A 72,089-nucleotide genomic window follows, 5' to 3' on the forward strand; every position below is an offset into this window, starting at 1 on the left:
ATTCACAAAAAATCATAAAATTCAAAAAATTCAAAAAAATTTAGAACAAATTTCAAAAATTCAAAAAAATTCACGTTTAATTTGAGTCGGAACGTTTGAACTTTGACGCTACATTGAATCTTTACTTGAGCCTTGCATATTCTTGACATTTAGTTGGCATGATTATGTGCATGATCTACGAGTTTTTGTTTCTCTCTTATCTGAACGAATAGACTTGATTCATCATATCGGCAAGCTACATTACATTCTGAGGTTAGAGCTTTATAAACTGGTGACATTCATGACCGGTTTCATTTAGGATGTGAGTAGTACTCTCTTTAAGGCATGTAACATCAATTTGCATAAGCATGAGTCTAGTCTTCTTAATACTTGTATGCATTCGGTCTGTGGATGGTGACACATGTTAGGAGAGGCAGTTCCCTTTATTTCATTCTACCCATGAGCCCCACATAGCCAAATTGCCTTTTTGTCCTATCAGCTACTTTCTATAATACTTCCTACCCTAGCCGAGCTAGTGACGAGTAGTTGTTGGAATGCTTTATTGCAATATGGTCATTTTATCTGATTTCAGAAGATGGTGGAAGAACTGAAGGGAATGAAAGAAAAAGAATTGTTGAAAAAGAAAAAAAAAGGAAACGGAAAAAAAAAAGACGAAAAGAAGAAAAGAGAAAAAAATAAGTAATGTGAAAAAAGAACGAGAAATTGTATGAATAATTTTTACTCCCATGTTTCATCTGTACTTTATGGGGAGTTGACAAGTATTGGTGTTTAGTGAGTTTAGTGCATGGAATTTGCACCGTTTTATTTTGGTATATTGAGTATGAAGATGGATGCAGTTATATTTGGATTCGTTGTTGCTAGCCTGGATATTATCTCCACATATCCAAATTCATTTTAGCCCCTTCTTACCCATTACCTCACTTACCCAAATGTAAGTCCTCGGCATGTGTCTTGGTCATTAGTATGGTTGGAATGCATATGTACGGTTGTAGAGACTTTATTCATGTTAACTGCATGCATGTTCTTATAGGTCGAGTTAGGTGAGTGTCTTTACTTCTACCTATCTTTCACATATATACTCACCTTGTGCCTAATTTTGAGAGACGAGCGGCCCGTGAGAGTCCGATATCTTTTGAATCTTGCAAGGTCGACGGTTCAGTAAGTTTGAAACATTGATTCAACTCGTTTGCACTTTTCTTTTGCCACTGTGTCAGCTGTTGCATTAAATTGGTTTTAGTGGGTGATTTGTAGCTGATGTGTTGGTCCCGTTCCGCTGTTTATTCTTAGTTGCATTCATATTTGCTTGGGGACAAGCAAAGGTTTGGTTTGGGGAGATTTGATGCGTGTCTTTTATATAAGGTTTTTACCTCATTTTTACACGCATTTCTGTACTTTTTTTGTAGCATCTAGCTACAAATACCCCCGAATATTCTACTTTGGTTCGTTTTATGTAATTTGCAGGAATTAACCAAAGGGGAGCTAAATCAAGCCTTAATCCGTCCCATTTGCATGCATTTATGGAGAATGAGGAGCCGGAGCTTGGAAATCTAACACTTGGAAGACACGTGAGCTGGATTCGGGAAGTGTTTCAAGGTCTAACGTGCTTAAACAGCTCGATCGAGTAGATTTTATGCTCGATCGAATGCTTTATATGCCTAAGGATGCTCGATCGACCATTCCGAGTATACAAAAGAGGAGACAAAGCAAGGACTGCTCGATCGAGTAGTTTATTTCTACTCGATCGAGAGGATTGACGCATAGTTGCTCGATCGAGTGGTTTATTACCACTCGATCGAGTGGTTTATCCTTCTAAAGACTTTTTCCGCCTAATTATCTTATGGACTTTTGTAATTAGCCCATAGATTAGGTTTAGGATGGAATTTTTCGTATAAGACTGAAGGAGTGAACAACGTAACTCTCTTCTTCGATCGGTTCACTTTACTCGATCACTGGTTACTGTTCTTTGGATTTTGCCCTTCTTTTACTCTTTTGCTACTCAGATTTGGATTTATATATTGGTATTATCAATCTCCTTTAATCTCTTAATTCTTAATCATTTGCTTTAATTCCTTCTTCCCTTTATTATTATCATAATTGCTTTAACTCATTCCTTATTAGTTTATTATCATGTTTAGTCTCAATTATTTATTTGTTGTTACTGTTAATTCGATGATAATGAGTAGCTAACTTTCTTCTGCTAAGGCTATAGGGGATCCATAATTATGAGGGAATAGTAATCGATTTATTGGGTTAATGCTGGTATAATCTTTGTTGTTAATTGCTACATTTATCTGTATCTGTTTAATTGAGTCGATGCAATTAGACATTTATATCTTAGTGACCCTTGACCTGGACCGAAAGGTTGGAAAAGGCGAGACTAGTAGCGAATAATAGGGTATTGTAGTTAGGGCGAAAGCTAAGCTATTTACGCTCTAGGGCGAATTGAGACCGAAAGGAGATATTCACTGCTCTTTAGATCGTATTTGCATTGACCCGAGACCTAGATTACTTGACCGAATGATTATGGTGAACCGTCTGTCTTAGCTGTTTTTCTCTCCTTGGTTGATCTTTATTCTCTTATTTTCTCTTCCTTACCTTCTTATTAGTTTAGAATATCACGATTAAAAACCCCCCAATTTGGTTACCTTCACGAACTTAGATTAAGCTGACAATTTCCTACCTCTCTGTGGATTCGACCCGACTTCCCTAGCTATATTAGTTAGAGCCAGTTGGTATTTTTGACAGGTACGCGATAGCCGTGTCAACTAGAATAATATACGACGAGACAAGAGATAAAACGTCATTGTAACACCCCCATATCCAGAGGAGCCTTAACTAGGCCTTCCTTAGCATATAAGGGCATTACCATCTCGGTTGCCCGAGGACAGTGATAAACAAATGTCGATAAAAGAACTATTATGTTATATTACAAGTGACTTAAAACCAACTGATGATACAAACGATACAACTCAAAGACTACTCGCTATAACTATCAAATCTCGTGAAGACTCATCCGTGCCCGGACTCCAGCTATCAACGATATCATCACCTGCTAAGACAGACTGCTCACTATAAGGGATCACGGCAGACACATAAAACAAGAAGATAACCACACAAGGTCAGTACTGAGATAAAACACAACAAAGCCAACAACAACTAACAACTCAAGGTAACACAATCAGCCACACGCAAGCACACCCACACCGATCAATCTCCGTCACCGACTGTCCACTGGACCAGCCCTGCCAGTGGGGTACCGCAGCCGTACCCACCAAATCCCCGCTCATCATATCGAGCGATAACCCTGTCCCATTAATGTGCACATCCCCTTCTGTGGCGGGTTCCACGAAGGGCGAAACTAGGGCGTGAAGCCACTCCCGCAAGTGACTCCACTCAGCCGAGAACGCATCTCGAGAACCAGAGACAAACAATCACAATCACAATACAACAGCAACAACAATCGTCAATACGAATATGACAACACACGACAACCACAATACAACCACAACCACCGACACACTAGACCATCTACAGAAACTGAGTAGGCGAACCTACCTTTAAGCAACTGCAACCAATCCATGCCAACATATGACATATCCAGCAATCAAGCAAAGCCTATAACCATAACACAACATCTATTACTACCAAGCAAACCCTAACAGTAAAGACAAAGATACGGATGATGATGATGACATACCTATAAAGAGAAATCCGGCCAAAAGACCGCTACCCGACTCAAACTATGCTCTCCTAAGGCACAAGGACCTTCAAAAGGCTTCCATGGAGGTTTTATGGTGAAGGGAAGGGAAAGAGGTGACTGAAGGATAGGAGGAATGAGGCGGAAATGATTTGCGGATTTAACAAAACGCGATTAAATCCCTCGCTGAAAACCCGATACTCGATCGAGTACCACACACACTCAATCGAGTAACCCCCTACTCGATCGAGTAACCTCGCTACTCGATCGAGTAGCCTCTACTCTATCGAGTACCACTCATAACTCGTAACCTAAGATAGCTTTGGCACGTACTTCTAAACACTATTTCCGCTCCCAAGGTCAGTCAACGCTGGTCAAAGGTCCCTAAAAGGGCGGGTATTACAGTCATAGGAAATAAAAGTATCACGCAAAATCATAAGCATCTAAAAGATAAGTATCATACAAACTTAGGAATTAAACATGTTTAAGCCAAAATGGGTCGAATGAACACATGTTTAATGAAACACTTCGGCCATAACCTCAAGTGCATTGCCGAAATGGGCCGAATGAGAATGTTTAAACACACCAACAGAAAATAAAAAGAAATCTAAATAAGGTAAGGGCTAGATATGGTAAGGCGAGTAGAAATCAAATGTTGCGGGTCTTATACGGGTTCACGTAGTCGGGCCTAGTACGATGCTCTAAGGCATCAAGACGATCAAACGAGCTCCGAACAAGCTGAGAAAGAGTCTGAATACTCCTTTCAAAGTTAAGCACTTTCAGGGAGAGAGCTTTCGTGGCCTCCAATGTGAGCGCTTGATCACTTGCCATAGCTTTCCCGTGCATGACCAACGCTCCACCTTGACTTGTAAGGAAAGTAAGACGATCACCGTGTGGGAACACTTCCCCACGAATTGCCTTCAATTCCCTTTCAAAACCCGCTAACCGCTTATCCACTTCCTCCATCCAAGAATACACCCGAGAAGCATCCAAACCCGAGTCTAAAGACCGAGATGGTCCAACCCGAGACAATACCGTAGCCAAATTCGTGGAATGCTCCTCAAATTTCTCCATTAAACCATTCATAAACCCTTCCAATTTTGCCTCCATAGCTCCCAAACCTGAATCACCCGGGGTTTTCTCAACATCCTTGACAAGAAGTAACTCGGGTCCATCAACAACAAGACCCATAAGCTTGATCAACCTATCACACATGCAATCTCGTGCACTAACACCGTAACTATCTTGTCCCACCACCCGTTTTATCTCCAACAACCGAGACACCCACATCCCATATGGTAAGTCGATTGTGGTGCTTAACTTCTCTTTTGTTACCGTGAGACTTGTTTGGATGATACGGTGCAACACAACACTACCCAAATTCACTTTCTGTCCCTCCAACCAAGAATAGACCATGATATCTTCATAACTCGACACCTTATCACGACCTCCTCTCCTCGGCACAACCGTGTTCCACAAAAAGTTCAAGAGGAACTTAATTTTTGCCGAGAGAGGACGAACCACAATATTACCTCCTTCCGTCATCTCTTCAAAATACTTTTTCACTAACAACTCCTTTTCACTCACCACATTAGACCATTCAAGACTCGGATTTAATTCAATCCCGTCATCGAGAACCGAAAAAGCAGAGTAAAAATCCGAAACAGAGACCGTCACATCTTTCCCATTAACCACGGCATGTAAGACTCCCTTTTTAACCAACACACTAGCAAAGAATTGAACGACTTCCACCGGATAAATAGGACCCGAAAATTGACTAATATGAATCCACCCTTGAAAATCAAGAAAATTAACAAAGAAAGCAAGAGCGGGAACATTAACCAACCAAGATTTCGGATAATACCTTCCTCCATGAATGGAATACCTCAAGACACGATTAACAAGGATGCTTTCGTCATGAGTGAGCCGAACACGATTTAACCCCTCTTTTGTTGCGGCTTTCGAAGCATCTCGGTGTAAGGTACGAGCAACACCATTCCGAACAATTACCTCGGGTTCCTCCACATCATCACTCTCATCACAAACTACCTTATTTTTCCCCTTAAAAAGGCGTCGCCTTTTACCTTCGGACATCGACTCGTCCCGACTACGGAACAGGGGCGTAGTTGGGTTTGGTTGTGGTGGTAGTGGTCATGTTTGGTTATGAAAGTGGCGGTTTTGGTGGTGACAGGTTGATGATCGGGTATTTTTTGCATGGATTGGATTCATGATGATGGTGATAGTTGAAAAAGGAGGTTATGGTGATGGTTTGTGTAAAGAAGGAGATTTGTGATGATGGTAAAATTTTGAGAGGATAAAAAAAGTATGCAAGTGGGGGTGTTTGGACAGGTTACACGCAAGGGAGGGGTAGATATAGGTGTAGTCTAGGTCTAGGTCTAGGTTTAACAAGTGGAAGGCAATTATGGTAAGTGTTAATTAGGAATAGGAATTATGGTAGGTATAGGAATTTAAGTGATAGATTTAATATGGTAAAAGATAAAAATTAAGAAAGTTGAATGTATGTAGGAAGTGTGAGCCGTGTACAATGAATAGCAATATAGGAAGGATTCTTTTGTGATTTGGAAAGATAAAAGATTTGGTATGTTTTATTTATTGTGATAAGGAATAAGTTTGTATAACAATTAAATTCCAAATTATAAATAGAAATTTATGATAAAAATATTTCTACAAACGAAATTATCCATGCAACGCAATACACGGACACAGTCATACAATCTTAACTTAACTAGTCAGTCATAAGAAGATTGAACATATACAGAAACTTAGGTACCACCAATTAAACTAATTTCCAACCGTAAAGCCTCAAATCGTTCTCTAGCTAATGATTTTGTCAAAATGTCTGCCCATTGTTTTTCAATACTACAAAATTCAAGTTTTATATTTCCCTTCTCAACATGGTCTCGAATAAAATGGTGTCTTATTTCAATGTGTTTGGTGCGTGAATGTTGTGCGGGATTTTTAGAAATTATAATTGCACTTGTATTATCACATAAAATAGGAATACATCCCCCATCAACACCATAATCACGTAATTGTTGCTTAAGCCATAAAATTTGAGTACATACCAGTCCTGCAGCAATATATTCGGCTTCAGCAGTTGAGAGAGCAACCGAATTTTGTTTCTTCGAACGCCACATGATGATACACGGTCCGACAAAGGTGGCGACACCCGACGTGCTTTTTCTGTCTAGAGAACATCCTGCGTAGTCGGCATCGGAATAACCGAATAGATCAAAATTGCACTCCATTGGATACCATAGATATAAGTTGGCCGTTCCAATCAAGTATCGTAAAATTCATTTTACGGCCGTCATATGCGATTCTTTGGGAGATGATTGATATCTCGCACAAACGCATACGCTAAACATAATATCGGGTCTACTTGCGGTCAAATATAACAATGACCCAATCATTCTACGATAAGTAGTTTCATCAACTGATTTACCGTCTTCATCCAAAGTCAATTTCTTGTTCTCGACCATTGGAGTAGGCATAGCATGTGAATTTTCCATTCCAAATTTCCGAATCAACTCCTTGATATATTTCTGTTGATGGATTTTAATGCCTTCATCGGTTTGTTGTATTTGCGGACCTAGGAAAAATTTCAATTCTCCCATCATACTCATTTCGAACTCGGAGGTCATCAACTCAGAAAAATATTTGCATAGGCTTCGGTTGGTCGATCCAAAGATAATATCATCGACGTATATTTGAACAACCAAAAGGTCAGAACCCTCAGTTTTTAGAGATAGGGTTTTGTCGACGGATACTCTACTGAATCCACTGTCAAGTAGAAACTTAGATAATCGATCGTACCATGCCCTAGGTGCTTGCTTTAATCCATATAGGGCTTTATCTAATTTGAAAACGTGATCCTCAAATTTGATATTCTTAAAACCGGGAGGTTGTTCAACGAAGACTTCTTCTTGTAAATATCCATTTAAGAATGATGTCTTTACGTCCATCTGGAAGAGCTTCATCCCTTTGTGTGCAGCGAAGGCTATTAGAAGTCTAATAGCTTTAAGACGAGCGACAGGTGCGAAGGTCTCGTCATAATCTATTCCTTCTTGTTGATTATACCCTTGGACCACCAATCTTGCTTTGTTTCTGACAATGACTCCGGCATCATCTAATTTGTTCCTAAAGACCCACCTTGTTCCAATGACTGAACGATCTTTTGGTCTAGGAACTAAATGCCAAACCTTGTTTCTTTCGAACTGTTGTAGCTCTTCTTGCATAGCTATAATCCAATCAGATTCAGCAAGAGCTTCATTGATATTCTTAGGTTCGATCATAGATAGGAAGGAGTAGAAAGAGTAGAAGTTGTTCAAGGAACGTCTTGTCTGAACACCCTTCTTAATATTCCCTAGAATATTGTCCATGGGGTGTGAGCTCTTATATTTCCATTTTGTTGAGGTTCTTGGTTCTTCGTCGTTATTTGAGCTTGTCCCAACTTCATCCGGATCGGAATTTGAGGAAGTTCCCCCTGAATCCAATCCGTGTGCTGTATTAGAGCCGATTTTAACCTCGGACTCTACACCTTGATTTGTATTCGATGTTATAGTAACATTATCTATAACATTGGTTTGGGAGTTCTTGTCTTGAGTCAATGTTATAGTATCATCAACTATAACTTTGTTTTTCTCCTTTTTATCTTTTGGGGAACGATCAAGTTCATCTTTCGTTCCCTCAATCTCATTGTCCTCCAATTCCAATTCCGGGGGATCTTCTCTTGAAAGACGAAAGTCGGGTTCATCTAAGTCTTCTTCCTCATCCTGTAAAGGCTTATCAAACACGTTATCTTCATCAAAAATAACGTGGACACTTTCTTCAATACAGAGAGTTCTTTTATTGAAGACTTTGTAAGCCTTGCTATGATCTGAATATCCTATGAAAATCGCCTCATCACTCCTAGGGTCGAACTTACTTAACCGGTTTTTACCGTTATTGTGTACAAAACATTTACTCCCAAAACAACGAAGAGGGGAGATATTAGGTTTTCGACCTCTAATGAGTTCGTAGGGGGTTTTCTTAAGAATAGGTCGGATCATAGCACGATTATGGATGTAGCAAGAAGTACTAATGGCTTCAGCCCAAAAGTTACGAGGTAAACCACTACACAAAAGCATTGTACGTGCCATATCTTCTAAAGTTCTATTCATACGTTCAACAACACTGTTTTGTTGAAGATTTCTTGGTGCAGAAAAATTATGCCCTACACCATTAACTCTACAATATTCTATAAAAGTTTGATTGTCAAATTCGGTGCCATGATCCGTACGAATAGATACTAGATTAGTCTTATATTTATTTTGAACCCGTTTCATAAGACAATCGAATTCATCAAATGTTTCGTCTTTTGAATGAAGGAAGATAGGCCATACATACCTTGAGTAGTCGTCTACAAGAACAAAGACGTACCTGGATCCTCCTCTACTCCTTACCTTCATTGGTCCACATAAATCCATGTGTACCAATTCCAAGGCTTGATTTGTGCTTACTACTCTTTTTGGTTTGAACGATGATCTTACTTGTTTGCACCTTGCACACGTGTCACACATCTTTTCTTGGTCAAACATGATCTTAGGTAACCCCTCAACCAAGTCCCACTTCTTGAGTTTGTTCAAGGTTAGTGAGCTAATGTGACCAAAGTGTTTATGCCATAAACAAAGATCATCAAGTGTGACTTTCATGCATGAAAAAGAGTTAGTAGGCACAGCATTTAAATCTACCATATAAACATTTCTTTTCCTGAGGCCTTCTAGAATAACATTGGTAGTTCCTTCAATAATAATGCGACAACTATTAGTATGAAAAACTACTTTGTTACCTTTGTCGCATAGTTGAGATATGCTTAGCAAGTTATGCTTTAGACCGTCCACGAGATAGACATCACTGATTGCGTGAGATTTAGAAATTCCGATTTTGCCAATGCCGATTACTTTTCCTTTTTTATTGTCCCCGAACGTCACTTTTCCTCCATTGAAGGGCTTGAGTGAAAGAAACAGGTTCTTATCTCCGGTCATGTGTCTTGAGCATCCACTATCAAGATACCATTGATTGTTTTCTTTCACTTCTTCCTGTATAAAGGATTAGATACAATTTTTAGGTACCCAAGCTAAGTTGGGTCCCTTATGATTAGTTACTCTATATACTAGATCTTTTCGAATCAAGATTTGTCTAATAACCGTTTTTCTAACCCTTGGTTTATTTGGCTTGGGAGGAATTCTAGGGTTAGGGTTTTCTCTAGGTCTAGGAATTTCTCTAGGTCTTTCACGACTATTTCCCTTGTAAGTAGGCTTACTAGGTTGAGATCGACAAGGGTTTTGTGAGGTGCTAGGTTTCTTGGTGTAGTCAAAGGCCATGTCATAAAACCAACGAAATTTATTGTTCCTTTCTTCGTTAGGTTCGTTACTGGGGGTTTCCTTATCCTCGTCAACTGCTTCAGCAGTTTTAGCATGTTCGGCATTTTTTCGTATATCATGAGCCTTTTTGACACAATTGATTTGGATGTGACCCGTATGACCACAGTAATTGCAAATCAGGTATTCAGGAAGATCAGCATACTTCCTTTTTCTGAAGTCAAAATCCGAAGGTGTTGATTTGCATTTAGAGTGATCTCTACGGCTGTAGCACTCATGTCCTAATCCCATCTTCATATTATTGCCAGATTGCTCTGTTAGGAAGTTTAGGACTTTTGTGCTACCTTCCCACTTATCATGGACCTTTCTAGCGTGTAGAAGTAAGTCTTTTAGGTTTTTAATTTCCTCTTGACATTTCGTGTGATCTACATCATTGTCCTTTTTAAAGTTATCACGAAAGTCTTGGAATCGTTTGTTAAGAATGAAAACAACATCGGTGTGTTGTTTCTTAACATTGACCATATCGGTTTTAGATTCCCTTAATTGCTTTGAAAGGGAATCTATCTCTTTCTTTTGGTTTAAGATCACTGCTTCATCAGATGTGACCTTAGCTTCCAAAAGTTCTTTGGCTTTTCTAAGTTCTAAAGTTATAGCTTCATTAGCTATAACTTTGGCTTGAAGGTTCTTGATGTTAAGCTTTAGGTCGGAAGTTATAGCTTCATTAGCTATAACTTTGACTCTAATTCCTTCTTTTCAGCCATAGTAGAATCTAATGTTGTTGCTTTCTCAGCTATAACTTTAGATTTCAACTTCTTAGCTTTAGCCTTGAGGATATGATTCTCTTCTGCGATTTCGAGAATCTGTTCCTTTAGATCTTTCAATTCCAAATCTTGTTCGTGACACTTATCAAGAGATTGTTCAAAGAATTCAATTAAAGCACTTTTAGACAATTTCTTAATGCTTTTTTTAAGCTCAAGGTAACCTAACTCTTTATCGTCATCTTCGTCTGATTCTCCGAGAAAGCAATAGTTTGAATGTGAGTTTGTGCTTTCATCGTCGCTGTCGGAGATTAGGTCAAGACTAACACTGCTGAGACAAAGGTTTACTACTTCGTCGTCTTCAGATTCCTCGTCATCTTCTGAGTCAAGGTCTCCCCAACACGAAGCCATCATAACTTGCTTGAATTCTCTCTTTGTCTTCTCACGCTTTGTCTTATCCATTATTTTCTCCCATGTTGGACAATCCTTGATCATATGACCAGATTCTCCACACTTGAAGCAACCTCTATTTGCGAAACATGACTTTGATTCAGTAACCTTTTAGTTGGACGATTTGTTGTTCTTGTAGGATGATTTTGTTTGTTTATTTCGAAATATCTTATTTTTGAACCGGCGTGCAAACAGAAATGTTTCATCCTCTAGTTCAGAGTCAACTTCTTCACTCTTTAAGGTCATACTCTTATTGCGACTTGGTTCAGCGTCTTCTTTGTTAAGAGTAATTTCATGGGCCATGAGAGCACCAATGCGTTCTTGATAGGATAGGGTTTTAAGATCTCGTGATTCCTCCATTGCAGTGAGCTTAGCACGCCACTTCTTAGTAAGGCTCCTAAGAACCTTTATAGCAATGTCCTCTGTACTGAATTTCTTACCTAGGTTTTTCAGTTCGTTTATGATGCTTGAAAATCTTGCAGACATGCTATCTAAGGACTCATTAGGCTCCATAATGAATAGCTCATATTTTTTCATAAGCAAATCTATTCGGTGCTTCCTAACAATGGAAGTACCCTCATAAGCTAATTCAAGCCCATCCCATATCTCCTTGGTCGTGGAACATGAAGAGAACCGATCAAACTCAGTAGAAGTCATTCCGTTTTGCAGGAGACTTATTACTTTGGAGTTCTTTTCGGCCTTCTTGTAGTCGGCCTCGACAAAGTCCTCTTCTTTCTTTTCATAGATAGTGCCTTCCTCGGATGCCACAAGAATTTTGTGCGGTCCGTTTTGAATGATCCTCCAGCACTCCCAATCGTGACCTTTCACATAGTGAGTCATCATGTTTTTCCACAATCCATAATTTTTCCCATCAAAGACGGGACACTTGAGATATTTGGAATCCATTTATCACGTGATAGGCAGCGGAAAATAAAACGATAAGATAAATGAAAAACAAGATAGATCAGCCTCTTTGCGGTTAGGCAATCAAGAGCACGAGGCTCTGATACCAATTGAAGAGTCTATAGATCCAAAATACTCAAGAGGGAGGGGGGGGTGAATTGAGGATTTAAAACTTTTGAAAGCTTTTTCGATTATGCTAATGTAATTGATTATTTAAAGTTTATTGATTAAACTTTAACTAATCAACTAATGAAGGTATGCGAAATAAACGAAAGAACGAAGTGACACACGATTTTTGAAGTGGTTCAGTTTCACAAGTCGAAACCTACATCCACTATTCTCGATTAATAAATTTAGTACCTTTCTACGGATTACAAATTTACTAACCCAACTCGTACAACTAACTCTAGCTGTAACTCAATGAGTACCGTTAAATACTCGAGTGACTAACTTACGCTAATAAGAAAGCACTAATGATTCTAACAAAGGTTCACGTTAATGAACAAGAAAGAAATCAACTAAGCACTATTATCTTATAACGATAAAATAAGAACAAGTATGCGAGCTTTTAAAAACACACGACCTTTTCAAAATAACAAATTGGTTTTTCTGCTTGAAAACACACGGTTTGCTTTGTAAAATTAAAATCAAATTTTATGCTTAAGGTCTCTATTTTAGATGTTGTAGATAGCAAAGTATTTATAGGAAAGAAAAGAGTAAGCCACACGGTTTTTGCAAAAACCCTAATAGCCAAAAATAATAAGATATTTAAACAAATCATCTTCTTATTATCTCTTTCCTAAAAGCCTTAAAAGATAATAAAGAATATTCCAAAAGATAGAACATAATCTATTCAATTATTTTCTTTACTATAAATTCCAAGATTATGATAAGATTTCCTAAAACAAGAATATCTTTTATCATAAACAAATATATTAAGTGGGATACATAAGATATGTAAAGATATTATTATAGAATAAAATCTTTACCTAATATACCCTATGTAACACGAGATGTCACGGCTTATATGCCTCGTGACTCGTGCAAACCCTAGTCTTAACATATGGGTTAGAATTTAGGTTTTAAGAGAAGTTTTGTTGAAACCCTAATTAGTAGCAAAGTCCAACTCATAAGTTGACCCATCACGACTACTAATCAACGTCCAATACAAAACCGAACTCCTCACTAAACCATCTTTAATATATAAATACTTTCATTAAAACATTTAAAATAAACTTTAAACTATTATAAAACAATTTTCGAAACAATATAAGTCGTGTGTAAAAACTCAGCATCTCAATGTTATAGTAGAAGAGTTATAACATTGAGCTCTTTTACTAGTAATGTTATAGCTGCAAAGCTATAACTTTACTAATTTAAGAAACTCATTCTTGATTATCATTACGAGATAATCACATATACTATTCTAATCTTCAGAGCGATCTTCGAGTATAGGCTATGTCATCATCCAGGCTTGATTAATCTTCTAGACGGACTTCGTCTTCATATAAATCTTGAATGAATCTTCACATCATTTAATCTTCAATGGAGACTTATATACTTTCGTCACAACTTCCTTTATTGCTTGTGTTAGATGATTTGAATCTAAAATACTTAGACAAACGATTACACGCAACAAGTATATAAATTATAGAACACTCTTGACATCATCAAAACATAAACATATAAGCTATATGATTCAACAACTTAAGTCCAAAAGCACAAAACCTTGTTACTAAGTGGTGGATACAAACCCCTTATAAACATCTCATAAGCCACTGAATTTCCCGATATGGAACAACTTAATCTCATAACCTCTTAGGGTGTTACACCATGTGCTACCCAACCCTTTGTCGTGCCCCACTCACATTGCCAACCCGCCTTCACCCAACGACCCATATCTAACATATTAAAATAAATCACCCTATTTATAAAAAGAGATCTTAAAAGAACATAAAAGATAAGACTAATTTAATATTAAATAGTCAAATACATCTTCTAAGTTTAAATTATCATTTATAATTGATTTTTGTTTAATTGACTTGTGAGGTTGTAGTGCAAAGAATGGAGAGAATTAGGTTAGACTTTTTTTAAGGGAATTATTTTAATGATGAGTAAAATGTGTACTGCAAAAATAAATCCTTTTATTTATTAGTGATATTTTTATAATTACATCCAAACTAAAACTATAAGGTACATTTAAGGTTTCTTACTCTGAACTTAAGAAAATTATTAAGAAAATTATGACTTAAACTCAACTCAACTAAATTGATATTGACTTGACCAGAACACAACCAACTCGAAGTGCACACCAATAAAAGTGGATAACCGAAATGAACCTGATCGAATCCAATTGAAATCAAAACTAAGATAAACCCAATTTACATCGAATTGATTGAACCCGATCCAAAATCGAACCAAATAACTCATTTATCATGTCTAAATTATGTCACACGTAATTTTACGTAATTGTTAAATCCCACGCATAATTTTATTAAATTCCGCACACTTTGCTTATTTTTTCCATCCTACCCTTGATCTTTAAAAGAAAAAACAAAATATGAAACCTCTAATTAAAGTAGAAAACCCCTTTAACGGTTAGAGCATGAGCAATAGAGAGGATGATATAATCCTCTTATTTATTTTTTCACCCTCTTTTTTTTTAACACATCATTTTATCTATGACCCGCCTCCATTTCCTCTATATTTATCCTCTTATATATTTTTGTCCACAATAGAGAGGATCTTCTTATCCATCATCTACCCATTATTTATCTACAGTTTACAAAAGAAAAAAAATAAAGGAAAACAATCCACATGGAGAAATATTATTAGATAGTTGGCATAAGAGCACCCACGATAGAGAGGATGGTTTCATCCTCTTATTTTTTTCTCTTTCTTTCTATTTCTTTGACACCTCAATCCATCTTTCATCCACCTCATTTCCCACTATCTACATCCTCTTCATTTCTACTACATCTTTTTTCCTCCACAATAGAGATGATCATCTTATATTACTTTTCTTATTATTATATTTATTATATTTATATTTAATATTATGGGTTACTTTATATTATTTTAATAATTTACAAATTAATAAAACTTATTTTAAAAAAAGTTTGTGTTGCTAAATTAAATAACATATAAAATTCATAAAACAAAATACATCGAATTCATAATACAAAGTAAAGATATAAAATTCATAAAACAAAATACATGAAACTTAACATTAAAATGTAATGCATATTTTTAGTTTATGTTCGAGCCTTGAAACATAGTCCATATATGTTCGAACAAATATGAATTTTCTACCAATTGGAGCCCTCCCTTCACCACCCCCATGGGGATGGTCTACAGGGTTCATAACGACTCCTCTTACTTCACAGACCAAGAACTACGAGATCACCCCAGAATGAATGGGTGTACTATGCTCGCTTCTTACTTACTCACGCTTAAATCATATGATTGCGAAAATAGCGGGTTTATTAAAAAATTTTCTTTTTAAAGTCCGGTTCATTAAGAAAATCAGGCTCCAGGCGATGGTGTCCATGTACCGGTTGGTTGAGACCGGTAATTTAATTCTATGAGATCGAGTCTGGCGTTGTTCCTCATAACGTAAACCGCCTATATGTCTCTTAAATTCATGCCGCCACTCGGACTCGAACCGAGATGCTCTCGCACTGCTTCCTAAGAGCAACGTGTCTACCAATTTCACCCCACCGCGTCTTTCCTTGTGTGTCGGAGATATAAAGCGAGTGCCCCCTTCCGGGGGGCCCGAGCCATCAGTGAGATACCACTCTGGATGGCTCGGGCCCCCCCGGAAGGGGGACCCTAAAAACCAGATACCAGGATATGAGTCCTGTAATCAGTGGTACTAGCAGCTTTATCGGGGAATTTCTCATCTTAGTAGGAGTTTTCCAAAGAAATAGCTTAGTAGCCACATTAGCAGCGCTTGGGATGATTTTAGGCGCGGCCTATTCCCTTTGGCTATATATCGTTCGAGTGGCAATGCACCTCTTCTGTTAGTCGAGACCGGGTTTCCTATCTTTTTTCAATAGAACTGTGGCCGCGAGTAAACATAAAAAATATTAATGACATGACGAGGAACGCATTTTTGCTATGATGATCCAGCTGCTGATGACGATGAAACTTCTGCTTAGGAGTTTCGTTGTTCCGTTGTTCGTGGTCAAGTTGCTTTGTTCATGGTAATGCACCCGCCTCACCAGTCCCAGCTTCCTCCTGTTCTTCCTCTGACTCACGTTCGAGGAATCATCCGAATGCTCTTAGAATAAGAAAAGCCAAGGGCCTTCTCTTTCCGTCCGCTCTTCCCGAAGTGAGATCTATTTCCTCTGCATTGACCTGATCTATGATACTATCGGAGTGAAACAAGGGATCTAAAGATCAATAGAGGCTAGGCTATATTATCACGGCTATCACTGCTTCGTATTCCGCTTCGTTGTTCGTGGGGCTATTTACAACTAGCCAATTAATAATTCTCGGATGAACGCTAGCCCTTGTCTTTGCAACTCCAACCCCCCAAGGCCAATGATCGATGTAAGGCTAAACAAATAGCTTCTGCCCCAAGAACTGAGGGGCGGCGGTCCCCTGGACATAGTCCTTTTAGGCAGTGGCTTTTTTGCTTTGCTAAGGCTCTCTTATAGTTGAGATTGAGAGAGTTTCCTTCTCTCTCTGCCCTTCTGTTAATAGCTTTGTCAAAGAATTGTCAATACGAATTATCTTCTTGTTACGATCTTTATAAGTAGGCAGCTAGCTGCTCGTTTCTAAATGCGATATATGGGGTTTGTTTACCTTAAACCTCCTTTTTTGAGCCCAAGCCTGCTAAGGCAGTAATCTCGACGGAGATTAGAATGAGCTTTGATGAATAAAAGAAGAAGTAAATGAATTCCTTTCCGATTTAATGTTGATTCCCCAGAAAATGGTGCGCCTGGTTTGGACCTAGGACGGAACCTACCTATCCAATGAATGCCTGTGGCGGTTCTTTTTTTAATTGGAGAGGATCTGAAAGAACGCCGAAATATCACAAGTACCGCCCCGCCCCGGACCCTATTTTAACTTGCTCCCCCGCCGTGATTGAATGAGAATGGATCTACTGTAATGCTTGGCTTGGCGGGCTTTCTTTCTTCCTAAGGATTATTGCTATTGGAAATCTCAATTGAAAAACGGAAATTCGTGAAATTTATTTTTAACCTATTTTCTTTTTAGAACAAATGCCTTTCGGCGTCAAACTAAATATAAAAAAATTATGGGATATGCGGTATAAAAATAGGTAATTTATTAACTGTACAAAAATATGTGGAGCTCGGCATGTCTGGAAGCACAGGAGAACGTTCTTTTGCGGATATTATTACTAGTGATAAAGACTGATAATGTTGCCACAAGTTACTTCCAAAATAAAAAGAAGCTTCTCTTTGTTTTCCGAGCCTCTAGTGAGTTACATCAGAGTACAAGACTTAAGGAACAGTCCCTCTAATAACTTTACAACATAAAGTTTTTGCAAAGTACTTACACGGACTCAGCTGCTCAGTTAAAAGAAAAACCACTAAACTAATAGGGATATGGATAGAGGAGTTTCAATTTTTTCAAATTTTAATGGAATTTATAATTTTAGCGAAAGGGCAGAACGACCTCTCGATCTACTTACTGCAGCCCAGGAAGAAAAACATCATCTAGGCCTTCTCTAATAAGTTAAAATTAATAAATATAAATAATTTAATTTAATTTAACCTTAAGTCCGGCATGGGGTGTCGAAGGTTTTGATCCTTTTGTTTGTTCTTTCAACTGTTCTTGTCTTGGCCTTTGTTCACACAATCACATCATCCATCTAATGATTAGCTCGCCTATATGCTTAACACATGGATTTCCAATCATCTAAGGAAGAAAAAGAAAAAATCTTCTCTTTTTTATTCTCATTAGATTCTATAAAAACACGTAAAATATTAGCAGAAATATTTGGATGGAATTCATGTGATTTGTTGACAAAAACCAATCCATAAAAAGATTTGGCGCCGCTCACTAAATTCTGTGGTTAATAAGATTTGTAAATCGGTGGTTCGTCCTGCCAACAAAGAATGTCCCCTTCATTCCCCAAAAAGCAGGGTTGGTTTGACCACCGCTTCCCTATAGGACTCTAATCGTGAAACACCATGAGCAGCAGGATGTTGAGGTCCGAAATTCGAAGTGAAATTTTTTATTTGTTTCTTTCTGACAAGAAAAAATCCCGGGAAAACGCAATGATACGACGGTGCGGGCCGGGGGTTTGCGCAGTTGAGTACGCTCTTTAATGGAACTTTAGCACATCATACAGCTGTGGTGGGGCTCCTTTTTTGTTTCACAAAATAGCTAGAATAGCAGGAACATTTAAATAAGTTTGATTTTTTATTGGATCATAAAAACCTACTTTCTGCAGATCTCTTCCCTCTCTTCGGGACCGAACATCAATTGCAACGATTCGATAGACGGCTCATTGGGATAGATTTAACCCCACTGTAAATAAAAATTATAAATTAAAATATTATCCATATGGCAAATAAACATTAGAGCATGTACTATAGAGGGGAGCTTTTGATCCTCTTATCCCCTTCTATTTTCTTGACACCTCATTCACATTTTAGCCACCTCATTGAGCATACACATTGAAGAGTATGTCCTCTTCCTCTTATTTCTTTTCTTTTCTTCTATTTTTTTTTTACACCTCATTTCCCATTATCTTCATCCTCCTCTTAACATTTTTTCTATTTTTTTCACACATCAAAGAGGATCCTCTTATTCATCCTCTCTCAAATTTTTATAACCAAAAAAATAAAAAAATAAAAAAATTACATGACACATGGTAGATGAGGGATGACTAGTAGGCACAATGGCCAAGGTTGTACTTCCTCTAAAAATAGAGGAAGGCTTCTTGTTCCTCTTCAAATAGGATGCTAAGAGTATATACCCACATTGAAGAGGACATCCTCTTAGATGATAGAGAGTGCTAAGAGGATGATCCATCCTCTTCAATGTGGATACTCTTATGTTCATCCTCTTCCTCTATATTTTTCTTATATTTTTCCACAATGAAGAGGAAAGCTTCCTTTCCCTCTTATATTAATCACTACACTTTAACCTTTAATTTTTTAAAAAAAAATATAAGAAAATAATAATATATGACAACATTGATTGGTTGAATAGCACAAGGGCCAAGACACAACTTCCTCTAAAATTAGAGGAAGACTTCTTCATCCACTTACTAAGTTGATCCTCTACCTTAGTTCCACAATAGAGAGGATCTCCTCTTAAGAGAAGAGAGTGTGCTAAGAGGAGACACAATCCTCTCTATTGTACATGCTCTTAGTTTGTGGGCACAAGGGCCTATGTCTCATTTTCTCTACTGGGCATGCACAATGAAAAGGAGGTCATCTTCCTCTCTTTCATTTTTTTTAATTTTCTCATTGGACACATCACTGTCTCTTTACTCTACCACACATTCCACTTACTTCATCCTCTTCCTCTCTTTTTCTCCACATCAAAGAGGATCCTCACTTCCTCTCTATTTCCACCTTTTTTCTCTCTTGTATGGCACATGGGTCAAGGCAAGGACATCCTCCATTTATAGAGGATGTCTTCCTCTTCCTCTTCAAAGAGGATGTAAAAAAGATGTTGCCACATTGAAGAGGACATCCTCTTAGCACCATCTCTCATCTAAGAGGATTGTCAATCCTCTTCAATGTGGATGCTCTTAAAGTAGAGGAAGCACTCATCTTCCTCTATACAAGAGGATACCCAACATAGTTCCCACAAAATAGAGGATGGCCTCTTAGAGGAGAGAGAGGGTTAAGAGGAGGCTCAATCCTCCCTATTGTGGGTGCTCTAAAGGTTAATGTTATACTTCCTTTATAATTAGAAAAAGTAGAGAATTTTCTTACATGCTCTATAATAGAGAGGACATCCTCTTAAAGAAAAAAAAAGTGCTAAAAGAAGACTTCATATTATGGGTGCTCTTCATCTAAGTAGTCCGAGAGTCATGGGTCATGTGTAGTATCACTAGTATACATTGGTATACTAAAACATGGGATGTCTTGGAAAGGTGAGTGAGAGTCATGCGAATAGCCAAAGTGGCAAAGTACGTTTTTAACTCTATATATTTGTCTTGCTGGCGACTGCTGCTCATTCTTCACTGTTCACTTCACTTTTGTTTGTTTGGTAACAACCCCATCTCTAAATTCCTACCAAAATTATAGCAATCCAATTACATAAAATCCGCAAAAAGGCTACTCATACACGAGGTGTATGAAAATCTCATACACGACGAATAAAATTGCGCCATGTGGCAAACTAGAGGTGTATGAAAATCTCATACACGACGAATAAAATTGCGCCATGTGGCAAACTAGATTGAATCATATGTAGTTAATTAAGGGTTATATTAGTAATTACACCTACCTAGTTAACTTGCTAACCACATGTAGTTAGCTATATTTTGGGTAATTTTTAATTTCCTTTGTTTTACAATTGTGATTTATTATTATTGTTTTTATTTTATTTTGAATTGTTAATATTAACAAGTATTATTGTTAATTATTTTAGACGTCTCTAATTGTATTCTTTATCAATCAAAATCGTATGAACCCTAATTTCATTGGATTGATGAACCCTAACTCATTTGATCATATCAATTTTTATTGATCAAGATGTAATCCTAATCAATGTAAATCGAATTACCCTAGCATTATTAATCAAATTTTAATTCTATTAATCGAATTAGCGTTATTCTTAATCATTTAAAATCGAATTAGGGGAAAAATGGGGAAAAATATTATGAACCCTAATCAAAATGAAGAACCGTAATTCAGTTTATTGAAATCAGTTTTTATCAATCAAATTGTAATCCTAATCATTAAAAATCGTATTAACCCTAGCATTGGAGTAATTAAAATCTAATTCAATACTATTAATCGAATTAGCCTTATTCTTAACCAGTTAAATTCGAATTAGGGGAAAAGGGGACAAATTTTGACGAACCCTAATTTAATTAATGAAAATCGATCAATTATTTGATCAACCCTAATGCAATTTGTCAAAATCAAATAACCTTAATTTTGTTCGTTTAATTAGAACGAAATTAAGTTATGTTCATCAAATGTATGAACCCTAATTGAGGTAGTATTAGGGCATAAAGGTGAGAAAAAAGAAAAAAAAAAGTTGTTGTTGTAAAAGTTCGAACACGGGTTGATATTAGAAGCAAGTAAATGTTTGCAAACAAACTAGTAACCAACTAAGCTAGGGGTATCAGCACATACATTTACTAATTACAATTCATTATATTATGAATCTATTCTTTTAATTGATTTCGAAATGTAAACGTTATTGAACTCTAATTCGAATAATTTCCTTATTTACAAATTTCTTTTTTTAAATTTGTAAAACTTTCCTTTTTCTAAAAAAATATTATTAGCTTGATTTTAGGCAATAACTTTCTTAAATTTAATAATTGCCTAATTTAAAAAAACTTCGGTTTTATTTGACAAAATATCCTTTTTTTAAAAAAATTCTTGCTTGATTTTAGGAATATTATCTTTTTGTTGAGAGATTTTGGGTGGAAGATCTCCCTTATTTGATTTTTAGGAGTAGATTTAGGCCAAGTCAACCCGTGTTTGAATCCTTATAGCCACAACTTTTTTTTATTTATTTCATAATGCCCTAATTATTTCGATTAGCTGCTAAAATACTACCTCAATTAGGGTTCATACTTTTGATTAACACAAGTTTATTAGGCTAGTTGTTCTTCAAATTAGGGTAATTGATTTTGAAATTGTAAATTTCGAGTTATTCTAATTCAGAATTCGAAAATCAGGGTTTTTAATTTTCAATCTCCCCAATTCATATTCCCTTTAATCCTCGTCTAATAAGGGTTTGTAATTTTCAGTACTCTTTGTTGTTGTTGTTTTTATTTTAAAATTTAAATAAACTAAAAACAATAATGTAAAAGAAAAAAACTAAATAAGTAAATAATTTATTGGAATAAAATGAAACGCTTACAAGAAATATAAAATGAAACTAAAAACCGTGGTAATCATACTTGAAAATTAGAAAACGAAATGCTAAAAACTAACTAAACGCTAGAATTGTAGACGCCTTATGCTGTTTCCAACCAATCCATATCTTCCTCTTGACCTCCATTGTGGATTCGTTGGAGGGGGAGTAGTAGGGGCGTCAAAATTATCGTCCCCTCCTTCAACCCTAACGAGTATATCATCGGCAACTGGCATTGGTAGGTACTCACGTTGCCCTACTTGGCGCCACTTCAGGTTATCCTCGGGTAGCGATGTCGAATATTTGGCGTTGAACTCTTCTTCGTAGATGTATTCTATGGTTTTACACCGAGTACGGGCTATAACATCCTCAATTTTACTCTTGTCTTCGACAAGGTTTAATATTTCCCTTACGAACATCCTTGTCTCCAACAAATCCCTAACATGAGCCTTCCTTTTCATGGCAATCTCTCTATCTAACATTGCATATTGAATATGATTAGCCATGACAATAAGTTAAAAGTTTTGATGTAATTGAATGTCTTTTATGTTTCTTATGAGTTTGATTTGGGAATAGAGGTAACATCTAGCAATTTGTGTATTTATATAGAGTGCAATCGGAATGTTTCCCTCCAAAATTTTCACTCCATTTTTTTTCCGCCATATTTTCCCACCAATTCACGTAAATCCTAGTATTTAGGATATTGAAATTAAATATATTGAAAAAAAAATATATAATAAATAGATATGATTGAAATAATTAGAATTGAATAATTATATATAAGATCATAGAATATTGCATGAATCAAGTTAAAAAGAAGATAGAATATTGCGTGAATCAAATTAAAAACGGAAAATATATGTTACTAATTCAATAAACTTAAATTCGATTTAGTATATATTGTAATTTAATTGTTTAGTAATCATGCTGATACCCATTGCTCAACTGTTTTCTAATAGTCACACATAGCATAGGTCAACCCGTGTTCGATTCTGCATAGACACATTCATTTGATTTTTTTTTTTGACCAAATTTGACACCATTGACGCAAAATTGAATAATTTAAATTTAAACTAAGTTAGAAATTTTGAATTTCACACAATTGGCGTAAAACTGAATTTACTTGTTTGGGATTAGAATATAGGGTTTAGGGTTTAGGGTTTAGAATATAGGATTTAGGGTTTAGAATATAGGGGTTGGGGTTTAGAATATAGTGTTTAGGGTTTCTAAGTTTGATTTTACGTAATTACGTACTAACTAGTTCCGATTGTAGCTTACTATCGACATTTTATGTAATTAGGCACTAACTAGTTCCGATTATAGCTTACTATCGACATATTATGTAATTAGGCACTAACGAGTTCGGATTATAGCTTACTATCGACATATTATGTAATTAGGCACTAACTAGTTCCGATTATAGCTTACTATCGACATATTATGTAATTAGGCACTAACTAGTTCCGATTATAGCTTACTATCGACATATTAAGTAATTAGGCACTAACTAGTTCCGATTATAGCTTAGTATCGACATATTATGTAATTAGGAACTAACTAGTTCCGATTATAGCTTCCTATCGACATATTATGTAATTAGGAACTAACTAGTTCCGATTATAGCTTACTATCGACATTTTACGTAAATTAGGAACTAACTGGTTCCGATTATAGCTTACTATCGACATATTATGTAATTAGGAACTAACTAGTTACGATTATAGCTTACTATCGACATTTTACGTAAATTAGGAACTAACTAGTTCCGATTATAGCTTAATATCGACATATTATGTAATTAGGCACTAACTAGTTCCGATTATAGCATACTATCGACATTTTACGTAATTACTTATTTACTAGTTCGATTATAGCTTACTATCGACATTTTACGTAAATTAGGAACTAACTAGTTCCGATTATAGGTTAGTGTCGACAATATCGACATTAAAAAATATTATACTAGTTAGTATATATTATAATATAAAAAATAAAACCAAAAATCTTCTATTTATACTACAAAAAAGGAAAACCTAAAATATCATCCTAATACCCTACTACTTGTTTACAATTTTAATTTTTTTTTTTTAAAAAGTCCCTATAAAAAACGGAAAGTGCCGACCCTCCCCAATCATCTTCCTGCATTTCATCTTCTTCTTTCCTTCTTCCTCTTCCTCCCTTAAACCGGCACTTTAAAAAAATTAATAAAAAAAAACCCTCATCTCTAACCCTAAATTATTAAACTCAAACAAAATATGACTCAAGTTGAAGACGGAGGGCTTGGTTGGTCGATCTTTGCTCAACCTAAAATGGAGTACCCAATCCCGCATGCAATAACTAAACTCGACAAAGCGCCTAAAATTGAAGGGACTGATGAAAGTTCATCCGCGTTTTTGGTTGGTTCATGCAATGACATAATGTCATTCTACATTATACCTAGGTGTGGATCTTGGCAAAAAATAGCAATGACTCGGGTTTGTAAGTCATGGGCGTATGGTTGGGCGGAATGCAAGAAAAGAGTGGAGAAGAAGGCAGAAGAAGACGATGGTAAATATTGTCCATGAATATGGTTTTAATTTTTAGTTCATGCAAAAGGTTTGATGAAGTTTTCGGTATTAATATCGTTTTTTGTTTGGTTGTATACGGTTTATGTTAAGTTTGCATGGCGGGCTAATTTGGATCAGATGATGCAACTGGTTTTTTTTTTTTTTTTGTTAACATGGTCGTATAATATTACGTTTTGTCTTCTGGTGATGAAGATGGTTCATGCAACAGGGTTGATGAAGTTTTAGGGTTGTATAATCTTCCGTCTTGTGTCGTATTAGTTGTTGTGTAATCGGATAATATATCCCACTTATAGGGTTGATGCAGTAAATAATTGATCTGTATTTTCATGTAAATCGCTTGTAATCAGATTAATCGGATGGTTTTCCGTCTTGTAATCAGATTAATCGGATGGTACTATTTCGTGCTAATTTGGTTCAATTTCGCTAAATTCCGTTAAATTTCGTTCATTTTCGCTAATTTTGGTTCAATATCGGTTTTGCATATTGAAGTAATTCATTTGCCAAGTGTTTATCTTCCATGGTTGAGTATGGGGATGAGCATAATCATTAGTTGTCACATGCTTTTTACAATATTTGATTTTGGTACTAACTTAGAAGACCAAGGGTTAAAGTGATTTTGGTTGAGTATGGAGATGAACATAATCATTAATCGTCTTTTCAATATTTCAGTCTGATTTTTTAAAATTGAAAGGACGAATTTTTTCACTTCTTGCTCGTAAGGCAGATGGCCAATGATTTAAGTAAAGTGATTTTTTAAAATTGAAAGGACGAATTTTTTCTATGCTCAAAAGACGAATAGACGATCATCATTATATGCAGCAAAATCGCACAGATTGAGTAGCAAAGTCGCACAAATTGAAGATGGTTATGCTTATGTTGCTTTATTTTCAATAGTCGCACAAATTGAGCAGCAAAATCGTCTATCAAAGAATTTCGTTCAAATCATTGTCAATTTCGTGCAAATTATTAGCAAGTTCGTAAAATAGACGGTCTAATTTGTGCAAAGTAAACCCAATTTCGTTCAAACTAGTACCAATTTCGTAAAATAGATGGTCAATTTTATTCAACTATAACAATCAACAACAAAAATAATTGAAACTAACCAAATATAACCATGAATTTAACACACAAAATTGTATAAAACAAACAGTCTTAAAATTGTATCCAAATGTAGCCATAAAAAAAATTGAGCTAAATTCTATTGAGTGTTATGAGGCGTGGTTGTACTGGCCCTTCTTCACCGCGGTGTTTGTTGCAAAGGACCTGTTTCGTCGAAGTTTACAGCTCTCCTTACTTTCTTTTGCCTAGGCCTAGAACCTCTACCTGCACCTCTTTTATCAACGGGGTCTCTCAAGGCGCCTTCCGTAGGAGGAGGTACGTTCCGTACCATGTGGCGTAGGTTGTTCTCCTTCGGTTGTAATCTTTTACGGCCCCACACCCTTGTTACATCGGAGCCTGCTCCCATTTCGTTGAGTGTCTCAATGCCGACATGCGCCGCTAATGCCTTAACCACCTTGGCTGATTCAGCCTCATATAAGGCATACATCTCATCATCATGTAATGTCAGCCTATATATGTAGTCTTTCTTCATCGTGACCGCAAGAGATCGCTTGAGTCGTTCAGACTCACCATGATTGTAGTACCCAACAGGAAGGTGCTCATAACCCCGAACCAAGTCCTTTCGCCATCGATTCAAAATGTACTTGTCGGGAATAAACTGCACTTTCTTCAGCTGTAGTACACGAATAATATACCTACACAATATACCTTGAAACTCGAAAAGTTTACAAGTACAATTAAACTCACCAAAGTCCAAGTTCACCGTAACATTGTACCTTTTCTCTCGACGGTTCCAAAATGGTGTTGTCACCTCATCCGTTACATTAAACGAAGATAAATTCCCAATGTTCAAATGAGACTCGGCCTTGGTGTGTATAAGACCGTTTACCTCATCCTTCACCTCTCTGAACATGTTATTTGTGTAAGCCCTTTGGAAGACTTCCTCAGCTATGATTGTCTTATTATAAGGAGACGGTCTTTCGTCACAAGCAAAGTTAAACTTTAATTCATCCTCGACCGTGGACCTGAGTGCATTTTGATAACTATCAAAGAATTTGAACAGAGTAGTTTCAACATTGACGTATGTCTTGAATAATCGGTTCGTCTGTTCACTTCTTTGCGTAGATGACATACTTGCACAAAACATGTCCCTCCAATACAATGGCACCCACGAATATCATTTTTCAAAAGAGTCTATGATCCAACCATTTTCGTGAATATCATACTTAGTGACAAAATGATGCCATGCCTCCTCAAAGTCATCGCTATCTGCACTGTCGTCAATAATTTTCCAAAGGTCAACAATAATCTCTTGGTACCTGCACAACTTCCCAAGTTCTTTGTTGCATTAACCATCATGTGCCAAAGACACAAACGGTGACGAGTATTAGCAAATACGTCCTTCATAGCCTTACCAATTCCCCTGTATTGATCCGTGAGTATAAGCGATGGAGCTCTACCCATACAGTCTAACCATTTTCTAAAAATCCAAGTGAAGCTTTCCGCATCTTCATGTGAAACCAAAGCGGCGGCAAGCACAATAGTACTACCGTGATGATTTACGCCAACAAATGGAGTAAAGGGTATTTTGTACCTATAATTAAAACATAAGTTACGTAAATTAAACATAAATTTTGTACCCGAGGGATGCTTTTAGCTAGGGAAACGTGAGTTCTAAAGCTACTGATTTCGAATTATAATCACTACTATAAAGCTACTAATTAAGAATTGTAATCATTACATAATTATTTCGAAAATGCCCTAATTATTTCGAAAAAGCCCTAATTATTTCTATAATGCCCTAATTATTTCAATAATGCCCTAATTGCCACACCAAATTGTTGGAATATGTGTCCTCCGACAATAATGCGATCACAACTGTTGATCATGATGATCATATGTTTAAGTCTCTTTTTAAAGAATACAATTGGGAAGTAATATTTTACTGTCAACTGGTCCACACATATCGGTAATGATTGGCTGACTAGAGTTTGACATTACTGTCGTGCGACGGTGGTGATCAGTTGATCCCCTTAGGTCATACCTAAAAGGTAACACTCTTAATTGATCATTTAATTGATCGTATGACGATACGGGTTAATTAAATTACTTAAAATTGACGGACGATTTTGGAAGTAATATTTACGTGTCTCATTGTAATTTGATTAAATAAGATACGGTCTAAGTAATCGAATTGTTTTAATTACTTAGATGAAATTATTGTTTAAAGAAACAATTGCATTTGAATGAATAAATTATTATAAATACAAGATGTTGTGATTTATAATTGGTAAAATATTTTGGTACAAGTAATTATGAATTACTAAGTCGATTTTTTTATATGACGTATTTTTATTAATACGTTGATTTTTAATATGTTAAAAATACATAACAATTTTATGTGACATGTGACATGTGACATATGACAAATTCACAATTTGACAAAGATTAAATGGAGTCCATTTTATCCATATAAACCGAAATAATGGGGATGATTAGGAATATATTATGTTGATTATGTTAGTGGTAAACATAATCATTTCTTCCTAATCCTAGCCATGCAACCCTACTTAATCTTGTGAAGACAACCTTGTGCATGCATTGGCCCCTTCCTTCCCCTTCTACCCGGTTTTTCAAGAGGAGAAAACCATGTATTTTTCTCCTTATTTTACCATATACACTACCAATAGTTAGTGCATCAATTATTCATTTTTTCATCATCTAAAAATAAGAATTTTTAGTGAGATAAAATCTTCCTCCTCCTCCCTCTCTCTTAACCGAAATTATTGAGAGATCAAATAATATTTTGGGTCAATTTTTATACAAAATTAATATTGTTCTAGTAATAATAATATTAATTTTATTAAGTTGTTACTTTGGGTATAAATCCTTGGGAGGGATTCTCTACTTGAATCCTTGTTCATCCACTTAAGGAAGCTCAAGAACAAGTGAGTAGGAGAACTCACTTGTGCCCATAAAATCTGAAATCCTCAATGTACGATGATGATTTCTTCTTTAAATCTTTTATTGTTTGCATGCATAAGATCGTCTTTTAATTTTATGACTAAATTAAAATCATCACATATATGAATATGTTAATTATAGAGATATAGATTTCCTACAAGCGGTATCAAGAGCCTTGGTTGTTTGCATGCAAATCGGTTATAGTTTTTCCGAGTTATACGATTAACATATAAAACTTGTAAATTTGTGTTATTATGATATATCACGAAATAAATTATGCATGTTAAAGTTTCTGATCCTAAAATGTATTTAGGATATTTTGGTTAATTTATGGATTTTTATTGTTCATCTTATATAATAATGGCATTAAAAATGTGATTTTATATTTAAAATGTCATTTTCCGACTAACATTAGCTAAACTTCGAATTTTACAGTGGTTTTTGGATATGTTTTCACATATATTATTTTTATATTACCTCTAAAGTTTCATAATTTTTGGAGTTCTTATGCTCGAAATATGGATTTTTCATGATAAAAATCGAACTTAAATGAAAAATAGGTTAATATGAGATAAATTTCGAATCTGGTCATATAAATTTAATATGTTGTCACATGCAATTTTACAAGATGTGTGTAAAATAATAGGCTATAATGAAGTCTTCATGCATGATTTATGAATTTTTGATGAAAAATAGCATAAATAGTAACTTAATTAGTGAATAATTGCTAAAACATACTTCATGACTAAGGAAAAATGTCACATGTTGCATTTTATTATCTTTTTCAGATCTAAAATTGAAAAGTTGATGAATATAATTTTTCTCATGTTTTTATGATTATAATTGATAAATCCGATAAACCGCAACATAGTTTTTTCTGATAAATATTTCGAAATTTTAACCTAAGTTTTTGAACATTATGACTGTCATGGTATTTTTCCAGAATGTTCATGAGTTTAAATTTCAAATTTTGAATTTATTTGAAATTTTTGTGATTTATTTGAAGTTTATAGCATTTTTATTGTAATTTTGAGTCCACTAATGAACAATTTTAAGTAATATAAGTTAATTATAGTCAAATAGTTAGTGGAGACTAATTTTGAGTCCTAAGTTGGTTAGGGTAATTAACTTGTGCATAAATATGATTTTATGTAATTTATTGTGATTTTAAAAGGTTGAATCACGCAAATCCGTAAAAACCGTTAAATATACGATATTGGCTCCTTAAAGGCGATTTAGCATAAAATTGGGCATGTTCATACATATTATAATGCTGCATTTTATTTATGATTGTCATAATTTTATTTTTATGTAATTTTGAATTATGTAATTTTACTTAGTATGGCCTTAGTTTTTAATTGGTATTACCCGAAATGTATGGGAATATCGATTCGGTTGTAATTTATTGTGATCTCGTATCACCGTTTTGTAATTTAATAGTTTTATTTTATTTTAATTACAAATGTATAATAGGAAATTATGTAATTTGTTATGTAATTTAATTATTCCGGAGTTCCTTGAAGACGGTGTCACACAAGAAGGCGATACATAAAGACGGTGTTACCTCGATATGCGTGCCAAAACCGAAGTTTGGGACCAATGGAGTTGGTTTCCGAATATGTAATAGTTAATTAGATTTTCTATTTTAGGAAGGCCATACTAGGATTTAATTTATGCTTTGCATTTTTTATTTATATGTTGCATGCATCGCTAAATCGCCATAACTAAAATATGCATCATCTCTTAATCGAGTTTATCGACCGTGTCAATTAGAATTATCGTCGTTCACCGCTTTAGTTCACTTAAAACGTGACAGATAATAAATTGACATGACCTCTCGCTAAAATAATCAATTGAGACATAGCCTTACCAAAAAGTAGAAACCATGAAAACCTATTTCGCGAGGGAGTGCACTCGGCCCTACCGGGGTACAAACCTTGTTACGTAGGGGAAGTGGGTGATAAATGTCTATCCACCGAATTCATGTTGATAAGGGATGAATCGGCCCTACCGTGCCCAAGTTGATGTGGATTTGGATCATGGACACATTTATTCGAAATTTGGATTGAGCTCAACGGAAGTATTCGTGACAGTAGTCGCATGTGTTCCGGGCTAAAGATAAATGTTAATGTAATTTTATCAATCAAGAGTTCTAAAAGTAGAATCGATTAAAGTGTTAATCCACCGAGTTATATTGATAAGGGATGAATCGGCCCTACCGTGCCCAAGTTAATATGAATTTGGATCTTGGAATCATTTATCTAAGTTGGGTAGAGGTCACTAGATAAATGCAATAAAACTTGTTTAAATTAATTTTTACGAGTATTATTATTATTTTGAAAACGACATATGTTTTATTCCTTCTATTTTGTTTTGTAGACCGCTTTTATTTCTCATAACAATGGCCAATCCAAACGCCAACGCCACGCCCTCACTAATACTTCATGGCTCCGATACTTCATGGATCGTTGTAAACTTGAAAAGAATGGGTCAAATTTCTCCGATTGGGATGCCCAACTCAAATTAGCCGCCCAAGGTGACGACAAGCTTCGTTACCTTACCGAGGCCTCTCCACCCGAACCTAACACTAGGTAGACCGCCGCCACTAGGGAAGCATATGAGGCTTACCATAAGGAGTCCGCCGCAATGAAAAATGTGTTGATCTTTGCGATGGAGGCGGATCTCCAAAGGAGAGCCTTTAAGATGGGCACCGCTAATGAAATCTATTCCAAGCTTGTGACAATGTTTTCACAAACTCCGCGGATCGTCCAATATGAGGCGGCCGCGACATTCTTTGATCTCGACTTCAAAGAGGGCCAAAAGGTTAGCCCTCATGTGCTCAAATTAATGGAGCTAGTCGAGACTTTGAAGATTCAAAAAGTTGAAATCCCCAAAGAACTCATTGTAGATAGGATTCTACACTCCTTATCCAAAGTCAAGGCATATGTTCAATTCCGGGTGAATTTTAACATGCAAGACAAGGACGTGTCTCTTGAAGAGTTGCACAAGTTACTTGTGCAAGCCGAAAGAGACATGGGGTTAAATGTGAACCCACCTAAGGATGTGCTTAACATTAGCACCAAAAGCAAGGGGAAGTTCAAGAAGAATGGGAAGAAGGGTAAGAAGCAAGCTCCCACTTTCACCAAAGCTAAGACTTATGAAGCTAGCACTTCCAAGATCAAGAAGGGTCCTCTTGATAAATGCCATTATTGTAATGGTGTTGGACATTGGAAAAGAAATTGTTCCAAATATCTTGGTGACATCAAAGCTGGAAAGATCACTCCAGTAGGTAAATGTCTATCCTTTCTTTTATGTTTCTAATTCAACTATGGTATTGTGATACAAAGTTGTGATAATGTATCCCCTTTTTATTGTAAATAGGGCCTCCACCAAGCAAGGACAAGGGAAAAGAAAAGCAAGCTTGAGAAACCATCGAGAAGCTAGGAGTAGCTTCCATGAAGCTTGTCTTTTTATTGTCTTATTTTAATTTATGTTTCGGATTTTAGAACCTTTTGATTTTCGTGTTCGACATGGAAATGTATTTTGGATATTGGTTGTATTTTGGATAATGGTGGCTTAGTTTGCAACCCAAGTCACCCGTTTTATCGTATTTTATCCTTGTTCTAAAATTCGTCTTTATCCGCTTGCTCATAGAAACATATGATCATTCACTTAAAGTGATCTAATAAACAACTATAATGATGGGATTCATTATATGTCCACAAGTTTAAGGCTTGTATATGATCAATTATAAAGTGATGATTGAGTTGATGAACTCTCCTAAAGGAATGTCAATCACAAAGTACACTTATCAAATTTAAAACAACTAGTCAACCTATGTGATAGTCCTCCTTATACTTCAAAATCATTATTTGTGTCTCATAAGCTATCTTTGAATCTCTAGTGTATTTATTCTAAAGATAGAGTGGGAGAAAAATGAAGACACAAAGAACACCAAGAAAAAATTTGTGTAAATGAGATCTACGCAAGGAAGAATGATTTGAATAGAGGTATATCTATTCAAATAGTATACACGAATAGATGAGATCTATGGTCTCGAATAGATCTACATGACAAAAGAGACCAAGTGAAGTAATCAAAAGAATATGTTCTCAAGATAACTACACGAGGAGACCAAAAGAAAATTTTGGAAGAAGAATGACTAATGTAAAGTATTAATTGACTAGTTTATGATATCTTTGACCAATAGTTTCAATATTGATATTTACTTAAGAGCCTAAATGAATCAAAGTTACATACTAGAAAATAAATGAGATTTATGACTAAAAGTTGCAAGGATTGATATACCGATATCCACAATAGCTAAGTTACGTATTAACCACGCTAATGTCATTACTTAACCTCATTATGAAAATAAGATGGTTAAACCTCCTTCCGAAAAGGGTACTTTGAAGGACGTGTATTAGATATTATACATAGTTAAATAATGACATTACTTTGCATCATTATAAAATGAATGAGTTAGAGATTAAAATCTCTTTCCATAAGGTTAAGATGAGACCTCTTCAAAATAGGTATTTTGAAAGGATATGATGGGAACATATATGGTTTTATCTTAATAACTTGGCAAAGCAAAATATATTTCAATTCTTGAAAATGTTTCGATTGAGTAGTCAATTTCGAAACATGTGGAATTAAGTGGGAGTTTAGAAATTATCATGTGAAGACATGGAATTTAGTGGGAGCAATCATCTTGTAAAATTTATAACTCACTAACTCATTGAGAATGTCCTTCACAAAGAAGTATTTGAGTTTTCAATTCTGGATGAAAATGGACTATGACGAATCCAATTACATCATGAGATGTTGGATAAGTATTGAGATATACACATTGAATCAACGAGAAACATAGGTTATTCATGTCAATGAAAATGGAATTGCCATTAGCAGTCATGGTCGTTCATTGAACCTAAGAATGGTTGATCTCATGATTATTAGTTACTAATGTTTCCGCCATTAGAATAATCATGCACATGTCCAATAATGAATCATATGCATAAGAGCATGATGAATCATTGGCAAGCCATAGAAGAAACGTAATGAATTCTCGAGGAGAATCCGATGAGCGATTTGATGTTGGAATGAGAACACTGTTATGTGTCAAGAGGTTTCACATATTAAAGTTCAAACAACACGTAAGGATTTATGAAAATCCTAAGCCTTTCAAGCTAAAAGGAGAAATAAAAGGTTTGTAAAAGTACTTAGTTGAAGTAAGAAGTTACTCAAAACTAATATTTTCTAATAAGCTAGGACTTGTGAGAAGTGCTAGACTAATCATCTTAACAATTGTTGCAAGACTCTGCAAAACATTTACCTAGTGCATTATGAGTGGGTGGAGTACTTGATCAGTACAAGTTATATCATTCACCGCAAATTCATTGGTTATGTGATAATCGACAGGGAAGTTCTTTCAAGATAAAGAACCCATACCAAGGTTGGGAACCTATATGTGTACTTGGTAAGGTTCATGCTATGAAAGATAACATGAACGTAAAGGAAAATGCGATTATAAGAAGTTTGAACACATGGACACATGGTATGTTAAACTTCTATTGCAATCAACAAGTATTTACACACTTACGATATGCATCACAAGGTTGTAATATGGTATTGACTACCCGAATGTGATGTCGACATTTGTCGTTTGAGTTATTATTAACTCACCTTATACTTTGTTACATCCAAACGGGTTGTAGAGACGATTGAACCCCGTTAAAGTGAACATTGATTAGCATTGTATTCGCTCATAGTTACTTGTATGAGGTGACGTCTCGAAGTGACTAGAATGTGATGCGATTGATGGCAAGTTCAAGTGCCATGGAGTCATATGAGAATGACTAGTCGATCACATAGGCAGATTGTTAGGAACACTTTGTCGGGCCTTATGACCGCTTATAGAGTTCTGGCAAATTTATATAGCCTGGTCGTGGCGAGAGCTACTATAGTATTCTAATGAGTCGATTCTTTTGACTAAAGAATATTCACCTAAGATGGCACAAATTCAGATTAACTTTGATTTGTGTTACTACGACCTTCGTAAATGGGGTCAAATGGGCATATTTTGGGTTATAATGGCTGTGGCTAATCGAAGGGAATGAGTGCGATAGGAATTGTCCACCCCTAGTCAGGGTTATAACAATATCTCAGGGCCACTCGAGGAGTAATGAACTGGAAATGCGTGGCCACGCTCGGTAGATATCTATGGTAGATAAATTCGGTCAATCAGTTATTCTCCAGATCGAGGAAACCACTCTCGATATGATCACTTGCAAGTACGACCTGAAAGACACCTTGCATTGAGTGAGAGATAGTAATAGGACAAGAGAATTGGTGACGCACACTTGTCGAGGACAAGTGGGAGATTGTTGGAATATGTGTCCTCCGACAATAATGCGATCACAACTGTTGATCATGATGATCACATGTTTAAGTCTCTTTTTAAAGAATACAATTGGGAAGTAATATTTTACTGTCAACTGGTCCACACATATCGGTAATGATTGGCTGACTAGAGTTTGACATTACTGTCGTGCGACGGTGGTGATCAGTTGATCCCCTTAGGTCATACCTAAAAGGTAACACTCTTAATTGATCATTTAATTGATCGTATGACGATACGGGTTAATTAAATTACTTAAAATTGACGGACAATTTTGGAAGTAATATTTATGTGTCTCATTGTAATTTGATTAAATAAGATACGGTCTAAGTAATCAAATTGTTTTAATTACTTAGATGAAATTATTGTTTATGGAAACAATTGCATTTGAATGAATAAATTATTATAAATACAAGATGTTGTGATTTATAATTGGTAAAATATTTTGGTACAAGTAATTATGAATTACTAAGTCGATTTTTGTATATGATGTATTTTTATTAATACATTGATTTTTAATATATTAAAAATACATAACAATTTTATGTGACATGTGACATATGACAAATTGACAATTTGACAAAGATAAAATAGAGTCCATTTTATCCATATAAACCGAAATAATGGGGATGATTAGGAATATATTATGTTGATTATGTTAGTGGTAAACATAATCATTTCTTCCTAATCCTAGCCATGCAACCCTACTTAATCTTGTGAAGACAACCTTGTGCATGCATTGGCTCCTTCCTTCCCCTTCTACCCAGTTTTTCAAGAGGAGAAAACCATGGGTTTTTCTCCTTATTTTACCATATACACTACCAATAGTTAGTGCATCAATTATTCATTTTTTCATCATCTAAAAATAAGAATTTTTAGTGAGATAAAATCTTCCTCCTCCTCCCTCTCTCTTAACCGAAATTATTGAGAGATCAAATAATATTTTGGGTCAATTTTTATACAAAATTAATATTGTCTAGTAATAATAATATTAATTTTATTAAGTTGTTACTTTGGGTATAAATCCTTGGGAGGGATTCTCTACTTGAATCCTTGTTCATCCACTTAAGGAAGCTCAAGAACAAGTGAGTAGGAGAACTCACTTGTGCCCATAAAATCCGAAATCCTCAATGTATGATGATGATTTCTTCTTTAAATCTTTTATTGTTTGCATGCATAAGATCATCTTTTAATTTTATGACTAAATTAAAATCATCACATATATGAATATGTTAAGTATAGAGATATAGATTTCCTACACAAATGACTTTCGAAATAAGAAAACAACTGATTTCTAAAGCTACTAATTTTGAAATAAGCTAACAACTGGTTTTTAAAGCTGCTAATTTTGAAATAAGCTAACAACTGGTTTCTAAAGCTACTGATTTCGAAATAACCTAATCGATATGTTGTTTATAGTAGTGATTTCGAAAGAAGCAAACCCTAATTGATTAACATTAATTAAACAATCCAACTAAATGTCTTAAGTAAATGACATAAGTTGGTCACCTGTTAACACAAAATGTAGCATCATAAGAAATTGCATCACCAAATGCCTTTGTCATTCCTCTATAACGTCCGTCAGCCCAAAACACGTTTAGTAGCTTGCCTTCAAAATCCGTCTCCATAGCGTTGTAAAAATCTGGATCGACTTCCTTAAGTTTAATAAATTGTGCCTCCAAAGCCGCTGCATCCCCGTTAATTCTACTACGTCTTTGTTCTTGATTAAGAAAATTCCGTATGTCACGCTGGTTGATGTGTAAATTTTCATGCCCACCCGCTTCTCTAGCGAGAATTTGAAAGTTATTAGCAATAGAAATACCGACAGCGTCGTTCAATAAGGCCTGTCTTTTAAAATATTCGTCAAACATCCGGTGACTAACCATGTGACGAGTATTTTCACGTTTTAATTCGTGATTGTGCTCCAATGAACACTGGCCGATGACAATAAAATCATTTTGTAACGATGCTTCTATTGCAAATTGGCATTTCTCAAAGTTTGCAATGTCTTTAAACCCATTTTGTTTGTTCGGATTGGCCCCCCATGTGCAACATAATCTTATTCGCTTCATCATGTAGAAATGAGGTTAGTTCTTCCCCAGACCATTGCGCTTGACACCTCTTTGCTGGTACTTCTTCACTAGTTCAGTACACCTAACAAAAAGTTAAAAGGCATTTTTATACGCATATAGGTACGAAAACGCAGCAAACTCGTCACCATTCACGAAAGACATTCCTCTTGTGGGAGTATTAACTTCTAAAGAATCGCCATTACCGCCCGTGTTTAACATATTTCCTACCTTTTGAACCCATCCTCCTTCAACAACTGGAGGAGCATCGTCAAAATCGTCTGCGTTGGTAACATCGTTACTCACATCATCATTGAAAATAACAATGTCATCACTACTTGATTCATTGTTTTGTTCTTCCCATGGAACATTCAAATCAAAATCCATTTTAGTTTGAGTTTTTTTTTTTCGATCAAACTATAGCAATTTGATCATCAAAACGTGAAATGTCTTATAAACTGATTGATTATTATTTTTAATCTTCTAATGTTATTGCTACCACAAATAAAATATTGAAGATCTTTTCTAAAATTTCTCAACAATAAGATAAAATATTGAAGATCTTCTCTAAAATCTCTCAACAATAAGATAAAATATTTAAAAAAATATCCCACAAATCAATCAAAAATCTTTTCTAATAAGGAAATGTTAAAAATAAAATTCAAAATTTTAAATAAGGCAATTTGTAAATGAGGTTGTTTTTAAATAAGGCAGTTTTAAAAATCATGGAAACAATTATTTTGATTAGGCGGTTAAAAATCGACTTAGGGTTTACTTTTAACAATATAATGAATTGTAATAGGTACTTTGACGTGCTGATACCCCTAGCTTAGATGGTTACTATACTCTTTGCAAACAATAGCCCTTTACTAACAACAACACGTGCTCGAATCTCCTTACCAGCAAATTTTTTTCCTTTTTTTTCGATTACTCAAGTTAGAGTTAGTTAATTTCGATTTTGATTTTTTTTTTTCATTTTTTTTCGATTAATCATTACATAAACATTTACATTTTGATTTTGATTAAGGCAAAACATTTATCTACAAATTTCATTACGGATTCGATTAATTAATTTGAGTTTATTGCATTTTGACGATTACAATTAGGGTTGATTAATTGATTTTTGACGATTACAATTAGGGTTCATCAATTATATAAAATCGAAATTTGCAATTAGGGTTTTCATCAATTTGATAAATGAAATCAAAATTTTGAATTTGCTTTGATTAATGAAATCGAAATTTTGAATTTGCTTTGATTAATGAAATCGAAATTGGAAATTAGGGTTTTCATCAATTTGATTAATAAATTAAATTAGGGTTTGATTAATTAAATGCAATTTTTATCTATTTTATTTTATTGTTTTTAAAAAATCGATTGTCTTAATTATAAAAGCTAAATAACAAAAAAATATATAAATAATAACATAAATTTAGGTAATTAAAAGAAATTGAAGAAAGTCAAAACAAATTAAAAAACTTCCATAAAAATTGTTAACTACTATAGTTAACTTGCTAACCCAATATGTTAAATTACTAATCTAACCTTACTCTAACCTCTACAAGTTAACTCTAGTTTGCCATGTGGCGCATTATGATTGGTCGTGTATGAAAAATATAAATTATATATTTTATATTGTTTCTACGAATTATGTATGAGATGGAATAATAAAATGATGATAATAATAGTAGTAGTAGTAGTAGTAGTAGTAGTAGTAGCAGCAGCAGCAGCTTAAGACGGTGGTTGCGGGGCACGGTGGTTGTCGGGGCTAGGCGTAAGTACGGGTATGAGTCGAGTTTTTAAATAGCTTAAGACGGGTTTTATTTAATTAATTAATTCGTATTTAATTTAAATAGACTAGTTAGTAATTAAATATATTTAATTATTATATTTAGGTGACGGTTTTTGTGGAAGATTATTATTAGCCAGATTGCTTAGGGAATATGCTAAAAGGTAGGTTTATCCTACTCAGTTTCGATATTGTGTTTATTTGCTAAATGAGTCATTTGTTATTAATTGCATTGAATGAGTCGGTAATTGACATGTTAAATGGTATCTTGCGTACTTGATTTGTTTTGTATGTTGGAGGCCGTGGTGGCTTACTTGTTGTTATGGAGACGTAAGGTGGTTTGGAGACCGTCTTACGCTTGAGTCGCCTCTTAGAGCTTGCCACTCCAAGAGGGATGTGCACATTAATGACTTGAGTTATGGAGGGACTCGTGTGGTTGAGACATGACGTCTGGCAAGGGATCCGGTTGGCTTTCGGACCCGGTACGTCTAGGCGTATCCCTGTACCTGTTTTTGGTTGTTGGTATGTCTGGGCGTGTCCCGGTACTAGTGTGGTTTTCGGTATGTCTGGGCGTCTCCCGGTACCGTGGTGGGGGTTGTTTAATAGTGTCTCATTCATATTATTGTCATGTTGCATACTCACACACTTTGAGTTGTGTCATACTTTATTTATTGAAACTGACGTTTGTGTGTCTGTGTAATTGTCACCTATTTCCGGGGTGGCCTGTGTCGATCCATATGATATTTCCGATCATATGGGGAGCAGGTTAAGTAAAGGTTTTACTTGTTGACGTGATCGGGATTCGGGCCGCACCTTGGACTCATAGTCGAGTAGTGTAGCATGGATGACATAGTCATAGACGAGTAGTATTTCATTTATTAATTTGTTTACATTTATGTAATCACTAAACTTGTTATTTATTTAATGAAGTTTCTTAATTGTAATTCCGATTTCACTGCCTCGGAAAACCGAGACGATAACATTTCCTAATTACCTTGGCTGGGTAAGAAGGGGGTGTTACACAAACCATTTGTGGCCTACCCCACCATAGTTGAAGCATTGCAAGGTAGAGTTGTCGCTCGTACTCTGACCACCTCTTCCCCAAACACGAGATCCTCCACTAAAGCTAGACCCTCCCGAATAAGCTCTAGCCTGGGGTGGTTACGACGCTTGTAGCTCGATTGATTGACACCCTCACCCTCACTCTCAACTAGAATTAGTTTTTTAATTAACTTTATCTAATAGGAATATAATTTATAGTGCTAGTAGAAGTCGAGACAATTTTGATTGTCTATAGGAATTAGGAGTCTCGAACATAAGGAAACTCATCTACTTATTCTGATTAGGAGTGTCATTGTTTTTACTATAAATATGAACCATTGTATTGTTTATTATTCATATTAAGAATATTGGGAATTAAAAGTTGAAAAACTCGATCAAGCTTTGATCACAACCCAGATTTGAGACGACACTTCAAATCTCGATTAATACTTAATTGGCATTTATTATTAATCACCCATTGGTTCAGAACCTTGGCGGGTTATCGATCCAAATATCTCATTGACTCGGATTCTCGGCCGACTTTTCGTCAAATATCTCTATGAGAAACGAACTCGCTCTTTTATCTTTCCAGGTCAGAGTTCGACCCTCAACCCCAACATCGTTCTTTGTTCAAATCGCTTCTGCACTTGTATCATATGAGAAGTCTTGATTTACGCAGTGCACATTTTACTCATTATTGTACACCTCTGAAACTATTAACCCTTTCATTTCTTTGGCACAATGTACTACGATACAACAAGACAAGATAAAAAGAAAAGAAAAAAAATCAAGAACGTCACATATATCTCCACCACCAACCTCATGAACTATTTCGATTACCACCATCACCACCCCTCCTCCAGCCAACCAACTACTCAAATCTTCCTCATACTTCCCGCTCACGCCTCACCCCAACGTTTAATTGGCATCTAACTAACCGCCAACAATCGCTTAATACCCCATCCTTCTCATTGACCCCAACGCGTGACCTCGCCCTCATCTCGCTGTCGGCAAATTAACCCAAACCATCTCGCATCTATCCCTCCTTCACGCTAATACCAACCTAACTCTCTCAGTCTCATTGCTACCATTGACTACCAAGTACGACGTCCACCATGTGTAACAACCCGACCCACCAAGGTCGTAACACAACCCAATAAGATAGGATGTGTACCTTTGAGCCCATTATTTGTCCTCGCTTAAGCCCAAAAGTACAAGACCTTGTTATTAAGTGGTGGATGAAAGCCGTTATAAACATCTCATAAGCCACTCAATTTTCCGATGTGGGACAACTTAATCTCATAATCTCTTGGGGTGTTACAAACTCCCCCACTTAAATAACACAACATCCTCGTTTGCCCGGAAGCTGACCGCAGCCAAGCACATAATCCTCCCCCGCTAGGTGGGTGACCCCGCGTACTCCTGACCACAGGCTCACCACACGGTCGCAGGATTGCTCTGATATCATTTATAACAACCCGACCCACCACGATCGTAACATAACCCCAATAAAATGAGATGTGTAGCTTTGGGCCCATTATTTGTCTTCACTTAAGTCCAAAAGCACAAAACCTTGTTACTAAGTGGTGGATACAAACCCCTTATAAACATCTCATAAGCCACTGAATTTCCCGATATGGAACAACTTAATCTCATAACCTCTTAGGGTATTACACCATGTGCTACCCATCCCTATGTCGTGCCCCAACTCACGTTGCCAACCCGCCGTCACCCAACAACCCATATCTAACATATTAAAATAAATTACCCTATTTATAAAAAGAGGTCTTAAAAGAACATAAAAGATAAGACTAATTTAATCAATAATTTAATATTAAATAGTCAAATAAATCTTCTAAGTTTAAATTATCATTCATAATTGATTTTTGTTTAATTGACTTGTGAGGTTGTAGTGCAAAGAATGGAGAGAATTAGGTTAGACTTTTTTAAGGGAATTATTTTAATGATGAGTAAAATGTGTACTGCAAAAATAAATCCTTTTATTTATTAGTGATATTTTTATAATTATATCCAAACTAAAAAGTATAAGGTACATTTAAGGTTTCTTACTCTGAACTTAAGAAAATTATTAAGAAAATTATGACTTAAACTCAACTCAACTAAATTGATATTGACTTGACCAGAACGCAACCAACTCGAACTGCACACCAATAAAAGTGGATAACCTAAATGAACCTGATCGAATTGAAATCAAAACTAAGATAAACCCAATTTACATCGAATCGATTGAACCCGATCCAAAATTGAACCAAATAACTCATTTATCATGTCTAAATTATGTCACATAATTTTACGTAATTGTTAAATCCCGGGCATAATTTTACTAAATTCCGCACACTTTGCTTATTTTTCCATCCTACCCTTGATCTTTAAAAGAAAAAACAAAATATGAAACCTCTAATTAAAGTAGAAAACCCCTTTAACGGTTAGAGCATGAGCAATAGAGAGGATGATATAATCCTCTTATTTGTTATTTCACCCTCTTATTTTTTAACACATTATTTTTTCTATGACCCGCCTCCATTTCCTCTATGTTTATCCTCTTATATATTTTTGTCCACAATAGAGAGGATCCTCTTATCCATCATCTACCCATTATTTATCTACAGTTTACAAAAGAAAAAAAATAAAGGAAAATAATCCACATGGAGAAATATTATTAGATAGTTGGCATAAGAGCACCCACAATAGAGAGGATGGTTTCATCCTCTTATTTTTTTCTCTTTCTTTCTATTTTTTTGACACCTCATTCCATCTTTCATCCACCTCATTTCCCACTATCTACATCCTCTTCATTTCTACTACATCTTTTTTCCTCCACAATAGAGATGATCATCTTATATTACTTTTCTTATTATTATATTTATTATATTTATATTTAATATTATGGGTTACTTTATATTGTTTTAATAATTTACAAATTAATAAAACTAATTTTAAAAAAAGTTTGTGTTGCTAAATTAAATAACATATAAAATTCATAAAACAAAATACATCAAATTCATAATACAAAGTAAAGATATAAAATTTATAAAACAAAATACATGAAACTTAACATTAAATTGTAATACATATTTTTAGTTTATGTTCGAGCCTTGAAACATAGTCCATATATGTTCGAACAAATATGAATGTACAATAACAATTAAAAGTATATTGAGTAATTTTTTTTCCATAATAAATAAAAATTATAAATTAAAATATTATCCATATGGCAAATAAACATTATAGCATGTACTATAGAGGGGAGCTTTTGATCCTCTTATCCTCTTCTATTTTCTTGACACCTCATTCACTTTTTAACCACCTCATTTTCCATTATCTTCATCTTCATCTTCATCCTCTATATTTTTCTTATATTTTTCCACAATGGAGAGAAAAGCTTTCTTTCCCTCTTATATTAATAACTACTTTAACCTTCAATTTTTTTTAAAAAAAAATATAAGAAAATAATAATATATGACAACATTGATTGATTGAATAGCACAAGGGCCAAGACACAACTTCCTCTAAAATTAGAGGAAGTCTTCTTCATCCTCTTACTAAGAGGATCCTCTACCTTAGTTCCACAATAGAGAGGATCTCCTCTTAAGAGGAGAGAGTGTGCTAAGAGGAGGCACAATCCTCTCTATTGTACATATCTTAGCTTGTGGGCACAAGGGCCTATGTCTCATTTCCTCTAAAAGTAGAGGAATCACCCATCTTCTTCTATACAAGAGGACACCCAACATAGTTCCCACAAAAGAGATGATGTCTTCTTAGAGGAGAAAAATGGTTAAGAGGATGCTCATTCATCTCTATTGTGGATGCTCTAAGGGTCAATGCTATACTTCCTTTAAAATTAGAGAAAATAGAGAATTTTCTTACATGCTCCATAATAAAGAGCACATCCTCTTAAAGAAAAAATAAGTGCTAAAAAAAGACTTCATATTATGGGTGCTCTTCATCTAAGTAGTCCGAGAGTCATGGGTCATGTGTAGTATCACTAGTACATTGGTAGACTAAAACATGGGACGTCTTGGAAAGGTGGGTGAGAGTCATGCGAATAGGCAAAATAGCAAAGTACGTTTTTAACTCTATATATTTGTCTCGCCACTCAATCTTCACTTTTCACTTCACTTTTGTTTGTTTGGTAACAAGCCCATCTCTAAATTCCTACCAAAATTATAGCAATCCAATTACATAAAATCCGATAGATTAATTCATTCACTGAATCAACCCAAATACCCAATTAAAGCAAATATCAAACTATAGCAACTATATATATACAGATACAAAAAAATATACTCACTTTATATATATATCTATATAAACCTCCATTAAAACCCCACATACACACTACTTTTTATTCCACCTTAACTTTTCTTCTTCTCCAACCAAGGTTGGCAGCAGCTTTCTTCTCTTTTTATTCTATTTTTCAAAGAATATCAAATAATTTATCTGTGTTGAAATGGGCACTCATCAACAAGAACAACTATCTGATAATCAACATCATCATCATCATCAAGAATTGCGCACAATTGCAGACCACCAGGTTATCATTTAATTCTCTGTTTTTATACGATTTACTGTCATGTAAATTACTGTATACGATTTACTGTCATGTAAATTACTGTATAATTACATGTTAAAGTTTGTTTCTTTTTTCCCCTTCAATTTTCATGCAAGGTAAAATTCTGGAAAATTAAAATTAATTGTTTAATAATATAATTTGATTATTTTAAGGCTTTTAGGCTGGATATTAGCTTGAATACCAATAAAGCTGGTTGTTAGTTTTATGATTGCTTTAAACTCATAATTCACCCAATTAGCTACTGCACATGATTAGTGTGTCTTTTTCTTTTTGTGTAATAAAGGGAATGGAGTCTTATTGTGGCCGAGTACATCAGGTCATCAGTCAATGATTTTGTACGAGTTTATAGCTAAGCTACATGACATCTGCATATTTTGGGTGTTAGTTGAAATGTTTTCATTCTTTAGTTTTGCAATCAAAACCCTATGGTTTCTTACATTGTTTGTTTTGCACTTTTGCTTTAGGATCATCCCATATACTCATATTTTTGCTGTTTTACGTTACCCTGTTAGTCGATATGGACATATGTTCTTGTGAGTACTCGGTATTGTGCTAGTTTAAAGGCCTTGTATCTTCAATTCATTTTTCTGAATTCGGAATAGTTTGAAATAGTTTTAGAATACCTCAAACAAATAAGTTCAATTGAAAGATGTTTAGTGTAAAACTAGTTAGACCATTGTGGTTACATTTGACCATAGAATGGTCACAAAATCCCGTCTTTTTGAAAAGACGAAAATGGTCCGTCTGAAACAAGAATTTGTGTATTAGTTTTTATTTTATTAGGTAAGGAAGATTCTAATGCGCATTGAGATTTGCGAACGCTGCGTAAATATTTGATTAGGCCATGTTTTTGTCTTTCTTACATGAGAATTTGACTAAGAATGTTTAGTACTGAACCATTTTTGTTATATTAATTGAAAGCAGGTGAGCTTGATTAAGAATAAGAGTACTTTTTTAGTCAAGGTTGATGTAGACACCAAATGCATAGACAAAGAGTTAGGCATGGATACGCCCTTTTTTAGATATATACTCCGTATAATATTAGTTAATCTTGGACAACATTTTTCGGTTCCAATAGATTATTTTCTTGTATAATTTCTAAGCGAGACGTAGATATAAAACTCTTGTTCTGTAGGTATCTTGTTTTTTCAAGGGTCCTTTATAAATTATATCATGATTGGAGACTTTGACTCTTTTATTTGATTGGCTTTTGGGGCACTGAGAAGACACTAATTGGCCTAAGAACTTCAGTTCTAATTAATGGCTCTTACATCTTGATTCATATGCTGCATATAAGTACTGTGATTATAAGTACGGTGATTATATTACCTAGATAAACAAGTTTCTGTGGTTAGCTTACGCATGATCTCAGCAGCTTATACGATGTTTTTTTCGTAATATGTGATCTTTTTTTATTCAATTAGCAAGTAGCCGCATTTGAATCAAAGTAGCCGTGAGTGTTTATTTCTTTTTCCGTGTTTGTGAAGGTTGTTAAACTAATGCAAATACTGTCACCTTCTGTAAATGTTGATTTTGTCCTTGTGTAATTTTAACAATATTAACCAGGCAGTTTTTCTTAAAAGTTCACCTTAAGCTATTTGGAACAAGTTTTGGATAAATCATTCCTATGGTAGGACAAAGCGAGTTTCAAGGTTTTGGGATGAGTTTTCATTGCGGAATCTTGGAAGTTACTCCAAAATCTAAATTTCTTACTCCGTCTTACTGTAGGACTGTTTTAGCCAACTTTGTGCTGCTAAGTTGGTAACATAAAGCAGGAGAAAGTGTTCGTTAACCAGCTTGATGAAATAAGAAAATACAATTGATGTTCCCCAAACTTTCGATATTTCAACAGTAAACTGACTGGCTTACTGCACATTCTGATATGCGTTTTGATGCATTTCCCTATTTTTTGTACGTGTTATATTTTCAGATGGGAGAATCAGCTGAAATAACTGAAGAATGTGCACCTGGGCAACACAGAAGACCACAGACACAAAATCTTGCTTTGGAGATACCACCAATAACTGTTCAATGCTCTCCAGATGATTCCGTAAAGATAAATATGGTTCCTGTGCCAAGTCCAGTACCTAAAAGAGTAAATTTTTCACCCATGCACAGCCCTAGTGTTGGTAGATCAAACAGCTGTACAACATCCACTACTTTCAAAAACAAATCATCTTTCAAAAGCCTTCTTCCAAAACTTAGTTTCAAGTTCAAGAATGCTTCTTCGGACATTGAGAAGGATGTCATTTTTGCTCTGGGATCTCCTTCATCTGTAAGAGGTGGGAGGCCACTTATGACAAGAACATTTTCAATTTCAAGGCTTTTCACACCAAGAGAAAGTAAAGCGTCATCATTGCCTGTTACTCCGATCTCTCACTCTAATCCAGGATCAACACATGGTAGCAATGTAAGTGTTATTTCTTTCAATACTGCAGCAAGAGTGACTTGATTGTATGTCTTTCCTATTAAAAATATATGACGACAACATGACCCTCTTGTTCTGAAAATTTTTGCCTTTCGCAGAGTAGGGAGTGGGGGTGGGGGAAGGGGTCATATGTAATGGTTTTAAATCAAGGCTACGAGTCCTGCAACTATGAAATGCTGCCATTTTGTAAAGGTTTTGAGATCACCGCGATCCCATTCTACAGCATTTTGAGGTGATATTGCCGCCTTAGCGAGATTAAGCCGTGACAGTGATACATGCAACCGTGACTGATTTCGAGATTTAAAAATAACGTATCCTTAATGGTTAAATAAGAAACGTGGCGGTAATTTGAGTGTTATATTTGCTTTTCAAAATATTCCAAAGCCAAGGAATAGTGAATATTTTGCTACACTTGCAAGGGAAATAATTGTCCTGATAGGACAGCTTAATGAAATTCGTTAACATAATTCTTGAAGTATACGACTTTTGTTTGTCTTGGTGTTTTCACCATAGTATAATTTCAATTTTCCGTTGCCTCAAATCGTTGACTTTCTAAATTTTGTTTGTTAGTTTAGATGGATATGTTAAGGCCATTGTAGGCGACTCTATATCTACTCTCTAAGTCAATGCCCATTATTGTTTGTCGAAGGTCAGATATATTCTTTCATGAATTTGATCCTTTCTTGGACTTGTTTTGTTACAAACTTCGTTGCCTTACAGAAAGGGCTAGCCCAACTCCTTATGCACCGCTCACGTTCTGTTCCAGTATTAATCGACAAAGATGGCAGTATACGCCTGCGGGATTCTCTTAATGGAGTGTATCGTGTGATACCAACACCTCGAGCTCAAGAAGGAGCTTCAATTGCATCAAGAGGAAGCACTACCATTATTGACGGTATATGCGTTAAACCGAAAAGTTTTCCTAGTTACCAAACGAGCCATATCTTATACTGTATGACAATTGGTTAGGAAGTGCTCCCTCTATTTCAGTGAATGAGTCTCATTTGACTTTTTATTGTAACTTAAAAAGTCAAATGAGGCTTATTTACTCACATGGAGGGAGAAACAACTTACTGTAATAGCGCTTATGAATCAGGTAATGAGGATGACGGGGAAGACATTCCCGAAGAAGAAGCTGTTTGTAGAATATGCTTTGTTGAGCTTGGAGAAGGCTCAGAGACACTAAAGATGGAATGCGATTGCAAAGGGGAACTCGCTCTAATTCACCAGGAATGTGCTGTTAAATGGTTTAGCATCAAAGGTAACAAGATTTGCGAAGTATGTAAACAAGAGGTTAAAAACCTACCGGTTACTCTTTTGCGAATTCAGAATGCTCAGTCACAAGGAAACGCTGCACAGCAAGCTCAATTAACAGGATACAGGCACGTGAAAAACTTCTGTCCTCATGATAGTCTTTAATTTCAGTTAGTTTCATTTCAATTCATTTTTAGTTCGTAACATTGTAACATATGGTCATATACTAGAGTGCTAGACCGTGTAGTGTAAGAAGATTAAATACCAAAAAAGTGCAATTGAGCTTTTTCGAGCATATGCAGATGAAAAGCTTTCCAGAAATAAAAAATCCTTCATATTGCTTTAGAATTCAGTCTTGAAGATCATTTTTGTAAATAGAGATGTAGACTTCTATAGTCTAGAAAGAATCAAAATTTTTGACATTGAATAAGCTTTACATTAACTATATCATTTCACGATATCAAAGTTTGTTCACTATACACTAAGCTGGCCTGGAGACAGGAACCATGACAGTTGCCAACTTAATTGGAGGCTTTTGAATTTTCTTTTGTTGAAGCTTAGTTTGGCCTCCTCAATAAAAATACTCAAGAAAGATGTATTTCGACTATTTCGCGATTATTATGAAGAGAGATAATATAACTGTAAACTCTCCTTTGCATTCCAGGGTTTGGCAAGATGTCCCTGTTCTTGTAATCGTAAGCATGCTTGCGTACTTTTGTTTCCTTGAACAGATTTTGGTAAGCTCCCTAGATTTTCCCCCTTGTGTTTTATCTTCTTTTTTTTGCTACAGCTTCTTTATGGTGTTTTCTCATTTTTTCTTTGCGAGAGCACCTTGAGGCACTCGGGTAATGTTGTTGTTGTTCTCTGTTTTTCTTTGTTCATTGGTTTCAGACGAGAGTTCATGCCCCAAATCATTTTTTAACTGAGGCTTTTTTCTTTTACTTTTTAAAATATTGAATTGCTAACCACCTATTGTAGGTAGGTGTTCCTTTTTTTTCCAAGGATATTTATGCAGCACATTTTCCATTTGCAGCTTAAAAACATGGGTACAAATGCAATAGCTGTTTCTATTCCATTTTCATGTATTTTGGGTCTTCTTGCATCCATGATAGCAACAACAATGGGTACGTTTGTTCCGCCTTATAGCTCACTTTCAAATTTTCTGCATATATTCATTGTTAGAAACTTACAGGTCCACTTCAAATTTAATCTTTTGGTAACTTGAAACCTGTTTTCAGTGAAAAGAAGATTCATTTGGGTATATGCTGCTATTCAATTCATATTGGTGGTTGCCTTGGCCCATATTTTTTCCTCAGTGGTAAACAACTCCTTTCATAGCTTTTCAATTTTGGTGACTTCGTTGAGTCGTTTTGTATGCTATAAAATGTAAAAAAGTATTATACCCTAAAAATCACATGTCATGTCTGAGTATTTCAATTGTTAAAATGGGTTGAAAACTGTTGCCTTGACAACATGGATCATGTTGTTTCATCTGAAATGAACATTTAGGGGTTATCTTGTTCAAACTCGAGTTTGATCAAATGACTGTTGGATAGAAGCCGTGTTACCTACTGTAGAGAGTCTCTGTTTACATTCGTTCCCAGTGATAAGCTGTTGTCAAGAAAATAATTACTGATCACATTGATTTGGAACATTCGCCCATGTTTATGATTACTTTTGTACCTCTTAGCAAATAGCAACTATATGAAGTTATGAACCATAATTTATTAGGGTATCGTGTTTTCTTGTAACTAAAATGTCTACCTTGTACATGCTGTCAAAATAAAGAAGACCAACTTGTGCAGAAGGCAATATGACGGCGGTACTGAGAGTGAAATTACAGATTTGAACCGCTATATTACTCCGACTCTACACTTGTTTATCACGTGGCAACACGACACTCATTGTTATACAACACGGCAAACATCACTTCAAAACTTTATTCTGACGCGAAAACATGAAATCCCTTATAACTTTGTTTTAAGGGCTTAATTTTAACCTTTCACTCAGGAGCCTGCAAATCATTCACATTGTCACGCAACCCTGTAAAAAACAGCCTTGTCCGACACACGCCTGCACCCGACACTTGCAGCCAAATCTGAGTAGTATAGTTAACCCGTATTACTCGCAGGGGCGGAACTAGGAATGAAATGCATCTAGGGCTAAATAGCCTAAATTGATACACTAATCAAATCAATTGGTTAAAAATAATGCAAACAATAATTAGCTAGTGGGGAGAAAAATTTCAACGAGGGGAACGGATATGGTATAAGGTAGCCTCGAAAAAAATTGAAAAATTGAACTAAGAACTTCAAAAATTTCATACGCTAGCGGAATTTAGAACCCCTACCCCCTCACTCCTCCACTAATTGTGACATACCTATTTATAAAGACGGATATTTATTAACTCAAAATTAATCTTGGATGATCAATGAGAAAAAAATGTAGCGTGATAATTGATAAACAAACCAATAACAAAAATCAGTAATAAATAAAGTTTTTGAAAAATACTCTTATTTCTATAGTATACGATAATTTTATCAATCAAATATTTTGTAATGATATATTCCCTCCTATCTAAACCAAAGGTAACAGTTGCTTTATCACACTTGTCGAGGTACGTTTTGCAACGTGAATATATTTAGTTACACATTATTAAAAATTATAAAAATTTGATATTCTTATAGCTTTCATGACGATAAATCAAACAAGATCTCACATGACTATATTTTGTCGTATAGGTTAAGAATAATATCAAAGATTCCCTACGACCATGAATAGTGCCAAAAAGCAAGTGTTACCTCTGGTTTGGAGGTGAGGAAGTAATAGATTGTTCAATAATATTGAACTTTGAATGATAAATAACAAAATCTTAATGGGAATTGGGTGAAATCAAGTTGCATATTGATAATAAAACAAATAATGCAAGCTCTTCTTGGCAAGGCTATAAAAAAAGCACAAATTAAAAGAGGGTGAAATCAAGTTGCATATTGATAATAAAACAAATAATGCAAGCTCTTCTTGGCACGGCTATAAAAAAAGAAACTGAACCAAAAAATGCCATATATAAGATTTGAACCCCACTCATCTACCTGGTAGACAAAATCACCAACCATCTGAGCTACTCTCTACTAATATCATATTGATTCACTTAATTTCATTTAGACTTTATCTAGGGCTATAGCCCTAGAAGAATTAGGCTGCATCCGCCCCTGATTACTCGCTATAGAGTGTTTGTTAGTTTACGTTAATTTCCTGCGAGACTACAATAAGATCAGTAGTTATAAATAATGATTCTGAAAGTTCTTCTTTGGTTTGATTGTGGCTGTTACAGGTGCACATAATAACAGTAGTATCAATTCTAATTGCTAGCTTTATCGGGTTTGGGGCTACAATGTGTGGATGTTCTCTCTTATGCGAGATTTTGCACTGGTGGAGGATATGGCTATCTCACTCAGTTGGCCAGCCTGATGTTGAGACAGGGCTTCCTACGTCAACGTTGGAAACAGCTAATATCCCACAAAACATTTCCAATCAACCTGAAACTCACACTCCTGATCCTACAGCCTCATGATGGTAATTTACTCAAATTTTCAAGCCAGACTAAACCCAATGGTACAAAATTGAAACACAAAAGTTCGGTATAGCTTATGCTGTGTATATTATGCTATCTAGGAAGCAACCTAGGATGTCAATGTAAAATTTTCAGGTCTTGAGTTTTGTGATTCCAACTTGTTCTAATTAATTTTCTCTCTTGTTTAATATTTTGGATAATTTGTCCCTTACCCTTAGTGCAGCCTTGAAGCTGTTAAATAGCCAAGTGTATGTAGCCGGTAGAGTGGTAGGGCTATTTTTGTGATTACTTTCTTACTTTGGTTTACTTTGCTGAATATCAATCTCCTATGCTTTAACTTTGTTAGTAGTAAGTGAACTTAAATTCAAGCTCTTGCACTCCTATAATATCGAGGAAATACTTTTGTTCGATGTTTGTTAATTTATGTAATTACTAGTTTTATTCAATATGTATGTAGTACTAAAGATACTCCGGAGTTAAGTGAAGGAAATCAATGCAGTGGAAGTGACAGGAGCTTGAAGAACGGAAATCCCACGACATGATTTAATCAGATAAATCACGATTGATTTCACTTTTGCAGCTATTACTTCTCCCATTTTTTCCTGCAAACCTTAAACCTTTGTCTTGCTACTAATTTTCCTCCTCTTTTTAGTCCTCACTTGAATCACATAATAAGCATTACTACATGATGCAGATAGATAGACAAGTGTTCTCTCCGTTAACGCATGGAATCCCTATTAAACTTGCCAAGTTGCAGACTGTCTAGATTCCTACTCCCTCATGTCAATACAAAACTACAAATTCCAAAAAAAAAAAATTCGTGAGTTATCCAAAATCCTAATTCTAGAAAGGATAAATATAATAATTATAATATTATACAGTAATATTGTTATTAAAGCAATCATTCATTCAATCCGCACCCCGTTTTTAACCCCATGGGAAATTTCAGCCAGGAGTCTCTATTTCAAACAGAGTCCGTTATTCGGATAAAAAGGTTGTCCCAATTAAAAAATAGCAACGGCAGGTTTCCAATTTATAATATAGAGCTTCGAACCAACACCAGGCTAAAGTCAAGTCGAAGAGTGGTTAGTACACAGACCCCCTCATACCATGTGCTGAATTTCCACTTCGTGAGTTATTGAAGCCTGTCAGGATTTGAACCCGTGACTTTTGGCGACTCTGGCTCTGATACCATGATAGATGAAGCTTCTCAACCAAAATCTTAAGGTGATGATTAAGGCCCAACAATTATATTTATTTCTATTAATCACGACGGGTAAGCCTACCGTCCTCTTCCATCTTCGAAAAGACATGGACTAAAAACAAAAATCACCACCAACTGCAGATAGGGATGCATATTACGATTTTCAAGTACCTCGTAATACTTGGGAGGCGTGTCCGCATATGGAACACAATCTTTCACTGTTCATTATTTGTCAACAACAAAGGGACCAAGCCCGCCTCGAGCGAGTTAATCACTATATTGGTTATGTTAATGTAGGTAAACTAGTATTGGTGCCCGGCTTCGCCCGGGCTACCTCTACTTACAATTAATTTTTTTTTTCATTAAATAAAATTACTTAAGTTACATAACCCATAAATTTATCATTAATATATTTTTCTGTAACATATCCTAAAATTAAGATGAAATAAATTTTGAGACAAATTCACTACTCCCGCTATTAATATTTTATTCTTATTAATGAAACAATAGTAATAACATTTCACTACTTGCCGGTAATCATTGTTACATTCACTACTCCCGCCGTAAATGTTACATAATTAACATTTCTATACATCTAATAAACTATAAAGTTTAAAAAAATTGAATAGATTTTAAATTTAATATATAATTTTATGATGATTAATAATTAATACCATAATTTTATGATGATAAAATTGACCATCTTCTAGTATTCTATAAATATTTAGGAAAATTACCAAGCATCTTCTTTCTTTTAGTATCCTTGAAATTGACCATCTTAATTAATTATTTTATTTTAAGAAAATTGACCATCTTAATTAATTATTTTATTTTAAGGAAATTATCAAGCTTCTATAAAGTTTAATTTTAACCCAAACTTTATAATATTTGCATTGAGATCCCTTAATCGGGCCCATCACACGGTGCTAGTGATTTAAAACTATATAGTATAATTAATTTGTATAACTTTCTTTAATTACATTGAAGTCCCTTGGTTTTGGAATTAATATATAGTATTGATGTGAAAAATATGGGGACATTCTACTCTTGTTAAATGATAAAAACATACCAATAATGGAAATAAAGAACAAAAGATGACTCGGCCAATAATGAATGATATCGAAAGAAAACACAACTCATAAACAGTATGGCACATTAACTGCATTAGAGCATGTACAATAGAGAGTACATTACCATCCTCTTATTTTTTCTTTTATCCTCTCATTTTTTAACACATCATTTTCTCTATGACCCACATCCATTTCCACTATAATCATCCTCTTGTTATATATTTTTGTACAATAGAGAGGATCCTCTTATCCATCCTCTACCATTTTAATTATATTTTAACTTCTATTAAAAGTAAAAAATAAAATGTAAATATTAAAAATAGAAAAATGTAATTGGATAGTTGGCACAAGGGCCAAAGTTCTCCTTCCTCTAATTTTAGAGGAAATAGAGTACTTCCTCTATCTAAGAGGATGGTCCATTTTGTTCCACAATAGAGAGGACCTCCTCTTAGATGAGAGAGGGTGCTAAGAGGAGGGTAAATCCTCTCTATTGTACATGCTCTTAAAACAACCTTGTTTGATAACCTAAACAAAAGATTTTCACTCCTGCGCTTAGAAACTGTAAACTGTCATGTTGATCGAATCAGCAAAAGAAGCCATCTAGAATGAAAATGAGATGAACACCAAACTTGGTCTGCACAATACATTATGCCTCCTACCAATACTTGTTTGATCTGTCCTCTGAACAATGTCTCATTTAATTCTCTACTTGCGTTTAGAAGCACGCTTTCCTTGCCACAGCGCTTCAACATTTCATTCTTAGCCAACGCCTGGAAACATAATAAAGAGGCGTCAACACATTTATCTTGCTGCAGTCTGATCAATAGAGTTCAAAAGGTATACAAAACAAAAGCAGGGTAGAGAAGTGAAAAAACTAACAATGTTTAAAACACAGATGAGGTTTTAACTTTTAATCTACTAGAATAGAATGTAATAGTATTAAAAAAAAAATCAAAAAAATTTGGTAGCTTGTTTCAAAGGAGATAGCAGAATAGTTTTATACATAACATCATACAAACTCTATTGCATAATATATATGACTGCCATTTTTCCCTATAGTTCTTTGTAATCAATCCGTCTTGCTTAAGACGGATGGTATTCGTTTAAGTTTAAGACGGGTCGGGTTGTACTATTGTGGAAAATGGTAGGGAAATGGAGCATGTAGTTGGCTGTAATTTTTTTTTTGAGGTGAAAACCCGTAGGCTTTACTATATTAACGATAAATCAAGAGAAACAGCATTGTTCGCGATCGGTGGTAGAACGTCCGACCACATGACTCTTCCCACGACTCTAGGACTAACGTGGGCTAAAGCATGAGCTACACTATTGTTTACGCGACTCGTATAAGACCAAATAACAGAATCAAAAAAATTACAAGCATGTAAAATATCGTCTAAAACTAAAGATAGCACACTTCTTCCTTTCGACTTCCGTTTCAGCGCCTCAATTACTTGTAAGCAGTCACTTTCCACTATGATCCGCGAGTGCCCTTTCCTTGCCGCTTCATGCACCCCTTCAAGGACCGCCACTGCTTCCGCCATCTGTGCCTCCCATACTTGTTCATGCACGCAAGAAAGACCCCACAAAACACGGCCACCTCCGTCCCTACACACCACCCCCAAGCTCACTCCCTCTCCCTCCTTGACACCGGCATCGACATTGACCTTTACATACCCCTCCCGTGGCGCCACCCATCCCGTGCTCCTATCCCTGACCACCCCGTGTTCACCTCCTCCCTGCCCTTTCCCACTGGCCACACCACCTCCATCAATCTCATCCAAAACATCCAACGCCCGCTTGATGACTCCCTGCGGGTCCGTCTCACGCAAGTCAAAGACAACCTTATTCCGATGCTCCCACAACGCCCAGCACCCCACCATAAACCTAGCTTGCTCCCTCAACCCGTACTCCCTCCACCTCGCTTCCACCCAGTCCCTAATCCCCCCTCCTTCGTCCTCCTCGATGTCGAGCCCAAGACCCTCCCACACCCTTTTAGCTATACAGCAATCTCTAAACAAATGAATACCCGTTTCATAAGAAAAAGAACGTAAAGAACAGATAGAGACCTCACCTCGAACTCGAGAAGCGATATTCGCTCTAGTCGCCAAAGCTTCGCTGCACAGCTGCCAGAAGAAAAGCTTCACTCGGGGCCACACCGAGACGTTCCATAGCCTATTCCATAACCATTTCTCGCGTTCCCAATCCGACGCCCCTCCCCATTCTAGCACGTCCTTCTCCCCAGCCAACGCCCTATATGCCGATTTGACCGAGTATACACCATCCTTCTCCCTACTCCAATACCAATCATCCCTGGGCCTATTCGCGCTAAACCGGACATTACGAATTCTCTCCCTTTCGAAAGGCAAGAAATGAGCAGCTAGCATATCCTCCCTCCAACCGTGGCTATCCAACAAATCAGCCACCACTAAGTTTTCGCGCCCAGGACTACAAGGGGAAAGCACCCGCCCAGATTGAGACCCCGGTATCCAAGCGTCAGTCCATATATGTGTTGAGAGCCCATCCCCAATTCTCCTCCGTAAACCACCCTCAATAGCAGCTCGGGCCTCAATAATACCCCTCCAAGTATAACTCGGGTTATACCCCAGACAAGCAGATGAGAACGCACCATTAGGATAGTAGCGTGCACGCATAATCCTAGCCCACAACCCTTCGGTCTCTGTGGTCAACCGCCAGACTTGCTTCCCGAGTAAGGCTAGATTGAACAAGTGGAAATCCCGAAAACCCAAACCCCCCACGCCCTTCGGTAAACACATACGCCTCCAAGCAACCCAACTAATGCCCCTCTTGCCTTGCTCATGCCCCCACCAAAAGCGAGAAATCAAGGATCGAAGCTCATCACAAAAATTGACGAGAATTTTAAAGATACTCATCACATAGGTAGGGAGTGAATTAGCAACTGACTTTATAAGAACCTCCTTACCAGCTCTAGACAACATTTTCCCGCGCCAACCGCTAAGCCTCTTACTAAGCTTATCACGAAGAATATCCGTTAAGCACTTCTTTGATCTCCCGACCACCGTGGGAAGTCCCAAATAGCGGGTATGTTCCGCTACCTCGGTAATACACAACCGAGCTGCAAGATTACTCCTCTGTTGAATCGGCACACCTTTACTAAATGACACAGTTGTTTTATCAAGACTAACCAACTGACCTGACGCCGCTTCATAACTGCGTAAGATAGAGTTAATAGTATCGGCTTCCTCCAAATTTGCTCTAGTAAAAAAGATACTATCGTCTGCGAACAAGAGGTGTGAAATTGAGGGCGCACCCTGAGCAATTCGGATACCATGTAAACTCCCATTCTCCAACGCTCTCCTCATAAGACCTGATAAAACTTCCGCACACAGGATAAAAAGGTATGGTGAGAGGGGGTCACCTTGCCTTAGTCCTCTAGAGGGTCGAAAGCTACGAGAGGGGCTGCCATTGATTAGTACCGCGAAAGACACCATCGTCACACAATCCATAACCCGAGCAACCCAATTCCTGTCGAAACCTAACGTGGTTAAGACCTTTTCCAAAAAGCTCCATTCAATCCTATCGTACGCCTTAGCCATGTCTAATATAATAGCCGTAAACCCCTCCCTGTGTTTCGAACTTTTCATGAAGTGGAAAAGTTCAAAAGCAATAAGCACATTATCCGAGATAAATCTCCCTGGGGTAAATGCACTCTGGTTTTCCGAGACAATATCACCAAGAAATAGCTTCAGACGATTAGCCAGCACTTTAGAAACCAATTTATATATCACATTACAAAGGCTTATTGGTCGAAAATCACTCACTTTATCCGGGGCTTTCTTCTTGGGAATTAGCACAATGTTGGTTGTATTGAACTCCGTTGGCATCCTATTCCCACGCAAAATATCCAGAACAGTGCTCACAACCACCGAACCCCAATATGTTTGGAAAAATAAGCCATTCATCCCGTCCGGACCAGGAGCTTTTAACGGGTGCATCTGGTTCAAGGCCTCAATTACTTCCTCCTCACTATAGTCCCTAGCCAAAATGTTGTTCATGTCGTCTGAAACCCGCTGCCCTAAACCCTCAAAAACTTCGAAATTCCGCGGATTCGAGGACTCAAAAAGTGACTGGAAATACGCCATAGCCACACCCGCAATATCCTCCTCCCCCGTATGAATATGCCCATCATCATCCACAAGCCTGTGTATAGTATTTTTCCTTTTCCGTTCTCCAGCTCGAGTATGAAAAAATTTCGTATTACGGTCCCCGTCCTTGAGCCAAAGGGCACGAGATCTCTGACGCCAATATTGTTCTTCTTTTTGTCGCAACTCAGCCATTTCCGCAACCAGTTTCCTTCTTCGTCTAACATTGTCTTCCGTCCTCTCACCCTCATTTACTCTAGCTAATTGCTTACATTTCCGCCCTATATCCCTCCCAATGTCAGAAATCCTCATCCCCTTCCACTTCCCCAACTCCCGCGCACACTCAGCCAAAACCCGTGCTGCGTCCTGCCCCTCCCCCCTCTTTCAACCCCACGATCAACAGCCTCCCTACACCCCTCTTCGCCCACCCACGCCTGCTCGAACCTGAACTTACGTGAAGGAGTCCCTTGCACCTCCCTCCTATTCAGAGTTGGCTGTAATTGAAATAACCATTGCTATTAAATAAATAAATTAAACTTACCTTTCTGATGCATATTCAAAAAGTCGTCATTTATTCTGCACATTGACACCGATGAGAACACAATATTTACAAACAAAGTAAAAAACCACCCCTTTTTCATCTCCCTAAAACATCAAAACGGCAAAAACCAAGAACATATTCATCTTCCTCCATCTTCATCTTCATCTCCATGCAAATTCATCTTTATCTCACCATATAAAACCCTATGTTTTCATCCTCCCAAATTTTGTCAAATACGTCGTGTCAATTGTGTCAAATTAGGTTGTTTATTCGAGTTATGAGGCCAATTTTGTGCACTAATATTTGACATCACCGGCCTATTCCATTTGCTTGTAGTTGGGTCACATTGAGCTTTCTCTTGGTTTACACATCTCACAAGGCAAATTCAAGCTTTTATATCAATGAGTCGAGATGGAGATTTCATTTTGCACTAACCGAGACATGAAGTTCAACTAACCAAGCATGGTCAAGTGAAGACGGGGAAGCAAATGATCAAGGTTAAGATCGAATTCTGAAGAAGGACTCCCGTGTCGGGCGCAGCCTGCGCCTTTCCCCAGAGCCTGCGCATGCATTTTTAATGAAACACGGGCCTAATTTTCCGCAATTGGGCTTTTGTGAGATGTTTTAACCTAGATTCTTGTACAGCAATATAAATACCCCAAGCTTTGAAAAACATTTTATCTTGTGCTTTGTTTTTAACCTTGTAATAATTAGACCTTAATCATTCCTTTTTCATTGTAATCTTTCCACAAAAATGGGGTTGTAAGATGACTATGGTTGGCTAAGTTCTTCTTACTTGGTGTAATTTCCTTCAAAGTTTCCAACTTTGGTATTGTAAGACCTTTTAATCTCTCTTAATTTATCTATTTGATAACTATAATTTTGGTATCATTTTATTCATACTTTAACCGTTTATTTGTCTCGATTTTGTGTGCTTTTATTGAATTAAAGCTCGTTTTACCAACTAATTAGATATTATTAGTTTTATTGCCGATAATCGTTAGATTTGTGGAATTTGGTACTGTTTTGGCTGGTTTAATTTTGTAGGGAACCGGTTCATAATTAAGAAGAAAGGAGAAGTACAAGATCGTCGGATTGAGACGATATAAAACGGGTCAAACCGGAAACAAATGAAGGAGTCAATGTCAAGGTGAACTACCCATTAATCAAAGCCAAGCATGATTCTCCTCTTGCATTTCCGTGTACTTTCATTGTTACAAACAACATCCTGGAATCGAACCTTTTGAGCACCAATCTAGAATCACTTGTAAGTTTTTATAGTCTAAAATAACATGTTCTAGTCTCATAATGAACATGTATAAACTGAATGCGGAAGCGATAAAAGAGATCGATTACTTACCTCCAGCCATTGCTTGAAATAATTGATCCGTCTTAATAAATAACCCAAATTCTTATGTTCCAAATGTGACTTGGCTTCCAAACCCTCAGCCTCACAATTTAGATGGTGTATTTTCTTAATGCGGTAGGCTTGGTGAACCTTAATCAGAATAAATATGTTCCCCTTATATAGACTCTTGTCATTAAAGAGTCAACGGGATAGTTTCCTAAATTGTGAGTGGTAACTTATGGGAGATAATAGTGGAAACAAAATCCTAGGTAAATTCCATCATACAATGGAACAACTTAATTTCCATAAAATAATTTAATTAAATATTAATACAATACTTATTTGATTTATGGAAATATCTTACATTCTCCCACTTGGTCCATTTAACAAGAGACACAACATATGGATCATGGCGACGAATTGTCTTAGAGCAAGAATTAACCTTCCATGTATCACAATATATCAAGTCACTCACACCACACACAATTAACATAATGAGTAAACCCCATGTTTACTCGAGGTTCAAACAAAATGATTTTTCTCAGCATAACTTTAATAAATATGCGCATAAATCCAAATGAGAAAATATCCAATTTAATAAAAGTTTCTTACAAAAACTTAATGAATGTACTACATAATGGAACCAAGTCCCATTCTCACTACATGATCCTTGAAAGTCTTAATTGGCATGCCTTTAGTCAAGGGATCTGCAATCATCAACTCTGTGCTAATATGTTCAATGATCACTTTATTTTCTTGAACACGCTCCTTTATAGCTAGATACTTTATGTCGATGTGTTTACTTCGACTCCATTTTTATTATTCTTAGCCATAAACACAGCAGCTGAATTATCACAATACATTCTTAGTGGCCTACAAATAAAGTCAATAACTCTAAGCCCATATATGAAACTTTTCAACCAAACACTATGTGAGGTAGCCTCAAAACAAGATACGAACTCAGCCTCCATAGTAGAAGTAGCCGTCAAGGCTTGCTTCACACTCCCCCATGACACAGCTCCATCAGCTAGCATAAACACATATCCTGATGTGGATTTACGTGAATCTATGCAACCAGCATAGTCGGAGTCGGAATAACCTACTACTTCAAGATTCTCAGTCCGTCTAAACATAAGCATGTAATCCTTAGTACCTTGAAGGTATCTCAACACTTTCTTTGCAGCCTTCCAGTGATCAAGTCATGGGCTACTCTGATATCTTCCTAACACTCCAACCGCATATGCAATGTCGGGTCTAGTACAGACCTGAGCATACATAATGCTACCAACAACTGAAGCATATGGAATATTCTTCATTTGTTCTTTTTCAATGTCATTCCTATGGCACTGGTCCAAGCAGAACCGGTCACCTTTCACAATTGGTACTACACTGGGTGAACAATCTTTCATCCTGAATCTTTCAAGTACTTTATTTATATAGGCCTCTTGAGACAACCCCAAAATGCCTCGAGATCTATCTCTATGGATCTTAATGCTAATGACATAAGATGCCTCACCCATATCCTTCATATCAAAATTACTTGAAAGGAATTGTTTCACCTCATGTAGCAACCCTTTATCATTGGTTGCTAGCAAAATATCATCCACATACAACACTAGAAAACAAACTTTACTCCCACTGACCTTAAGATATATACATTAATCCATTATATTTTTTTCGAAACCGAATGAAGAAATAACTTCATGGAATTTCTTATACCATTGGCGGTAAGCTTGTTTTAAACCGTATATGGACTTATTTAGCCTACAAACCAAATGCTCACCATCTTTATAGAAGAATCCTTCAGGTTATTTCATATAAACCTCTTCCTCTAAATCACCATTGAGAAATGTTGTTTTCACATCCATCTGATGTAACTCGTAATCAAAATGAGCTACTAACGCCATGATATTCGAAAGGAATCTTTCTTTGATACAGGAGAAAAAGTTTCTGTGTATTCAATTCCTTCCCTTTGAGTAAATCCTTTAGCAACGGGTCTTGCCTTATGTCTCTCGATGTTGCCAAGTGAATCTCTTTTAGTCTTATAGACCCACTTGTACCCAATGGGTTTTACACTATCAGGCAATACAATGAGATCCCAAACTCAATTATGGCCATAGTATTCATCTCATCTTTCATAACATTCAACCATAAGTTTGAATATGTAGAACTTACGGCTTGTGAAAACGACATAGGATCATTATTAGCTCCAATATTATAATCCAATTCTTGTAGATATACTTCATAGTCATCAGGAATAGCCGATCTCCTCTCACGAATAGATCTTCTTAATGGAACTTGTTCATCTTCATGGTGAACCTCTTCCTCAATATGATCTACCATATTTTGATCGACATTTTGTGGAACTTCTATCACTGGTTGTGTAACACTCGATTGAACTTGATGAGTGTGAATGACAACCAATATGTCACTTGAATCAGAAGGTGGAACTTCATGATGATCCCCCTCCAGGACAATGTCCTGAATTAGGTCACTCCCACTGATCAAGTCATTCTCAAGAAATTTAGCATTTTTTGATTCTACAATCCTTGTACTATGAGATGGACAATAAAACCTACAAGCCTTAGACTTTTCGGCATATCCAATTAAATACCCACTAATAGTCCTTGGATTAAGTTTCTTTTCTTGTGGATTATACACTTTCACCTCCGACGGGCATCCCCAAATGCGTATATATCTCAAACTCAGTTTCCATCCTTTAAATAACTCAAAAGGTGTCTTAGAGACAGCCTTGGAAGGAACCCGATTTAATATATACGTTGCCGTCTTAAGAGCATCAACCAACAAAAATGAAGGAAGTTTAACATTACTTCTCATACAACGCACCATCTCAATTAATGTCCTATTTATTCTTTCTGCTACACCATTCTGATCTGGAGAACCAGGCATAGTGTATTGGGCAACAATCTCATGCTCTTGAAGAAATTTAGCAAATGGACCAGGTGCTTGTCCGTTCTCAGTGTATCTACCATAGTATTCACCACCTCTATCAGATCTCACAATCTTAATGCGCTTACCGCATAGGTTCTCTACTTCAGCCTCAAACAATTTAAAGGCATCAAAAGCTTCATCCTTAGAACGAAGTAAGTAAAGATACATATAACGTGAGTAATCATCAATAAAGGTGATAAAATATTTTGGATCATTAGCGTTCATGTCCGGACAACAAATATCCGTATGTATGATTTCTAATAGGCTAGAACTTCTCTTTGCACCTTTCTTAGACATGTTAGTTTGCTTACCCTTAATGCAACTAACACAAGTATCAAAATCAGTAAAGTCTAAAGTATCAAGTACTCCATCCTTTACTAATATTTTTACCCTCTTAATGGAGATATATCCCAATCTCCGGTGCCACAAAATAGAGGAATTTCATTCATAATAATGTTTTAAACCACCATTGACATGCATAGAATTATGAGTGATATTATTTTGCAATTCAAGACGATATAAATTATCAGACAAAATACCATAACCAATAATTTCAGAATTTCTGAGAATACTGAATCCAGAGTCTGAAAAATTAAAGGTAAAATCCAAAGGTACAAGTATTGATACTGAAATCAAATTTCTAGAGAAATTCGGAACATAAAATGTCTTTTCCAAATGCAAAATAAAACCACTACTTAATATTAAGCTGCATGTCCCAATGGCTTCCACATGTGAACTAATCTGGTTTCCCGAATAGATTGAAAGTTCACTGCCAACTGGTTTCCTTAGATTTGTCATACCCAGCAAGGTATTCGAAACATGGATTGTAGTTTCAGAATCAATCCACCATGTATTATGATTAACATTAACCATATTAGATTCATAACAAACATACGCATGAAAATTACCTTTCTTCTTTAGCCAAGCCTTAAACTTAATGCAGTCCATCTTCATGTGTCCGTTCTATTTACAGAAGAAACACGTAGACTCCTTCTTAATGGCTGGCTCAGCTGAAATCTTCCCCTTTCTCTTATCTTTAATGTGACCCTTTTGCCTCGTTGAAGAACAAGCAACAGTAAAGTTCACCTTTTCACCTTCCTCCATTAACAATATGACCTCCTCTTGAACACACATGGCCATAAGTTCACTAATTGACCATTTATCCTTATGTGTGTTGTAAGAGATCTTAAAAGGAGCGTATTTTGGAGGAAGAGTGCATAAAATGAAGTGCACAAGGAAAGAGTCAGACATAGTAACTTCCAAAGTCTTAAGTTGGGCTGCAATATCCCTCATGCGCATGACATAACCACGCACACCTTTAGTCTCGGTGAGCCTCAAAGATGAAAACTGCATTATTAAGGTACTAGCAAGAGCTTTATCAGAAGTTGCAAACTGCTCATCGATGGCCTTAATTAGATCTTTAACTTTAGTATGCTGATCGACAGAACCACGAATACTAGCACACATTCTTGTCTTTATGAACATAATAGAGAGATGATTAGATTTATCCCACTTTTCATAAAGATCAATTGCTTCTTTAGTGCTTTCTTTAATTACCTTAGGTGGTTCGTCTTTCCGAATAGCATAATCAATATCTAACCATCCCAAGTGCAGTAGCATTCTCTGTTTCCAGACCTTATAGTTATCACCATTCAATTCAGGAATGTCAAATTTAACATCAGTAGAACTCCCAGGTAAAATTGTTGCAAATATAGTAAATAACACTAGTGTAGATCCCGCGCAAATGTGCGGTAAATATAGGCCTTTTAATTTTTAGTGCATTAGTTATAGATTTTAGATTTAATATTTCACGAATTTTTATAAAAAATAACTAATATTAAAATAAATCAACAGAAATGAATAATTCCATAAATTGTGTTTTTTATGAAAATATTTTAACTACATCAAATTATTTTTAAAAAAAATTCTTTTCTCGTCACGAAATTAATAATAGGAATACAGTTGTTATGTATAGATTATTTTAAATGGAAAATTAGCTTAATAAATAAAAATATAATTTATTTTCATATATAAGTTTGAGCACTTTGGTGAGAAAACTTTAAAGAAGTTGTATTTTCTTAGTATATAGGAGGATGCTTATTACCAAAGTTGAAACTTTAAACTTAATCATGCTTTACCAATGTAAATCATGCTCAAATATGAATCTAGGGACATAAAACTTGCCTGTGGGCTAAAGTTCTACTCAATTAGATACATAAAAATTTAACTTTATGACAATACTATCAAACCATATGCATCTCTTAACTCCTGTGGGTAGATTAAGAAACAAGATTCAATATATCATCCTCATTAGTCATACAAATACATACAACAAGATTCCTGTGGGTAAGTCTCGTTATATTATATACGACTAATCACAAATAATGTCTAGTTTCCACACGTGATTCTGAAATAAAATTTCAATTAATTAAAGATGCTGTGGCTAAACTCTAACTAATAAAATCTTGAATCTCTCGACATTAAATTTTAAACTTCAATCATACTCAAATGAATGTATATAGAAACTCATATAACAAGATAACTTATATAACCAGGTAACTTAATTGGTCTAATACGAAGTAAATAGAAATTACTCACGCATAAATAGATTGATATACACTATCAACTGAAAATAAACTTAAAACAATTATAATCATTGTCCTACAATCATTCATTAAAGGTGCTCGATTAAGTCATAAGGGCACAAAATAAATTACGGAGTAAAAATTATTTACCCACTCAAAACAGAGAATTGTAAGCAAATAATGACATGTTGTTTTAGTAATGAAGTGACAATTGCAGTTGATAGACTTAAGAGAATTATGTGAAAGGTTTCATTATATTTAGAATTACATAAATAAATGAAGGTACAATGGATGACTTATATACAAGTCATGGAAAGCAAAGCTAAACCCTAGGATTACCGAGGATTACAAGTAGCTGTATGATACATGACTTAGAGTACAAGAATGAAGATCAACTAATAATATCTACATGATAATATAAGATAATTCTGATCTAGATAATCTTAACAAATATGGTTAGAAATATTTACGATATTCTCAATGATATTATTCTCAATATGCCCCCGCAAGATGGACGTCGGTACGGAAGTCCAATCTTGGAGAGAGGATGGTGGTGCACCGGTAGAAATGAGATATTGGATAGGTGGCCTAGAAATGATGGAGGCCGAGGTTTCAACAAATTCATGGTGCCTAGTTTTTGTGGCTTGCACTATAAGACGGGTTTTGTTGTGACGATGTAGTACTTTAGTGGGGAGTTGTTGGTAAAATGGGTGGAGTCTATAAATTTTGTACTCAAGAACTTTTGATAGTGGCCAGGAGGGGTGATGGCCATAAGTTGGTGGTGTGTTGGTGGGAGACCAAAGAGGTGATGATCATATTATAGTGATAGTAGAAGGTCGAAGCTAAGTTTCGGTAGTGGTCAAAATGGTTTAAGCATAAATTGGTCGTGGTAAAGGGTTGTTCCCTGAAGTGAAAGATAAATAAAATGAACAAGTGGCCAAGTGGGTTTTGGCTAAGGCAGGCGAGTTTTTGAGTAAAGTGGGTCAAGGACTCAAGAGGGTAGTGGTGTATGGGGAAGACGAGTTTGACAGAAGATCATGAAAGATTTCTGAATATGGTGGCTAATATGGTTGTGCCAATTCGGTTTATAGTGCAACTGCAACGAAGTTTTAATACGGTCATAATAAGAATAAGAATAATGGTAATAATTGTGGTTGGCTGGCTGCAGAACTTGGTGGGTAAGATGCTTTTGTGATAGCCGAGAAGATTATGGCCAAAATTTTGGTGAAAGCCGAAGATCAGGTTGTTGAGAATACCAAAGGAGTAGGCTTTCCCGTACCGGTATGGTGGATGTAGATGGATGTGAAAGTGGGGGTGAGTGGATGGTTGGAAGTTGGCAGTTGCAAGTATGCCATGGCTGGGTAATGACGTCTCGATGTTGTAGGGACGATACGGGGCACCAAGGGTTGGTTGTAATGGTGATTGAGGACATCTCGGCAATTGAATTATGGATGACTTGATTTTGTAATGACAAGATGCATGTGATTGTTTGTTACTTTGAGTATCATTTATCCCATATTTGTCAGTTGGGAATTTGAAGGTTAAAAGTGAAAACAAAATAATAAGATGGTCAGAATAATAAGAATAATTGCGGTTGAACACAATTTGAGATTTTTTTTTTCACGAGGTTCCGGTCGAAAGCGTTGGTTGTATCATGTATGGTAGTCGAAATTTCAGTGTTTGTTCGGAAGCATAGTTTTCTGGTTTGGTTTGATTTATGGTGGTTCGGATTTGATGTAAGTAGGACATGGAGGATAGTTTTGATTGTGTACACTTGTGTACTTAAAAAATTAAACAAAGGTTGGCCATATGAAGCAATCAGTTGGTATTCATCTGATTTGCAAGAAAATTTGGTTGTGGCATGACAGGGTGTTGGCCGATTAATGGTGGTGGCCAAGGGAGAACAAATTAGACTGGTGAGTTGGATGCAATTTAGGGTGTGGTGGCAAAGGAAGAGGGTTGGTAGGTATAGGCCAAGCGAAAATGAAATCAGGTTTTATGTGGGTGTTTCGGCCTAAGGATCTACTCCGAGGTGTTACCCTCAATCAAGAGCACGAGGCTCTGATACCATGATAGACTTAAGAGAATTATGTAAAAGGTTTCATTATATTCAGAATTGCATAAATAAATGAAGGTACAATGGATGACTTATATACAAGTCATGGAAAGCAAAGCTAAACCCTAGGATTACAAGTAGCTGTATGATACATGACTTAGAGTACAAGAATAAAGATCAACTAAGAATATATACATGATAATATAAGATAATTCTGATCTAGAGAATCTTAACAAATATGGTTAGAAATATTTACGATACTCTCAATGATATTATTCTCAATAGCAGTATGGTCAGATTACTCGCAGGAAGTGATGTGAGCTTGAATCAATTAGGAATATGTACTTTAATAGATTTATTCATTCCAAGATATATGCAGCAAGGCAAATCAAATCCAAAGTTTGACAAAAGACGATTTTTCTACAACTTCTCGCCTTACTGAACCAGAGAAGACCATGGCAAATTTATGAAAGCTCAAAACTGAATTTCCCATATTATTTACAAACATATGATGAATTAGATTCAATATTAATCCCAAAATAAATTTTAGTTCGTAGCATATAAAGTCAGAACGGAAATCCGACGAATTAGATTCAATATTAATCCCAAAATAAATTCTAGTTCGCAGCATATAAAGTCAGAACGGAAATCCAAGTTTTCATATTCAAGCAAGACAGAGGCGATTATTCGCTCTTATACCAACTGTAAGTTTTTATAGTCTAAAATAACATGTTCTAGTCTCATAATGAACACGTATAAACTGAATGCGGAAGCGATAAAAGAGATCGATTACTTACCTCCAGCCATTGCTTGAAATAATTGATCCGTTTTAATAAATAACAAAAATTATTATGTCCCAAATCTGACTTGGCTTCCAAACCCTCAGCCTCACAATTTAGATGGTGTATTTTCTTGATAAGGTAGGCTTGGTTAACCTTAATCAGAATAAATATGTTCCCCTTATATAGACTCTTGCCATCAAAGAGTCTATATTTTCTTAACGGGAGTGATAACTTATGGGAGACAATAGTGGAAACAAAATCCTAAGTAAATTCCACCTTACAATGGACCAACTTAATTTCCATAAAATAATTTAATTAAATATTAATACAATACTTATTTGATTTATGGAAATATCTTACATCACCACCAGCAATACATCTCCAACTCCGAGCCGTCCATTGCTCGGAATGATCGGCACCTGCTGCTCCTTCTCTATCGTGCACCAGCATTATGCCCAGTCATGGAGAACCACCGTGACCAGCTACAAGTACCAGCAGCAATAAAGATCTGCACCACCATTGCTCTCCCTCGCTCCGCTACTTGCAACCGAAAACCGACATCGACACAAACCCAATTACCACCATTAACCCGCCATAGCTGCTCTCCTACGACTACTATCGACACCATTCCATCAATCAAATGACAGCCATCACCATATCGCCTCCTTCATTCTGCAATTAATAAACACAAATCATCATCAATATGGACCACCACAAGCTTTACCAATCTAGCACCATGGCTTCCTTCTTTTGCCCTCCTCGACGCTGCAATAAAACCGACATCGATCTACATCTAAATCAACATCAGACCATCTCCATTCGACCACCATTAACACTCTCCATCAACACCAACAACACCAACCGAGCCCAGCAACAACGGCGTTGGATCACAACTACAACCACCACTCAAACACCTCCGTTTCTCCTCTGCTCCACTCCACATCCACCGTGTGCCATCAAGACCATCATGTAACCTCATTCGAACATAAACAACAAGCCATCGTGAGTCACCATGGTTGGGGCGTGGTTTGTATTTGATTAATTGGATTAACACAAAATCTCATTGAAGATGGGCGATATCGGTCATGATGCGTGTATTTTATATAGGTATTTTGTACTTCATTTGCACGCATTTCTATGCATTTTGTGTAGTATTTACCTACATATGTCCCCCGAATGGTCTACTTTGGTTTCTCTTGTCTTATTTGCAGGAATGAATCAAAGAGGAGCATAATCAAGCTTAATACATGTCCCTATGCATGCATTTAGGATATGAGTTGAGTCGGAGCTTGAAGACTACTATTTTGAGATGCGCAAAGAAGTAAGATAGCTAGGCGTGCCAAGGAAGAACTTCAAATTACTAGTGCCTATTATGAAGAGCCATATCTCGAGTTATACAACATATTTTCAGTTGATTCCAACGGGATATGAAAGCTTGTCCTCTTAGTTTTTCAACGCCACTGGAAACGCCCTGTTTGCCCAAGTAATGAAGAAATGGCAGCCGTTTGAAGTTCAGTGCGTGAAGCAGGAATTGTGCGCTGGAAAGTACTCGATCGAGTACAATTGTGTTCGATCGACTCCTTTTTCTACTCGATCGAATGGTGCCTTTTTAATAAGTGTTCGATCGAGTACCTAAAGTACTCGATCGAGAGGTTTTAGCTTGGATTTGTTCGATCGAGTGATATAAAGTAACTCGATCGAGTGATTAGCTTATATACTCGGGTTTTTAACCCGTGTTAGCTTTATTTTATGTTAATAATGACTTCCCTATATAAAGAAAGTCGTGATTAGGTCATAATCATCTTGTACACCGTTCCTTGACTCCTCTTTTCACCACTTATGATACTTTTCTTTCTCTCTTTTCACTGTTAAACACCTCTTTTCTTTATTGTTGCCGGATCTTAATCTGTAACTCTCTCTCTCCCTTTACTCACTTTATTTAATTTGCAATGTTTGTTTCTTTCTCATCTTTTGCTCTTTTCTTATTCATGTCTAGCTAATTCCCCTGTTAGGATTTAGGGGAGTCAATGGATTGTTATTAATTGCTAATTAGGTTTACAAATCGTTCGTTGTTGTTATGTCTATGTTGTTAATCACTGCTTTAATTGTTTTTAGCTATTTGAATCGATGCATTTAGCCTATTTAATCTTGGTAAGCCTTGACCTAGACCGGAAGGTTGGAAGGGGTGAGACCCGCAGTGAACAATAGGATGTTTTAGTGAGGGTGGAAGCTAAGCTAATAGTATTTTAGGGCGAATTTTGACCGGAAGGAGATATTCGTTGCTCCTTAGACCGATACAATTGACCGATCTGTGACCTTAGCTGCAATTAACCAATATTCATTGATGACCCGACAATCCTAGTTCTCTTCCTTTATTATTAATCTCTCTTACTCTTTTCTCACTTTAATCTCCTTTAGTTTTAGTTCAAACAATTTAAATCTCCCAGCTTGTGACCTCAGACGGACTAGAATTAACAAGTAGATAGTGACCGCCTCCCTGTGGAGATCGACCCTACTTACCGCTGACGTCTGTTAGTAGTACTTAGCTATTTATTTTTGGTACTGAAACAACGGTATCAAATTTTGGCGCCGTTGCCGGGGAGGCAAGTATTTATTTACTTGTTTAAATTTTGTCTGTCTTTAGCCTCAAGGGATTTATCCCTTGAGGCCGTTCTAATCTTTTTCTTTAAGTGCTGTTTTGATAGGCCCTATAGGTCCTACCTAGACAGTTCTAGGTAAAAGATCGTCAAAGGGAAGGCTTGAGTACCTTTGACCCGTCACCTATGTTCCATTATATGGCACAACAGGTGATTTACTGCGGGAGATGTGGTGCTGCTGAGCACAATGCAGCTTTTTGCTTAGCTGAAAATGACGAGGTTTATGCATTCAAGCAACGTAGACAAGCTAATCAATCTGTTGTAATTGCGCTGCCACTTCTGCCCTATCAACAAGGCTACCAATAGCCTCCATTTATCTGGATACCACGACAACAAGCTCCTCCTCCTGATAGACAGAAAGAAGAGATTGCGGAGCTGAAATCTTTGATCAAGACACTTGCATTCAAAAAGCAAGAGTATGATAGACATACATACGCTCAAATCGATGAGTTTGAGTCTCAAATAGCTCAGCTAGCCGTTGAGATGACCTTTAGGCACGCGAAGAGTGGTCTCTCCCAGGGAGGACCCGAGTTGCCTATCGTTGCTGATAGTTTATATGACTCGGAGTACGAAGATCTATCTGAAAATGAAGCGAGTTATGAAGATTTCTGCGATGCACTGCAAAGATAACTCGATCGAGCTATTAATAGTGCTCGATCGAGTGGATTACCAGAGAAAACGTTCGATCGAACAGTTGATTCCACTCGATCGAACAGCTGCTTAGAGGAAGTACTCGATCGAGCTGTTTCATGTACTCGATCGAGTGATTATCAAGAGAAAAGCTTTCGATCGAGTAATAATTCCACTCGAT

General features: G+C 36.1%; 2 protein-coding genes across 3 annotated transcripts; one reads left to right on the forward strand and one right to left on the reverse strand.

Annotated features, from left to right (window-relative positions):
- Positions 1 to 26,027: 26,027 nt before the first annotated feature.
- LOC141649132 (protein FAR1-RELATED SEQUENCE 5-like) lies at positions 26,028 to 37,285 on the reverse strand. Its single transcript, XM_074457828.1, has 4 exons — positions 36,723 to 37,285; positions 27,324 to 27,443; positions 27,076 to 27,168; positions 26,028 to 26,892 (listed from the first exon to the last, which is right to left on the reverse strand). Exons 1-4 carry the CDS (start codon positions 37,283 to 37,285, stop codon positions 26,028 to 26,030), a joined length of 1,641 nt encoding a protein of 546 aa, XP_074313929.1.
- A 6,960-nt stretch (positions 37,286 to 44,245) lies between these two features.
- On the forward strand, positions 44,246 to 52,370 carry LOC141647674 (uncharacterized). Of its 2 annotated transcripts, none has more exons than XM_074455966.1 (8): positions 44,246 to 44,667; positions 46,637 to 47,116; positions 47,855 to 48,029; positions 48,231 to 48,516; positions 49,053 to 49,125; positions 49,422 to 49,512; positions 49,627 to 49,706; positions 51,723 to 52,370. In XM_074455966.1, exons 1-8 carry the CDS (start codon positions 44,584 to 44,586, stop codon positions 51,960 to 51,962), a joined length of 1,509 nt encoding a protein of 502 aa, XP_074312067.1. In that variant the 5' UTR covers positions 44,246 to 44,583; the 3' UTR covers positions 51,963 to 52,370. The 2 variants fall into 2 exon arrangements, with proteins under 2 accessions (XP_074312067.1, XP_074312068.1); XM_074455967.1 differs by lacking the exon at positions 44,246 to 44,667 and adding an exon at positions 46,140 to 46,159.
- The last annotated feature ends 19,719 nt before the right edge of the window (positions 52,371 to 72,089 follow it).

The sequence above is a fragment of the Silene latifolia genome, chromosome 3 (genome assembly GCF_048544455.1).
Source record: "Silene latifolia isolate original U9 population chromosome 3, ASM4854445v1, whole genome shotgun sequence".
NCBI lineage: Eukaryota > Viridiplantae > Streptophyta > Magnoliopsida > Caryophyllales > Caryophyllaceae > Silene > Silene latifolia.

What these genes read in the sequence shown, in the direction of transcription:
- LOC141649132 (XM_074457828.1), bottom strand. Translation starts at nt 37,285, where the DNA reads ATGAAGCGAATAAGATTATGTTGCACATGGGGGGCCAATCCGAACAAA. An exon ending in ACTTGGATTTTTAGAAAATG is followed by an intron (nt 27,169 to 27,323) that starts GTTAGACTGTAT and finishes GAAGTTGTGCAG; the next exon opens with GTACCAAGAGATTATTGTTG. An exon ending in TGGCATCATTTTGTCACTAA is followed by an intron (nt 26,893 to 27,075) that starts GTATGATATTCA and finishes ATTCTTTGATAG; the next exon opens with TTATCAAAATGCACTCAGGT.
- LOC141647674 (XM_074455966.1), top strand. Translation starts at nt 44,584, where the DNA reads ATGGGCACTCATCAACAAGAACAACTATCTGATAATCAACATCATCAT. An exon ending in GATCAACACATGGTAGCAAT is followed by an intron (nt 47,117 to 47,854) that starts GTAAGTGTTATT and finishes GTTGCCTTACAG; the next exon opens with AAAGGGCTAGCCCAACTCCT. An exon ending in CATGATAGCAACAACAATGG is followed by an intron (nt 49,513 to 49,626) that starts GTACGTTTGTTC and finishes ACCTGTTTTCAG; the next exon opens with TGAAAAGAAGATTCATTTGG.